The following is a 72089-nucleotide window of genomic DNA, read 5'->3' on the forward strand; positions in this document are numbered from 1 at the left end:
TTTGGTGGCAGTTCACGGTGGCGCCGCCGGCTTGGAGCGGTGGAAAAAAAGAGGGGGCGGGCTAGGGTTTATTGGTGAGAGTCTCAGGGAAGGGATGACCGGGATGGAATGAAGGGGGGCGACGTTTGGACATATAAATATCCTCTCCTCCCAGTTCCGATCCGTCCGATCAGATCAATTCAACGATCCAAATGAAAGGAGTTGAAACGACGTCGTTTGGTTGAGGGGGAAAACCGGACCGGGTTGGACACGGGTTTGGGCTGATTTGAACGGGTAAGGGAAACGGATTTTGGGCCTGCTTATTTTAACTGAAGGCAGCCCAATATGTCTATGTATTCTTTTATTTTCAAATCAAAATATTTTTTCAACAATTCTTTTCTTTCTCTTTTTTAAAAACTAAATTAAAAATCAAATTAAATCCTAAAATCTAATTACCCCATCAAAACACTACTTAAACCCAAACAATAAGTGTCATAATTAATTAAGAAAGTAAAAAAAACTACTTGAAATTCAAAATTAAAACTAAAAGTGCTAAGTAAACTATTTTTTTTTTGTGATTTTCCCATTTCGTGCAACAATTAATTTTCTAATTAATCCTAAAATGTAAAATTAAACCTAAATGCAAATGCAACATATTTTCGTATTTTTCATGAATTAAATAAAATAAACGTGCACAGACAAATGCAAATAATTAACAGAAAATGCCACGAAATCCAACAAAATTGCAAACACTGAAAGAAATTATTTTGTTTTGAATTTGTTGGAGTAATACATATAGGGCAAAAATCACGTGCTCACAGCTGCCCCTCTTTGCCCGGAAACGCAGAGAGTTTTCGTGCAAAGATAAAGTGAGCAGATACGAGCGATTTTTGCCCATCTGAATACTCTATGGGAAGCATCTTTGAAAGATTTGACCGCACCCTGCTTCCGAGGTTGCCTACATATCCTTGGCTAAAAAGGAATCAGGTCGGTGTAGTTCCGGAATGTTTGGTAGCTGGGACTACCATGAAGTTGGGCTTTCACTGTTGTTGCTGCTGCTTACTGAACCCCTTATTACACCATGTCAAAAATAAAAGAAGCTAGACTAGACTATGATCTATGTTTTACAAAATCATATCTAGATCTTCAAACTTGCTCTTGTGTTTCTTGTTGCCTTGTTGTCCTCTATTCTCTCGGTGATATCCATTTGTTGTCCCCTTGAATTGTAAGCTGAGATGTCTTCCCCTTCTTCAGGTGGGTGCCTGACCGCTGAACTTGATACGTATTCCCATACTATCCAGGCGGGCTCCTGACTTCAAAATGTGAATGTATTCCCACGCTATCCAGGCGGGTTCCTGACTTCAACAAAAATAGACAAAAACAAAAGAAAATTTTCTGCCCCAGTTTGGGTATGTGGGCCCATGTGTAAGTGTTAAATGAATCACGTTACCGAATATCAACAAGAACTTGAAAGCTAAAACTTGAATTGTACTCCCTTGTTCTCTAGGTGGGCTCCTGATTGCTGACTGGAAATGTGTTCCCTGCTCTCCAGGCGGGCTCCTGACTGCTGAACTTGAATGTATTCCCTGCTCTCCAGGCGGGCTCCTGACTGCTGACTTGAAATGTATTCCCCGCTCTCCAGGCGGGCTCCTAACTGCTAAACTTAAATGTATTCCCTGCTCTCCAGGCGGGCTCCTGACTTCAAAATAGACAAAACAAAGAATTTGAAAGCTAAATTTAAATTGCACTCCCTTGTTCTCCAGGAGGGCTCCTGACTATTGCGCTTGAAAGTATTCCCTGCTCTTCAGGCGGGCTCCTGACTGCTACATTTGAAAGTATTCCTTGCTCTCCAGGCGGGCTCCTGACTTCAACTTGAAATGTATTCCCTTGTTCTCCAGGCGGGCTCCTGACTTCAAAATAAACAAAGCAAAGAATTTGAGAACTAAAACTTAAATTGTACTCCCTTATTCTCCAGGCGGGCTCCTGACTGCTGCGCTTGAAAGTATTCCCTGCTCTTTAGGCGGGCTCCTGACTGCTACATTTGAAAGTATTCCCTGCTCTCCGGGCGGGCTCCTGACTTCAACTTGAAATGTATTCCTTTGTTCTCCAGGCGGGCTCCTGACTTCAAAATAAACAAAGCAAAGAATTTGAGAACTAAGACTTAAATTGTACTCTCTTGTTCTCCAGGCGGGCTCCTGACTTCAAAATAAACAAAGCAAAGAATTTGAGAACTAAAACTTAAATTGTACTCCCTTGTTCTCCAGGCGGGCTCCTGACTGCTGCGCTTGAAAGTATTCCCTGCTCTTCAGGCGGGCTCCTGACTTTAACTTGAAATGTATTCCCTGCTCTCCAGGCAGGCTCCTGACTGCTGAGTTGAAATGTATTCCCTGCTCTCCAGGCGGGCTCCTAACTGCTGAACTTGAATGTCTTCTCCTTGTTCTCCAAGCGGGTACCTGATTTCAACAAAATAGACAAAAACAAAGAAAATTTGTCTGCCCCAGTTTGGTAACTGGGCACATATGTGAGTGTTAAACTGAATCATATAACCAAATATTACTAAGAATTTGAAAGCTAGGTCCCATTATTCAGGGGGGTCCTAACAACTCTTAACTAAACGACAATTTAAAATCTAAGTTATATCTTCTACATGTGTGGCTTCTGCTAAATCTTGCTATCTAAGAGGATCTTTAAACTACTCCTCATTATCCAGGAGGGTCTTGAAAATCAAAGGTCAAATTTTATCTTAAGGGTGACAACTTTCATGTCTGAATTATACTACCCTACAGCAGAGTTTACGCTAAATGTTGTTATCTAATCGAAATCTTAAAGCTAAGTCCCATTATTCATGGGGGTCCTGGAAACTCCTAATTGAATTCTATCTCGAACATGCAAACTTCTAAGCTAACTTATATTCTTTTGGGATACATTTATGCTAGATTATGCTATTTTTGAACTTTAAACTAGGTCCCATTTTCCAGGAGGGTCCTGAAAGTTTACGGTCAAACCTGTTTTGGTGCTTGCTCTTTTCCCCTACGGAGAGTTTCTCCGAATCAAATGAATTTTCTACCCCTGTTTCAATCAAAGAAACTTTTGTCAGTTTAAAGTGGTGGTTAGCTGATGGCATTCTTGCTGAAGATCTTTCTGCTGCAATGTTTTGTTCTGATTGGCTTCTCCGAACTGGCCCTGAACCGCTTTGACTTTCTGAATGACTTTAAAACCCCATGACTTTTGACGAGCCGAGTGTTTTATACCCGCGCTGTTGTTTTACCTCTGACCCATTTATCTGAATTTTTGCATCCCCCATGACATTACCAAACCATTCCACCGATGAAACATCTGGTGATTCCTTGTATCCCCCTCTTACATCATGTTATCCTTAGTATGCTCCGACCACGATGTGCTTTGCAATTTGGAAGTTGGTAGTGAGCTTCGACTTGCTTTGAACAAGACTAACATTGAAACATCTTTAGATAAATACCCAAAAGAAAATGAAATGCAATGACTTTGCAGGTTAAGGATAAGAAGAATCCAAAACCAGATGACTGCTACAAAAGGAAAAAGAAAAGGAAACTTGTCTGAGTGGAACAACTAGTACCAATGATCATGACACGCATTTCGGATTAATCGGCCCAATCTGTCCAACCAATCAACTTTCAGTTGCCGTACTTCGTTGCCCCAGAATTTCCATGACCTGATTACTTTACCCAAACCTTGACCTTGTTCATCCTGCGGTGCCTTGAAAGGTTTTCACCAGTAGACCTTTTTCATTCGTTCATCTCTCAACTCACTTTCGCCTTACGGTGCCCGTGAGGGTTTTCACCAATAAGACTCTCTCATTTTTTTCTCTCAACTCTCGTCGCCTTACGGTGCCTGTGAGAGTTTTCACCAATAAGACTCTCTCATTTTTATTTCTCTCAACTCCCATCGCCTTACGGTGCCTATGAAGGTTTTCACCAATAAGACTCTCTTATTTTTATTTTTCCTGCTTGAACCAGAGTGTTGCCCCTGACATGAATTACATTTACCTGCTTGGCTTGGCATTTCTCAAAGACTGATCAGAAGGTCTTTCTTTGGACCGTAATGTAGGCTTCTGGATAGGGTTAGAAAGAAAGGGTATAAAAGGCTCAAAATAATACAAATGGGTTAAAATTACAACTTTCGGAATCAGATTTCTCACAACAACCACAACTTCTGCCCCAGTTTCTTGCATGGGGATTTTTGGATTTTTGTTTTGATGAGACCGAACTGTGAGGCTGCCTACGTATCCTTAAAAGGAATCAGGTCGAACGTAGTTCATGTCGTAGAAATTACTTTGTTGTTGTGATTTTATTTTCTCTTTCTTCTTCTCTTCTTTTTTTCTCTCTTGTTTTTCTCTTTCTTTTTTTCTCTTTTTTTTCTTTTTTTTTCTTCTTTTACTTTCCTCTTTTTCTTTCCTTTTCTTTCTCTTTTCCTTTCTTCCTTTTCTTATCTTTCATGCTTGTGTTTCTGATATTCGCTACTGATTCCGAAAGAGGGGTAAGAAAGAAAATAAATAAGGCTCAAAAGGGGTGACGAGGGATCAAGTGTTTAGATAGCAGAACAAAACGCCTTCGTCATTTCAATCTTCAAAATATGTCAAATACAAACAAGTACAATCAAACAAAGAAATCATACATAGTATCTCTTGACCGCATCAGAATTGATAGCCATTTCCACACATTTCCCTTCTACATCTGTCAAATATAACGCGCTATTGGACAATACTCTAGTTACAACAAATGGCCCCTGCCAGTTTGGGGCGAATTTCCATTTTGCTTCAGCCTGATGAGGCAAGATACGTCTCAACACTAACTGACCCACTTCGAACTTCCGTGGACGTACCTTCTTGTTATATGCTCTTGCCATTCTCTATTGGTACAATTGGCCGTGACATACTGCTGCCAATCTTTTTTCATCAATCAGACTTAGTTGCTCCAAACGGGTTTTGACCCATTCAATGTCATCAATTTCTGCCTCAGTGACAATCCGAAGGGATGAAATTTCAATTTCTGTGGGTATTACTGGCTCCGTGCCATACACCAACAAGGAAGGAGTGGCCCCTACTGAAGTGCGAACAGTAGTGCGATAACCCAATAATGCGAAAGGTAATGTCTCATGCCATTGTCTGGACCCTTCCACCATTTTTCGAAGTATATTCTTTATGTTCTTATGGCTGCCTCGACTGATCCATTCGCTTTAGGGCGATATGGGGTGGAATTGCGATGTACAATCTTAAACTGCTGATAGGTCTCCGTCATCAGATGACTGTTGAGATTAGCACCATTGTCTATGATGATTACCTTCGGAATCCCAAACCGACAGATAATATTTGAATTCACAAAATCGACCACTGCTTTCTTGGTCACAAATTTGAAAGTTTTCGCTTCAACCCACTTGGTGAAATAATCAATGGCTACCAGAATAAACCTGTGTCCGTTTGATGCTATTGGCTCGATTGGCCCAATGACATCCATACCCCAGGCAACAAAGGGCCATGGTGCCGACATTGTATGCAATTCAGATGGTGGGGAATGAATCAAATCTCCGTGCACCTGGCATTGATGGCACTTGCGCACAAAACTGATGCAATCTCGCTCCATAGCGAGCCAGTAATAACCTGCTCGGAGAATCTTCTTTGCCAGAACGTACCCACTCATATGCGGTCCACAAACCCCGGAGTGTACCTCAGTCATGATAACTGTGTCCTGTATGGCATCTATGCATCTTAGCAATACAAGATCTGGAGTTCTTTCGTATAACACCCCTCCACTGAGGAAAAATCCGCTTGCCAATCGTCGAATTGTTCTTTTCTGATCACTAGTGGCCTGTACCGGATATACCCCCATCCTAATGTATTATTTGATATCGTGGAACCATGGCTCCCTATCAAGTTCTTCTTCCACCATATTACAGTAAGCATGCTGATCACGGACCTGAATCTGCAAAGGTTCCACATAAGCCTTATCTGGATGATGTTACATTGATGCCAGAGTAGCCAAAGCATCAGCGACTTCATTATGGATCCTTGGTATATGCTTGAATTCTATCGACTGAAACCGTTGACAAAGATCATGCAAACATTGTCTGTACAGTATGAGTTTCAAATCCCGCGTTTCCTATTCTCCCTGAATTTGGTACACTAAGAGGTCTGAGTCGCCCAAGACCAAGACTTCCTGGACACCCATATCCACAGCTAACCTCAAACCTAGAATGCAGGCCTCGTACTCAGCTATGTTGTTGGTACAGTAAAAACGAAGCTGAGCCGTAACAGGGTAGTGTTGCCCTGTTTCAGAAATAAGTATCGCTCCTATTCCCACACCCTTCATGTTTGCAGCCCCATCAAAGAAAAGTTTCCATCCCGGCTTCTCGACTTGTTCCAACTCATCAACATGCATCACCTCTTCATTAGGGAAATAAGTTTTCAAAGGTTCATAATCTTCATCAACCGGATTCTCGGCCAAATGGTCTGCCAAGGCCTGTGCTTTCATTGCGGTCCGAGTCACGTAGACAATGTCAAACTCTATGAGCAGGATCTGCCACTTTGCAAGCCTCTTGTGGGCATAGGCTTATGAAAGATATACTTCAATGGATCCAAGCGAGATATGAGGTAAGTAGTATAAGATGACAAATAGTGTTTCAGCTTCTGTGCCACCCAAGTTAGGGTGCAACATGTCCTCTCAAGATGAGTATACTTAACCTCGTGGGATGTGAACTTCTTGCTGAGGTAATAGATGGTCTGCTCCTTCTTGTTAGTGATATCATTTTGACCCAATACACAGCCGAATGAATTGTCCAAAACTGTCAAATATAGAATCAACGATCGCCCTGGTTCTAGCGGGACCAACACGGGTGGATTTGACAAATACCCCTTTATCTTATCAAACGCCTCCTGACATTCATCTGTCCACTTGACCACGGCGTCTTTCTTTAACAGTTTGAAGATTGGTTTGCAAGTTGTCGTGAGCTGAGCGATGAACCTACCAATATAATTCAATCTCCCCAACAAACTCATCACCTCGGTCTTGTTCCTCGGAGGTGGCAATTCCTGGATGGCCTTGACTTTCGATGGGTCCAATTCAATACCTCGGCGGCTGACTACGAACCCCAACAACTTTCCAGATGGCACCCTAAAAGTGCATTTTGCCGGGTTGAGCTTAAGATTGTACCTGCGAAGCCTTTGGAAGAACTTCCTCAGATCCCTGACATGGTTAGACTGCTTTCTAGACTTTACGATCACATCATCCACGTACACCTCGATTTCCCGGTGTATCATATCATGGAATATTGTTGTCATTGCCCTCATGTAGGTCGCCCCAGCATTTTTCAAACAGAATGGCATGACCCGATAGCAGTATGTTCCCCACGGCGTGATGAATGCCGTCTTTTCTGCATCTTCCTCGTCCATCAAGATCTGATGATAACCCGCGTAACAATCCACAAAAGAACCAATCTCATGTTTGGCACAATTGTCAATCAATATATGGATGTTTGGCAGGGGAAAATTATCCTTCGAACTTGCTTTGTTGAGATCCCGATAATCAACACACACACTGGTCTTGCCATCCTTCTTTGGCACGGGCACAACATTGGCTAACCAGGTGGGATACCGCATGACCCGAATAACTTTCACATCAAACTGCTTGGTGACCTCTTCTTTGATCTTTACACTCATATCCGTTTTGAACTTTCTCAGCTTCTGTTTGACAGGAGGGAATGCCGGGTTAGTGGGCAACTTGTGAACTACTAAATCAGTGCTTATACCCGGCATGTCGTCATAGGACCATGCAAAAACGTCTTTGTATTCGAACAGTGCTTTAATTATCTCCTCCCTGAGTTGAGGTTCCAGATGGACACTTATTTTAGTTTCACGGACATTTTCTTGGTCCCCTAGATTAACTGCTTCTGTGTCATTCAAATTAGGTTTGGGCTTTTCCTCAAAATGACTTAGTTCCTTACTAATTTCTTCATAGGCCTCATCATCCTCAAATTCCAACTCTTCATCACACTCAATTTCTTGTATTATTATTTCAGAGTTAGATTGGCTTTTAAAACTGGGCCGAAGATTCCTCATGCATGTCATGTCATTGATATCAGCATAAAAAGGACTGTGCAAAAAGAAGAAAACAAAATAAAGTTAGAAGAAATGAAGGGAAAGGAACAATTGCATTTCATTGAATTTAAAGATAATAGGGTTTTAACACATCCAACTGGACGGAACATAATATCTAAATTACAGACCCTGGAATAATCCAGACAACAAAAGAAAATCAAAACCCACTACCAAGACTCCCTCCGGATAGGAAGAGGAGTAACTTCCCAGTTGTTGACTTTTGCACGTGGTCCCACGAATTGAACATCTACCCTGCTGGACCCTTCCCCAGACTGAACCATGTTAACCTCGGCGAATAACCTTTCAAACCCCTTCTCCAAGTCTCCATCGGCACCAATTAGTGGTCCAAGGACCTTTGACAATAGTTGTTTTCTGGTACCCGGCCTGACGAATGATCTAGACAGACGTGGGATTGGCTTTGGCAATGTCCATGCTTTCTGTTTCATTTTTTTAGCTCTTCTCACGTCTATAACGGTAGGCTTGAACCCCAAACTAAAAGTATCCAGATTCTTTGGAAGAGAAACTGGCTGCACAATACCTTGCAGAGACGCACCCATACCCTTGCCCGGTACGAAACCATTTTTCAACATTTCAATAGCCACCATAACTGATGCAGCAGCCATCTTTGGAGTTGGAGTGCACTTTCCTTCCGGAATTTTCTCTACCGATACTGTGTCGAAAACCTGATAAACCCATGGTCCCTTACCATCGTCAACCTCTATGAACGGAATAATGGCGCCATTGGGCATACACAAATTATCTTCGCCGTGTACAACAATTTCTTGTCGATCCCATTCAAACTTGACCATTTGATGCAGAGTAGACGGAACTGCTTTGGCAGCATGGATCCAGGGTCATCCCAATAGCAGATTGTACGAAACAGCCACATCGAGCAGCTGGAATTCCATAGTAAATTCAACTAGCCCTATTGTGAGCTCAAGCACTATGTCCCCGACTGAATCTTTCCCTCCACCGTTGAATCCCCGAACGCAAATATTGTTCTTGTGAATTCTTTCATCCTCCACTTGCAGCTTGTTCAATGTGGAGAGAGGATAGATGTTCTCGCTAGACCCGTTGTCAAACAGTACCCGAGTAACCACGGAATCTTCATATTTCACCGTCAGATAGAGGGCTCTATTGTGCTCGGTACCCTCCACGGGCAACTTATCATCGGAAAAAGTGACTCGGTTTACCTCAAATATCTTGTTAGCTATCTTTTCCATGTGGTTTACTGATATTTTATCGGGAACGTGGGCCTCGTTCAAGATCTTCATCAAAGAACGACGGTGCTCGTCTGAATGGATCAATAATGACAAGAGCGAGATCTGAGCCGGTGTCTTCCTTAACTGTTCCACAATGGAATAGTCTTGCGCTTTCATTTTTCTTAGAAATTCTTCTGCGTCCTCTTCAGTCATTTCTTTCTTTCCCAACACTGGATTATCTTTTGAGGTCTTAGCTTTTCTCAAATATTTGGGGGCAAAGCATCTCCCCGATCGAGTAAAACCATGGGTCTCACACACTTCTTCTTTAACCTCTTTCCCCTGGTAAGTTACTGTCACTCGTTCATAATTCCACGGGACCGCCTTGTTGTTGATCACTAGAAGCTGAGTTACTGGTTTTATAATAACGAGCTCTGTGCGAGCACCCTTCACGACCACAACAGGTTTACTTGTAACCCTTGGTACCACCACTTTAGCTTTCTCTGGTTTCACTGTGACAGCGCCTGACGACCCTTTCCCGGCTACCACAACTGGCTTATTGTCTACCCCTTTCAACTGGACCACTAATTTCCCACTGGTTACCTTTTCCTTTGAACTGGTTTCACTGGAGAGGATCATCATTACCGTCTGCGAGGGTTTCTTAGCCTCCCCTCCCTTATGTATCAACTCAATCATATGGGTCTCATGGTGAGCTGGTAGCGGATTCTGGTTGATATTTGGTGCTTCTGAGGCCTGAACCTCAATCCGATGAGTATCAATGAGCTCTTGTAAAACTGTTTCCAGTTTCCATCATTTCTTTGTGTCATGGTCTGGGGCCCCTGAACAATACTCACAACTCACTGAGCGATCAAGATTTCTGGGAAGGGGATTTGGCAGTTTGGCTTCGATCGGATTCAACATGCCCAACTATTTTAGCCTGTGGAATAGACTAGTATAGGATTCTCCCAATGGAGTAAAAGTCTTCTGCTTCTGCAGCCTCTCATTCTTAAAGGCTTGATTGGGTCGAAAACCTGTTCCAGGAGGATTTTTGTAGGTTTTTGGGGGTGGATAGTTATTTTGTGGAGCTTGGTATGAATTTTGTGGAACTGACGCACGCCATTGTGCGTGAGCAGGAGGTTGGGTATAGGTTTGTGCGTGATGGACCGAAAAATGGGGATCTGGCGGTGTTTAATAGTCTTGTGGTGGGTTATATGGAGTGTGGGGGTAAGTTTGGGGATAGGGTTGAGGCTAGTTGTAGAACTGTGGAAGGTTCCTAGATCCACCCCAAGATGTCGACTCGATCGTTGCAACATCCTCTTTCTTCTTCTTTCCGAGTATACCCCCAGTACCATTTTGAATGGCCTGGGTGGTTGCTTTGATTGCTGAATAACTCATGATCTTATTGGACTTGAGTCCCTCCTCAACCATGCCTCCCATTTTCACAACTTCATTAAAGGACTTGCCTACTGCTGACACCAAATGACCAAAATAAGTGGGCTCCAAAGCCTGCAAGAAATAATCAACCATCTCACTCTCTTTCATCGGGGGGTCAACCCTCGCTGCTTGCTTTCTCCAATGGAACCCATATTCTTGGAAACTCTCACTGGGCTTCTTCTCAAGCTTTGTCAACGATAGACAATCTGGGATAATTTCGAGGTTGTACTAAAAATGGCAGGCGAAGGCTTGGGCCAAATCGTCCCATGTGTACCACCTGTTGTGATCTTGTCTGGTATACCATTCTAAAGCCGATCCACTCAAACTTTGGCTGAAATATGCCATCAGCAATTCATCTCTTCCACCTGCTCCTCTTATCTTGCTACAGAATCCTCTTAAGTGTGCTACCGGGTCACCCTGCCCATCATACAGATCAAACTTGGGCATTTTGAACCCCACTGGCAACTGAACATCTGGGAACAGACATAAATCCTTATAGGCCACACTCGCTTGACCTCCCATCCCCCTCATATCTCGGAACAATTGTTCTAAGCTTTTGACCTTCCTGATCATCTCTTCATGCTCGGGATTTTTGGGCAGTTTCTCGGTCTCTGCCGGGAGATCAAGATGAGGGGTGTAAGGATATGGTTCTGGAACTTTGAAGGTGGGTTCAGGGGGATAGTACTGGTTGTCGTGAGTTTGGAATAGGGGTTCACTGGAAGATCGGTGTAATGTAGCAGGTGGAGGTGCTACAAAAATAGGTGTAATTGGTGGGGGAGGGTACGAGACTTGTTTGGGTGGTGGAGCTTGAGAAGTATGGGAAGTGGTGCCATGGAATTGTTGGTATAGGGGAAAGGCTGGAGATGAGTTCACAGTGGGAGGCTCCGGAAGTTGGGCTGATGGTGAGATATAAGCAGGATTGGCGGGATAAACCGGTGGTGGATGGCCCTTCGTCCAAGCTTGGTACATTTCAGCCATCTGCTGCTTCAGCTTATACATTTCTTCCCTCATCGCATTAACGTCCATTTTTTCCACCTCTTTCGATGGGTCGACAATACTTGTTTCCGGTTCCTGGTCGACCATATTCAGCCTGTCTTTCGATTGGGTGTTGTAGGAGTGAGTTGCCAAAATGCCAGTCAACTAATCATCTGCCTGGGCTCAATACATCAAACAACAACTTTGTTAGCGATTAGGCTTTAACAGATTGGCAACCGCACATTGGGCATGAATGCACCTAAGCAGTTAACCGACTCTATTATGTATTTGATCGGTTGCATGCATCATCTCAGCCTTTTCTTTCTTCCGATTGCAAACTTCCCTCTTTTTTTTTCTTTTTTGTTTCCTTCCTTTCACTCTTGCCTCTGTTCTCTCTTTGTTTTTACTCTCTCTTGATTTCTTATTTTCTCTCTCTTTTGTTTTTCCGCTCTTTTCTTTTCTTTACTCTCTTGTTTTCCCTCTTATTTTCTTTCTCTCTCTTGTTTTCCCACTCTTTCTTTTTCTCTTTTATTTGGTTACGGTCAAATCCTATGGAGATTGCCTACTTATCATGACCCCCCATGAATTAGACCAAGCGTAGTTCTTAGAGATAAGTGCGAAATAAAACATTTTGGGATTTTTAGTTATCATAAAATAAAATAACAAATGCTTCTATTACCAACTCAAAATTAATAAATTCCAAAAGACTAACAGATTTCGATCAAAGATGAAATACAGACTCCGAAAATAGACCTCATACTCCAATAGAAGAAAATACAGACTCGAAAACAACTCGACGGACTCTAGCAGAAAGAAAACAGAAACTCAACATGACTGACAGATGCTAGCCAAAGGGAAATGCATACTCGACCGGAAAAATCATGAATACATCAATGCTCCTGGTGCCCGCGGGACATCATTCGGTCTCACCGCGGGCCTATATGCAAGCTCCCTTTGAAGTTGATCCAAGTCGCTTATTATCTGTTTGACAAATGTCATTACTGCTGCAAAGAAGGTAGTGCGAGTCATATCCTCACAGATCTGGCACTTCATAACGTTGTAGTCAGCAATGTTTCTAATTCTCTCTCTTATGACGCCTTTTTCTTGTAACAAACGCCCAATCTGCTGGGCCCTAGCTTCCAAAGTTTGCTCAGCCGCATGATTTTGCTCCTGAAGTTGTTGCAAATCTATTTCTAATTGTGCCAATGCTGTATAACAATGTTCCCTTTCAACTTTGAAGTCTTTCTCCTGTTTGATCATTTTGTTTTTCATGGCGATGACCCCTTTTCTTTAACCCTGCGACCTCATCGTCGTACCTTTCTCTCAATTGCTTAACCATGCGTACTTGTTCATCTGCATTTTTAGCCAATTGCTTTCGAGCCTTGGCTAATTCACTTTCTGTTTTATTCAAATCAAAACTGTAGTCATTTACTTTCTGTCTCAGGTTATCTATGAGCTTTTCATCTCTGTCACTTCGGACTGGATTTTCTACCGCTAATTTCAATTTCTGAATTTGAGCTCGAAGGGCCTCATTTTCTTTGGCTAGCTTTTTCTTTTCTCCTTCATCCGCCGCCACTTGCAAGCTATTCTTGAATTGAAGTTCTCTGACTTGCTTTTCCAACTTGCTTATGGTAGCCCTGTACTCGTTTTCTTTGGCCAGCCAATACCATTGCACCTGAGCTCCGTCGGTGAATTGCTGGACATGGGGCCTCTTTGCGGGTCTGTCGGGCTCATGTTGAACTCGGGATCTTTTACCATACCAAGAAATATAACTGGGCTCCACCTCGCCTCTGGATAGGTCTTGTACTTGAGTATTAGGCCCTAAGAATCTGCACTGATGCCAAACCCGACACATTTTTTCTTCTGGGAAGGTCATTTTTGGCATTAACTCAATGACTTGCTGACTCAAATCTTCATTGTGCGGGAGGGTCTGGTATCGGCCTAACTGACGTAAGACTCTATGTGGAGCATAAGGCTGGATACTCCGAAGACCCATCAACAACAAAAAACACACCTCAACCGACATATAGATTACTTTGTCGACTGAAAGCCAACCAAATGTCCATTCGATCTTATTTGCGGTCAAAGATCTCTTCCGTACCATCTAGAAATGCATAACCCTCTACTCGCTTTTCATGTTTTTCAATGCACTCGAGGCCAGTCATACCGTAATTCAAGTATTTGGGACGGTGGCAAAGGTGTTCCTCCATCCATATTTGTAATAGCATATTGCACCCTTCAAAGAACTTTGCTCCTTCTCGACAATGAGTAAGAGCTCGGTAAATTTCTGCCAAGATCAACGGCACAATAGTCCCATTTGCCTTTTTCATCATAAAGTCAGTTATCCCTACCAGCCCCATCTCTATGTTCCCGTCTTTTCTCGGGCAAACCAAAATACCCAGGAACGCCACTATGAAAGCTAATCCTCTCCGAGCTTCCCACTTGTCTTGATTCCCAGCATGAGTAAGACCAGTATCTGGTGTTTCAAAGCCACGGGGATTCCCGTATATTCGGTACAGAAAGTAAAAGGTACAAAATCCTTTGGCCAAATTTCCATCTCGGACGTCCCGACTGATGCTTAACAAGTCCAAAAATTTGTGCGGGGTCACTGCTCTTGGTGCTACCAGGTACTAACTTCTGAGATTCCCTTCGAACCCGGTATAGCCTGCTATCTCTTCCAGCGTAGGAGTTAACCCGAAATCCGCAAAGTGGAACACATTATGTGTTGGGTCCCAAAACGGTATCAAGGCCTCAATCACATCTTTTCTGGGCTTAACCTTCAAAAGCCTAATAAGACCGCCCAATGCTTTTGTCACAACTTTCCTGCTGTCGCCCCCTAAATCATGCCACCACATATATAGCTCCAAAGGGATCTCTTCACGGACTGAGAAAGGTTCATTTTGATTTGTGCTCATCCTGTACATTTATTAAGGTGATTTTAATTAAAAGAATCATGACTCGTTTCGACTTAAGAGAAATGACCATTTTTCAAAATTTCCCACAAAACATCCGGCCTTGCCAACACGGCCTTTCAGCACTTCGAAAACGAAGATTTTAAGGCTGTGTCGGCTAACCAGCCAAAACCTTTAAAAGTGACAAAAGTGGTTGTTCTTGCAAAAACAGCCTTCCGGTGCCCTTTTTAGGGACATTCAGCTATTTCTGACAAGAATGGCATCACCCTGATTATTTTCAAATTAAAGTGGAATTTTTGGCTTTTGGGCTATTTTTGCAAAAAGGAAGTTGGACCCGATGGGGGTTGCCTACGTATCTCACACCCTGTGAGAATCAAACTGGCGTAGTTCGGGCAAACTATTTTAAAAACAAGAGTCTCTCTCTCTCTTTTTTTATAAATAAAGCCATTTCTGAAAACAAAACATTTTTTTATTAAAATAAAACAAGCTGTTTTGAAAACAAAAGCCTTCTTTTTTCTTTTCTTTCCCTTTTTATTTTCTCGAAAATTCGGCAGAGTTTCGACGCTATTTGGACATTGGTTTTTCAGAACCGGCGATTAACTCTTTTTACCCCTCATACTGCTATTTCTCTTTCATCAACTTTTCCCGATATTCATAAGCCAGTCAGCATGCAAGTCTGAAGCAAATAAATGCACAAGTATCAAGTAGGATGCATCAGGATGGTCTTTGTGCTTCGGGTGCACCTGTCCTAGACAGACCCAACCCTTGTGTTGAGTCTCCAAAGTCAAAATGCACATGATGCAAACAAACATTCCTACTAGGGATCCGGCATGAGGTATTGTTATACTAGGTTAAATTCTGGAGTTTATTGTTCTAGACCTGGCTTACCCGAGCGGACAACTCGAGTCGAGGGAAGCAGCGTACCGAGAATACAGAAGCTTCACCGGCTTTGCAACTTGTCCGAACCTCATTCTAAATTTGGAATATGACTCTAACAGAAAAGAAGTCACACAAAGTGCACACTTATTCATGATTTAGAAGACTTAGAGAGAAGAGGAATTTTGCAACAGTTTATATTCAGTTCACGGAATATCAAAGCGGTAAAAGCAATCAATTAGCACATTAGGCCCAAATCATGTAACAAATTCAGATAATGGATAAAGCCAACTATAACAATTATTCTAAGCTCGAATTCCTGAACCCTGAACCAGAGATTCTGGGTTCGATTCCCCAGCAGAGTCGCCAGAGTTGTCACACATCCTTTTTCTACCTACACCCCCGTAAGGGTATAAGGGAGTTTTTCCAATTAAAGTGACAATCGAAATGAGATTATTATTAGAAATCAGAGTCGCCACTTGGGATAATTTATAGTGTCCAAGTCACCGGTTGAATCACAAATCGAGGAAAATATGACTCTGTTTAACAGTTCGCGAACCAGAAATCCGAATAAGGAATTCTATTAACCCGGGAGAAGGTGTTAGGCATTTTCGAGTTCCGTGGTTCTAGCACGGTCGCTTAACTGTTATATTTAGCTTAAGTATCTGATTTTAAACAATTATGAACCTATGTGCAAATTTTAACTTTTAACCGCTTTTATTTAATTTTTAAAGAAGATTTATCGTCGTTTAAAACACGTCTTTGGATCGCGCCACATGAAATGCACCCACAATCCTAAATATATTTTATTCAATGTTTTGGGATTTGATTTGGGTCACATGAAATGCACACCCGAGTTTAAGGAAGTTAATTATTAAAATGACGCGCCTAAAGCAACTACGCATTCTTACCTTTGTGAGGGCCATGGAGAATTCGCTAAATGGCGCACCTCGATTTCTAGGGATAAACAAGATTAATTACACGAGGACCATGCAATTGATATTTTCGTTCGGCACACCTCAAATTAATTACCACAGGTAATCGAACCAACATGGTTTAAGGCCGAGGTACGCAACTTTTAGGGAAAAGGGGGAAGAGGCGTTAGGATTTCAGGAGTTGGACAACCTCTATCAGTTAACATTAGCAACAATAAAACTTTGGGCTCAAGAACAAGCCCATGACAAGCGAAGACAGCTAGACCAAATTAAACAGAAGCCACCACTGCGAAAGACGGCTTAATACCAGTTCTGCATTACACTATCAAGCACTGATTCTCTTTAGTCTTATGTCTGTGTCTTACTACGATAGTATTCAGAATCTAAAATTGAAACATTAATCAATTCGTGGGAATAGAGCCTATATATTTGATGGAGACATGCTGCAAATTTTCACGATAAAGCATAATGAGATTAATTCACCACCTATTTTAGCTCTTCTTCAAAGTTAACAACTTAAATTCCTATTCGTGAGGCGTCCATGCTGCTATACTTAAAGAATGAATATCTCATAAACAAACAAACCAATTCAAAACTCTTGTTGAGTTCACAAAGGGCTCAATTAACAGTATAGAAGAAAGTGAGAGCACACTCTGTTTTCTCACATTCAATATCAAATCCTTATATTTGCCAAAGCCATGATACATACATTCAAACCAAATAAATTTAATTAGTTAAACTAGTAGTCCCAGTCCATAATTAATACACACATAATTGATTAGTACTCTGGACTCAAATATAATCCTAAAAGTCCAAATCTAGCATAATGTTAGAAAATCCAACTTCAAGTTTCACATTACATGGCTATCAAAATTAAGTGTGATACAAAACTCTCCACTAAATACAAGAACATTTCTTCAAATTCAGAGACTAGAGATTCAGATGAAGAAAACAGAAAGAGATGAACTAAATAATGAATAACAAACTAAGGCCAAGCTCAACAACTCTATTTCCATTTCACCTTTCAAGTCAAGCAATTCACATTATACAGGTTTTAGAGCATGTACCTGGAATTTGCAAAAAAGAAAAAGAGGTGAGAAGCAACAAACAGCAGCAGCAATATGGCAGGATTCAATACCAACAGCCCAGTTCAACCAAAAATAATATGAAGCAGTCCAAAACAGCTCCCAATCGAACAGTACTAAGGCTAATTTCAAAAACCAACTTCCGAAAACAAAATTTCACCCATTTCACACTCAGATAAGTCCAAATTATTTCAGAAATTGAACAAATCAAAGATTTCTGAAGAAATTCAATGAAGCAGTAAAAGAGCTCAGTCGTTTGTACTTTCTGTATTTTTTATTTCTTAAAATCTAACTTGAGCTCTAAGTAACAATGCCTTTATAGGCAAGCTACTAGGGCAGCCTCAAAGAGTTCAAAATTTGCACTTAAAACCTTCTTAAATTTTCATTTTAGCTTAGAAATCCCTAGTGTAAACCTCAGAATTTCAAAATAGCCCCCACCCCAGCTTCTAGGAAGCTTCCTAGTTCAGTTATATAAGATTCCCCTACCTATATTCCCAAATTTACCCTTACAACCTCTGAAATTTATATTGTACTCAAATGGGCTATGGGTCAAATTGACCATGGGTCGAATCTATTAGACAACCAGCCCAAAACTGGACTGAAAGGTATAAACCTCCAGCCCAAACACAATCAAACCAATGTTTCTGAATTAACATGAAACAAACAGAAACATTTCGAGCCTCTTTTTTCTTTATCCAATTATTGAACTAACATTATTGACTGTTGAAACAAACTATTTAAACCAACTAACTAAAAACGAAAAGCTTCTTTAAACTAATCATGCATAGGAAAAAAGGACGATTTTAAAACACTAAGAAGTCCAGAAGAAGAGGAAGAAACAGATGGCAATAAAAGAAGAAAAAATGAAAGAAAAGTAAAGAAAACCATGGAAATACCTAAAGGCACGGACAGACTTGGAACAGCTTAAGAGCCTCGGTCACTTTCTTGACAAGAACAGTCTTTAATCGGGTGTTTTCGTGTGAAAACACACGATTAAAGGCCATTATGGCCTAGAACCGTCAAAAAACCCCATTGTATTTGGATTTGTGGAACTAGGGTTTTTCTCTGATTTGAGATTCGAACAGCTCCGGGGATATTCGAGGGAAGAGACTTCTGGATTCGACATGAGGGGTCGTGGGGGTCTCAAGGTGTTAATTTGGGAGTGATTGGGAAAAGTCGAGTTTTGGTCTAATCTTTGATCTAATATTCGATACGAACCAGTGAGATTCGAAGGACACCGGTTAGGGATTTGAGAAGAGGAGATGAAAGGGGTCTTGGGGTGTAAGTTTGGTGGCAGTTCACGGTGGCATCGCCGGCTTGGAGTGGTGGAAAAAAAGGGGGCGGCGGGCTAGGGTTTATTGGTGAGAGTCTCAGGGGAGGGCTGAATGGGATGGAATGAAGGGGGTTGGGGCGACGTTTGGACATATAAATATCCTCACCTCCCCAGTTTTGATCTGTCCGATCAGAACAATTCAACGGTCCAGATGAAAGGAGCTGAAACGACGTTGTTTGGTTGAGGGGGAAAACCGGACCGGGTTGGACACTGGTTTGGGCTGATTTGAATGGGTAAGGGGAAAGGATTTTGGGCCTGCTTATTTTAACTGAAGGCAGCCCAATATGTCTATGTATTCTTTTATTTTCAAATCAAAATATTTTTTCAACAATTCTTTTCTTTCTCTTTTTTAAAACTAAATTAAAAATCAAATTAAATCCTAAAATCTAATTACCCCATCAAAACACTACTTAAACCCAAACAATAATTGTCATAATTAATTAAGAAAGTTAAAAAAACTACTTGAAATTCAAAATTAAAATTAAAAGTGCAAAGTAAACTATTTTTTTGTGATTTTTCCATTTCGTGCAACAATTAATTTGTTAATTAATCCTAAAATATAAAATTAAACCTAAATGCAAAGCAACATATTTTTGTATTTTTCATGAATTAAATAAAATAAACGTGCATAGACAAATGCAAATAATTAACAGAAAATGCCACGAAATCCAACAAAATTGCAAACACTGAAAGAAATTATTTTGTTTTGAATTTGTTGGAGTAATACATATTGGGAAAAAATCACGTGCTCACAAATGACACATCCTTCTCTAACAACCTACACAAAGGAGAGGAATTTTTTTAGAAATCCTTTATAAATCGGTGATAAAAACCTACATGTCCCAGAAAACTCCGAACTCCTTTCACTGAAAATGGCGGTGGCAACTTTTCAATTGCTTCCACCTTAGCCATGTCAACTTCCAGTCCATCTTTGGATACCTTTTGCCCCAGCACTATACCTTCACGTACTATAAAATGGCACTTATCCCAATTCAGTACGAGATTAGTCTCCTCGCACCTAGAAAGCACTTTAGCAAGATTAGTCAAGAATTCATCAAAAGAGGGACCAGAAATAGAAAAATCATCTATAAAGACTTCCATAAATCGCTCCACCATATCGGTAAAAATATCCATCATACACCTTTGAAAAGTCGCAGTTGCATTACATAACCCGAATGTCATTCTCTTAAATGCATAAGTGCCATAAGGGCATGTAAAAGCAATCTTTTCTTGATCTTCTGGGCAATATAAATCTCATTTTACCCTCGAATATCCATCAAGGAAACAACAGTATTCATGTCTGACTAACCTGTCAAACATTTGATCAATGAAGGGGAGTGGAAAGTGATCTTTTCATGTAGCATTATTCAACTCCCTATAGTCTATGCATATTTGCCAACCAGTCAAAATCTTAGTTGGGATTAATTCATTTGGTTCGCTTATTACAACCATTATACCCCCTTTTTTTGTACACTTTGGACTGGGCTTATCCATTCACTATCGGAGATAGGAAATACTATACATGCATCGAGCCACTTAATCACTTCTTTTCTTACCACCTCTTTCATGACTGGATTTAGCAGCGTTGATGTTCCACACTAGGCTTGTGTCCCTCCTCCATGAGTATTCTGTGCTTGTATAATGTGAGGCTAATGCCATTTTATATCGGACATTGTCCAACCAATAGCATGATTGTGCTCCTCAACAACTTTTCTTCCTGCAAGTTAGACAAATGAGAAGAAACAATTATACGTAAAGTGTTATAACTTCCCAAATATTCATATTGAGATGAGACGGTAAGGGTTTAAGTTCCAATTTTGGGGCCTCCTCAATGGTGGGTTTAGAAGAGGGGCTGATTGGCCTATCCAGAGGCTCAAATTGGGATCTTTCTCTTATGTATTCGCAAGATGCATCTAGAATTTGAAACATCTCCTCAAACTCTTCTTCAAGTTCCAAGTGATTGAACAACATCAATGCCTTTTCTAGTGAATCTTCTTTAAATGCACTTGGCTCTACGTCTGGTTTATTTATCTCTGCCACAGAAATCATGGCAAGGTCCTCACAATGACGAGGCAGCTAAATGGCTCGATATACATTGAAGACGGCTTCTTTATTGTCCACCCTCATGATCATCTTACATTCTCGGACTTTAATAATTGCATCTCTAGTGGACAAGAGATGTCATCCCATGATGATAGGAACTAACTCATCAACCTCGTAGTCCAAGATGATAAAGTCTGCAGGGAAAATAAACTTCCCAATCTACAGCAAGTCCTCAATTTTCCCCTCAGGATAAACATAAGATCTATCATCTAATTGTAGAATCACCATGGTGGGTCTCGGAGCTCCTAAGCCCAATTGTTTGAACACTGACAACGGCATCAGATTGATACTTGTGCCCAAATCACACAAGGCTCTACCCACAACGATCTCACCAATCCTCATGAGGATGGTAAAACTACCCGAATCCTTAAGCTTTTGTGGAAGCTTGTGTTGAATCCTGGAAGTGCACTCCTCACTAAGTGCGGCGGTTTCAAACTCAGTTAACCTCCTTTTATTTGCCACTATAAATTTAATGTATTTTGCATACTTTGGGATATCACGGAGCATGTCCACTAATGGGATGTTCAAGTGTATCTGCTTCAGCGTATCTAAAAATTTGTGAAACATTGTGAACATCATTCTTCTTTCTCAATCTTTAAGGAAAAAGGGGTGGCACCCTATCTGATATATGCTCAGACTCTATTTTTTTCTCATCTACCTCTACAGGTTTTGGCACTCTTTCTTATTCGAGCCCAGACAACTCCTTTTTCTTCTTTTGCACTTCTACCAACTCTCTCCTATTTCTCAATGTCACTGCATTGACTTGAGCGTTTTTCTCTGTATCACTTAGGAGAACTCCAGCAGGTCTAGTATTCTGATTGTTAGCCATTTTCCCAAACTACCTCTCTAGATTTCTGAACTTTATGTGCAACTGTTGATTGTCAGCCATAAATTTCTGATTTTCTATCAAGAGCTTTTTCATCATGTCAGTCAAACTCTCCTCTACTTGCTATGGGGGCTTAGGTGGCTAATTGTAATTAGCTTGAGGCATGTTATTCTGATTTCCACCCCAAGTGAAGTTAGGATGATTCTGCCAGTTCAGATTGTATGTGTTACCATATTAAGCATTTTGATTCATTGGCCCTCTAGCTTGTTGTCCCACATAGTAGATGGATTCATTATTTGGGGGACATATGTCACTTGTGTGACCTTGACCACATAACTCGCAGCAAGTAGACATCTGTTGCGCATGTTGCATCTGTTGTGCTTGGTGCATTATCATTTTATTTATCTGATTTGCTAATCTCGCTATATATACCCTCATGAATGAGAAATCATCAAGCCCAATTACACCTGCTGCCTTCTTTATAAGTGCTCTTCATGGTTCCCCATCTCCTTTCCAAATATTATAATTATCAGTGAAATTGTTTAGCAGGATTTAGATTTCACTATACGGTCTTGCCATGCAACTACCCCCACATACTGAGTCAAGATTCATCTTTGATGTCTCGTCCAACCCATCAACGAAAGTGTGACCTAATATCTCATCATTCTGACAATGATGTGGGGAGTCTCTTAGTAGCTTCTTGTATCTTTCCCAAGTTTGACGAAGAGTCTCGCCATATCATTGTTGAAACCCAAGAATCTAGCTCCTCAACGACTTTATCTTATTAGTGGGAAAAAACTTGATTAAGAATTTTTGTGCTAGATCATCCCAAGTGTGGATCAAGTTTGCGAGCTCCTTTTACAACTGCTCTTTGGCTTCCCCCAGCAGTGAAAAGGGAAACAGTGTTAGTCTAACATAGTCCTTGGAAATATTCGGATAATTATAAGTATCTGTAATTACCATAAAGTTCTGAATGTGCCACTGGTGATCTTCATGAGATAGACCCACATACTACCCTGCGGACTGAATCAATTGTACTATGTACTATTTTGAGCTCAAAGTGACCCGTAATATCAGGCTTTACTATAGCCTGAGTTATATTAGCAAGATTAGGCCTTGCCGCCTCGATCACTAGTCGCTCTTCACTACCTGCCATCTCTAGTGGTTGAGGTTGAACTCTGATGTCCTACTCTCCTTATGTTCTAGTTCTAGATTTGACTTCCCTCCTTAACCTCCAAAGTGTTTGTTCTATTTCAGGATCAAGAGGTAGGAAGTTGTTCGCGCATCTACTCATCCGCATTCAAGAGAAGAGCCTGTGTTAACACAAATAAAGCAAACTAAAAATTAAAACTTGAAAAAATAACAAATAAAAGCTTAACTTAGATAAACAATTAATAACTAAATCCCCGGTAATGGTACCAAAAACTTGTTGGTTCCCAAGGTACACACAAGTATACGTGATTCTCAAATAATAAAGTGACTCAAAAGTCGGATGTTGAACTCACAGAGACTTAGATTAATCGTTAACTAAAATCAATTAAATGTCCAAGATAATCAAAAATGTTATTTTTCTACTAAACTACTTTTACGGAAATTGAACAAGTAATTAGCTAATTTATTAAGGATGCAAACGTGTATTTTTGGATTTTACTCAAAGGAGATGAAGATTCCAGGGTTGTGGTTGGTTTATTAATAACGCCAAACTATGCCTTATACAAGGACACACACGGACGTAGCAAATATAATCTGAGTAATTCTGCCCAGAGTCGAACCACAAAGAATTAACCTATCAATTACTTTTGTCAGATTTACTAAATTCACAGAATCAATTTCCCCAAACTTTGTAATTCAAAATTGATGATATTTTTAACAACTAAAAACTAAAAATAATTAACAGTTGAAAATTAACTATGCTTGATATGTAAACAGTTGGAATAAGGTCTAAGGTAATGGTTTCCCCCGTTGGTGATTTCCTTGGTTGTATGTTTCTTATAGCGATGCCTTAGTTGCCTCTATCAATCAAGAACTCTCCAGCTATCATAAATCTCTCTCAAGCAATTATGATAATTTACTAGACGCACTCTCTCAAGCTACGCTAGCTAGATTCACATTACCGTTCTTTTAGATTGCACCCGAGGTATCGTTATCTCTAATCCAACCTCTAAACCCTCGGTTATGACTCTCGTCTATACTCCGGGAGTGATGTTGTTCAAACAACTACCTAAATATGCACTCTCTCTCAAGAAGATACATAATAAATAGGAACGGATAATTGAGGGCCCTTTCAACTAACCACAATCAAAACGTAGATGAAAAAATAGAGATTAACAACCAATTCAAACTATATTACTATCACAACCAAGTCATCCCTAACGGGTTTCACCAAAACCTTAGATTAAAGTATTTAACTACTCATAACAACGTAAGAATAAACTACGAAAATATTCATAATGGAAAATTGCAAGAAAAATAGAAGAGAATAAGAACTATGATGTTTTGGGTGATCTCTCACACTTGTTCTTCTTGCAAAAGTAATCTCCAAAATAAGCCCCCCTTCTCTTGGGCGAGTTTCCTACATCTTATAAGGGTTTTACAAAAGCTTTCCCGAATTGACACTTTGGCCCCTTAAATTTCTGGACTGTGAACATGCTGTCGCGGTCGCGGCATCGACCGCTGTGCTGACCGCGGAGAACATTGACTCCAACCGCGGCGTGGACCGCGGTGAGTATGTTGGGCCTTTTTGTCTCCGCGTTCCTTCTCTTTTTGCTCTTTTGTGTTTGGGTACTTCTTGAGTGGGTGTTTTCTTCATGTTATTGCCTCTAAACACTTCATGTTGCTTCTTCACATCTTATATTCCCCGCGAAACCAAATAGCATTAATTAAAGCATTTTATTGGCAACTTACATTATAAAACAACAACAAAGCATGGGCAATTATGGTGTAAATAACAACTATATAGCCTATTATCAACACCCCACACTTAAATTATTGCTAGTCCTCGAGCAATTCACCACACTCCATAAAAATTCATTCCCTATGCTTTTCCCTCAACGACTCACGCCATGAACATTTCACAAGAGTTACACCTAGTAGTGAGCAGCTTTTACCTCAAGAATCAAGTTTTTCGTACCCTGTAACATTTGCACTTACTCAAACCACTCTACACAATAGTCAAGATGCACCTTTCCTTTGTGAATCACATTTCCTCACATCACACAAGAGAGTAGTTCCATATATATAATGATAGTGATAACAATTAGGAACTCAAATAGACAGAATTCGCTCACTCTCCAAAAAGAACATTCACATGCCACAAAGATGCACCATAAGCTTGCCCCTAGTATAGTACTCGACTAATCGAGCCCTACTCAGTCTAAGATCAATAGGACTTTATTTGGTTGTAATGTAGGCTAAGGGACGGGTAGGATACATTTGGATATAGTGACTAACCTCCCTAAGCACTTTTAATACAATTACGTTGAACTTAAAAATCATCATTTTGTAAGCCAACACTCCACCACATTTATTTAAACATCCTCATACATTAGGTGCAATTTGTACAAGCTACCACTTATTAATCACTACAAAATATATGAACTTTTTTTTCGTGGTGCTTTTCTTTTTACGCTTCACATTCTGCACCTTTTCTCTATTTCCATGGTTCCACTTCAAAAACCAAACCACCACCCCACACTCTTGTTTTTACATAATCTCAATACCAATCTAGTACTTAGTAAGAGGGAGGAAAATTGGTTCAAACAGCAAGCTATTCAAACAAGTGGTTAAGGTTCACATTGTGGTTGCCAAAGAAACAGGCTTATAGGCTCAACGGGGTTAACTAAGATGTAATGCATTCAGGTGGGTTCACTTTATATGTCTGGCTCAACAAATAAATGCCTATATCACTTCTAAAACCGAATGAAGCTACTATTTCGTTTTGCAAACACACAGGGCAAGTTCTAGGCATCAAATGTACAACATGGATACAATGATACTCACACCCACATGGCACATGACTCACTCCGGATTAGTTTATCAAAACATTCTCTTTTGAGTGTTCAAGTTAGGTACAAATATACAATTTTTAAGGCACTTAAACAAGATTCAACCCTTAAAGCTAAGCGCTACACTCTAGCGTCTATCGTGTTCAAGTGTAAGAACGCTAAGGGTTTTTCTTCTTCCATTTTAAGCTCGTCACCCATTAATCCTAACCTAAAACAAAAAAATCTACCTATGCCCGGTTCAAGCTAAACCCTTGGAAAAGAACCGTGGCCCAAAGAAAAACCAAGGGGAAGTTACTACACTACCTAAGAAATAAGAAAAATCTTTTTGGTGTTTTCTATAGACTAGCTTCCCTCAAGAAAATTGTCTAAAGAATCCGTCATTAAGAAGAGTCTTTATATTTCCAAAAAAAAAAAAAATCTCGACTTGGTCCCTCAAGAACCCCGCCGAAAGAGATCCATCGTCGGGACAAGTCGCTTCTATTTTAACTTCCTAAAAAAAATTGTTACTCTATTTCTAAAGTCACTAACACAAAACAAAACCAAGAACAACAAATAGATAATATTCACAAGTACAACATAGAACGAAGTCCCCCACCCCCCACTTAAAATTAAGATATGTCCACATGGCTTGACAATATAAAAAACAGTGAGGTAAAGAAACTTCCCTGAAGGGTCACTCTTGATCCGAAACTGTGTCTGGGTTCACGTTGCAGGCGCGACCAAGTGCTCTCAACTAGCCCATGAAATTCTTTTCCGACTTCACCTGTCAGTCAGCCACAGTATCAATGCGGGTCCCCAAGTCAGCGACGGAGGTTCGCAGTCCAGTCATTTCCTACTCCAAAGCAGCCGTCAGAGTGCTCCGGCGTGGCTATGATGATCCTGCCTCGTCCCCTCTAGGAGGGGATGTGATCTCAGTAGCTTTAGCAACATCAGAATCATCCTCAGACTCAGACTCATCAGACGATTCATCATTGCGTCATACCGGCTCTCTTCCCTCTTGCCCAATATTTCTCGCCCGAAAAGGAGTTTTTATAGGTAATTACCCATCAACTCGAGAGTTCTCAGGAACCTTAGCAAGGCAGCATAAACGGGTGACAAGCGAAGGGAAGTAGTGGCCTTTGCTTAGTTCGGGCGATCGAATGAACATTTCTTCAGAGAGGACTCGGGCGACATCAAACCCTTGGTGAGTCATGAAGCAGTAGACCATAGCGGCCTGTGGCCCATTTACATCGGTGTTATTGCTGGATGGTAGCAACCAAGTGGTGATGATAGTGAGCCAACATTTGTGCTCCCAAGTAAGAGACTTAGAGTGTAGAGTCGTCGGTTGTGCTACCCATTTGGGCTGTCTGCAGGGTATACAAATGACCTCCAGAATTCTTTCCCAGTCAACCATCGGGCGACTAGCCCTGATGTAATGATCATCACCCGTGAATGCGGGGAGCCGATACACTCTGCGGATGACCTCTATAGAAGTATTAACTGGGGTGTTGCGCACAGTCACAACCTTGTCCTCATATTCTGGCAGGTTTGCATAGAACTCCCTCACTAGCTGAATATCGGCTTCCTCAGGAGCCTCAAAGAAGATGTCCAGTTGACACCTCCGTAGCTCATCAAACATATTGGGGCATTCCTTTACCAATGCCTTCATGTCGATATGGACCTCATGGAGTAACTTCTTGGCAAGTTTCTGATTGTACCTCGCCTCTGCTTCTTCAGAGACGAACCGAGATCTATTAAACCGTGGTGCACTGGACTGGGCCCTAGCTCATGAGGAGCCTCCTGGGCCACTCGCAGAGGACCCGGTGTTTCGTCTCTTACGGGCTGAACTCATAATGCCTGTCAAAATAAAGAAACGCATATTAGGAGGAGCCTAAAATGGTGACTATTAGTGGTTACTCAGACTTCACCATAACCATGTCACGACATCTCCTTATATCTCCATTGAGGCAATTTCACAAACACATTGTGGGTAAGGCATTTTTCTTCATATTTATGGCCCAAGGGAATCAAGAAAACTTCTCCAATTCACTACACCCACACATTCCACACTTTTTTTTAAACCATCACCCACCAACAACACCATTCCACACAGTCAAAACACAACCCTTTCACTAAACATATGCTAAAAATGAAATTACACTAAAAAGAAGAAGAAAAACTAAACAAAACAAAATCCTATCACTAACACTACATTAGAACAACACTAACTAGCATAATACAACAAAAAATAGAAGGAAAAGAGAAGGGGGGTCGGAATCATACCTTGGGGGGAAGAAGATGAGGGGTGTTGTAAAGGAGGAAGAAGAAGAAGAGAGTATGGAGGGGAGGGTTAGGGTTTAGAGAGAAAGAGGAAATTGAGGATTTTAGGGGGGAGGGGATCGTTTATTTTGAATTAGGTAAGGGTTATGTTGTGTTTTAAAATTAAAAGAAGAATGGAGAAAAAGAACGAAAACGAAAAAAAAATCAGTAAACCTGGTACGCCTTCCGCGGTCGACGTCGCGATCTGAGATAGTGTCTCCTGCGGTCATCACCGCAGTCCGAGCCGCGGTCGTGGTGAAATATTGAACCTTCAGTGATTTTCGCGGTCCTCTCCACGGACCGCGCCGCGACCGCGGTGAATTTTTTCGCCCGACAGTGTCTCCCGCGGTCCAACCGCGGTCGCGGCTAGCAATTTTTTTTTGTCTTCTAAACACGAAGTTACATACTACACTTACAACACATTTGTGGGTTGCCTCCCACACAGCGCCTAATTTAACGTCGTGGAACGACGCAAGTAGTTGAGCCTTCACTCCTCATTCACGTAATGGGGTTCTTTCAAATTGATCACCACTGTATCCCCTTTTTCTTCAGTTATTCCAAGGTAATGTTTTAACCTTTGCCCATTTACTGAGAACTTGTTTGTCCCATCTTCTGACTCAATCTCAACAGCTCCACTTGCAAACATTTGCACCACTCTAAATGGCCCTGACCATCGGGTCTTTAACTTACCCGGAAATAATCTCAGCCTTGAATTATACAATAATACCTTGTCACCGGGTTTGAAATTTCTGTCCACAATGTGCTTGTCATGCATCTTCTTCATTCTTTCCTTGTAGAGCCTCATGCTTTCAAAGGCTTGATATCTAAATTCTTCCAGCTCATGCAACTCTGTCAGTTGATTTTGTCCAGCTGCTTTGGGATCCATGTTCAATTGTTTCAGTGCCCACCAAGCTCGATGTTCTAGCTCCACAGATAGGTGACAGGCCTTCCCAAATATCAACTTGTATAGTGACATACCTATTGGTGTTTTGAACGCAGTTCTATAGGCCCAGAGTGCGTCATCAAGCTTCTTTGCCCAATCAGTTCGTGTGGCACTCACTGTCTTGGTTAGTACACTTTTTATCTCCCTGTTGGACACTTCAACCTGCCCACTGGTTTGTGGATGGTAAGGGGTAGCCACTTTGTGGCGTACATCATACTTTGCATGCAATTTCTCGAAGGCTCTGTTACAGAAGTGAGTGCCTCCATCACTGATGATCGCTCTTGGTATCCCAAATCGGGTGAATATGTTCTTTTTCACAAAACCTATCACCACTCTTGCATCATTAGTGGGCAACGCTGCAGCTTCCACCCATTTAGACACGTAATCCACAGAAACAAGTATGTACTTATTGCCAAATAAGTTGACGAAGGGGCCCATGAAGTCAATCCCCCAAACATCAAACACCTCTACCTCTTGAATCGGGTTCATGGGCATCACATGGCGACGGGAAATGTTCCCGGTTCGCTGACATTCATCGCAGCCCTTCACCCATAGGTGTGCATCTCTAAACACTATTGGCCAAAAGAACCTAGCCTCTAGCACTTTCGCAGTTGTCCTGGCTCCTCCAAAATGTCCTCCATATGCTGATGCATGACAAGCCTGCAAAATAGAAGATTGTTCTATCTCGGGGACACACCTCCGGATCATATTATCAACACAGATTCTAAACAAATAAGGCTCGTCCCAATAATACATGCGGCAATCACGATAAAACTTTTTCTTTTGGATAGATGAAAGGTCATAGGGAACAATACCACAGGCCAAGTAGTTTGTAAAATCTGCATACCATGGCGTATCCTCAAGACTGCCTGCAAGCAGCTGCTCGTCTGGAAAGGTTTCCAGGATCTCTTCGACCTCGACTGATTTTTCAACTCCTTCAAGTCGCGATAGATGATCAGCGACTTGATTTTCTGTGCCCTTACGATCACGAATTTCGAGGTTGAATTCTTGCAACAGTAGCACCCAACGAATCAGGAGCGACTTAAACTCCTTTTTCTCAATTAGGTACCTGAGAGCTGCATGGTCAGTATATACAATCACCTTGTAACCAATCAGATATGATCGGAACTTGACAAAAGCAAACACCACCGCTAACATCTCCTTCTCCGTCACTGTGTAATTGAGCTGTACACCGCTTAACATTCTGCTTGCATAGTAAATTGGGTGCATCAGCTTATCTTTTCGCTGCCCCAAGACTGCTCCTATAGCATAGTCGCTGGCATCACACATAAGCTCGAATGGTTACTCCCAATTAGGTGCAACAATGATGGGTGCAGTTATCAACCTCTTCTTCAGTTCCTCAAATTCCAACCTGCAATCATTAGAAAACACAAAGGGCTGATCCTTTTCAAGGAGTTTGCATAATGGGTTAGCAATTTTGGAAAAATCTTTTATGAAACGCCGGTAGAACCCAGCATGTCCAAGAAAACTTCTCACCGCCTTGACTGAAGTGGGCGGTGGTAGCTTCTCAATCACGTCAACCTTAGCATGGTCGACCTCAATTCCTTTACTGGACACTCAATGCCCCAGGACTATACCTTCTTGTACCATAAAATGGCACTTCTCCCAGTTTAGCACTAAGTTTGTCTCCACACATCTTTTAAGCACTCTCCTTGAGTTGTGAAGACAATCTTCAAATGAATCTCCCACCACGGAGAAATCATCCATAATATCCTCCACCATGTCTGTTAAGATGGCTAACATGCACCGTTGAAAAGTCGCGGGTGTATTGCAAAGCCCAAAAGGCATTCTCCGAAAGCAAAGATGTCATACGGACAGGTGAAGGATGTTTTCTCTCTATCTTTGGGGGCTATTGATATCTGATTGTACCCAGAATATCCATCCAAGAAATAGAAGTGCGATTGCCCAGCCAGCCTGTCCAACATTTGGTCAATGAAAGGTAAGGGAAAATGGTCCTTCCGGGTGGCTGTGTTCAATTTCCTGTAATCCATGCAGATACGCCACCCTGTGACTGTACGAGTTGAGATCAACTCATTGTTCTCATTTTTTACAACAGTCATTCCCCCTTTTTCGGCACACATTGGACAAGGCTGACCCAATTACTATCAGAGATGGGGAAGATGATTCCCGCATCTAACCATTTGATTACTTCTTTCTTTACAACCTCTTTCATGTTTGGGTTCAGCCTTCGCTGGTGTTCCCTGGAAGGTCTGTGCCCCTCCTCCAGGAGAATCTTATGCATACAGAAGGCTGGGCTGATACCCTTTATGTCTACCATGGTCCAGCCAATGGCAGTCTTGTTTTCCTGCAATACCTGCAAGAGCCGTTCTACCTGCACATCCAACAAACCGGATGATATAATAACAGGCAAGGTCGAATCAGGGCCTAAGAACACATACCTGAGGTGATCTGGGAGTGGCTTCAGTTCCAACTTGGGTGGTTCCTCTATTGATGGCTTTGCTGGAGGAGTGTCCCTTTTTTCTAGCTCAAGGGACTCGAACTGAGGTTCCCTTGATCAAAATCCTCGGCCTTCCAGTGCCATGACCCATTCAGCTAACCCTTCACCATCCATTTCTTCTAAATTTGTCAGACATGCCTCCAATGGATCTTTTACAGTTAGGGTCATATCATATTCTTGCAGGATTACATCCACTGCCTCCACTAGAGAGCAATTAGCATATTCACTGGGTCTCCTCATAGATTGCTGACATTGAATATGACTTCTTCATCGTTCAATCTCATTTTTAATTCCCCAGTCTCACAGTCGATCAGTGCTCTCCCAGTGGCTAAAAATGGTCTCCCTAAAATTAGGGGTATCTCCTCATCCACCTGACAATCCAGGATAACAAAGTCTCCAGGGAACACGAACTTCCCCACTTGCACCAACACATCATCAAGAATACTAGTGGGCCTCTTCACTGTGCGGTCAGCCAGTTGTAGCAGCATCGAAGTTGGCCTAGCTCTGCCAATGCCCAGTTTGGTGTAGACAGCCAGCGGCATCAGATTTATGCTGGCTCCCAAATCACACAACGCCTTTGCAAAGGCATAGCTTCCAATTGTGCATGGAATAGTGAAGCTACTTGGGTCCGACATCTTTTGAGCCATCGGTTTTGCCACCACTGCGCTGCAAGTCTATGTCAGAGTTATAGTGGATAGATCTTGAAAATCAAACTTCCGTGACATTAGATCTTTCATCATCTTAGCACAACTGGGCATCTCCCTCAAGGCATCCATCAAAGGAATATTCAACTGAATTTGACGCAGCATCTCCATGAACTTCTTGTATTAGTCTGCCTTCTTTTTTTTGACCAGTCTCTAAGGGAAGGGTGCAGGTATCACCCTTTGTGCATTGCTTGCTGGCTTCTCTCTGTTAGAATTTTCTGGCACAAGAGGTGCCACCTGTTCTGGAACTTGCTCATTCATCTTTTCTTTGCCTTTTTCCTCTTGACTCTGCTCAACCACCACTTCAGTAAGTTCTATTGGTTCCTCTACCTCTAATTGAACTGGAGTGGCTGGTGTAGTATCCTTGCTGGCTTGTGCAATTTCCTACTCTCTGTCTAAATCTCTCCCATTCCGGAGACTTACAGCCATCAGCTGATTCGGATTTTGGTCCTTGGGGTTTATGTTTGTGTCTGCAGGAAAAGTTCCATGAGGACGGTTGTTCAAAGCCATGGATAGCTGACCCAACTGTGTTTCAATATTCTTTATGGCTAAATCATGCACTGCCAATTTTTCCTACACTTTATTATTTGTCCTAATGAGTTGCTGAAGCATACCCCTGATTTCCACCATGTTGTTATCTTGCTGCTGAGGGGGTGGTTGGTATGTCAAGTGTTGCTGATTTTGTTGTGGATAGCCCTGTGGTTTCTGATATGGTACTGGCACCAATTGGTTTTGAGGGTGCATACCCCCAGGCTACTGCATATTAGGCATGTACTGCTGATTTTGCTGCGGTCTCCACTGCTGTGCTCTTTGCCTCTGACCCCCATAGTTGTTGACATAATTCATATCTTCCCTTGCCCCTTGATTTTCACCTTCTCCGCTCCATGAACACACATAAGACTGATTAATACAAGGTGTACACAGTCTCCCATTTGTTGTATCAATAATGTGCACCTGTTTTGTACCCATCTCATCAATCTTCTTTGTCAATATGTTCATCTGGGTTATGAGTGTGGCCATATTCTCTGCATGCGAATTATTTGGGTCAAGAGGAACTGAATGCACTATAGGTGCCAATGTTGTACCTCTAGTCATCCACCCCGAATTTTGTGACATCTTATCAAGAAGGATTTTGCACTCAGTGAATGTTTTACTTAAAAATGCACCTCCAGCTGAAGCATCCACATTTGCTTTCAAATTGTCAGCTAGCCCCATGTAGGACGAGCATCTGGTCTGGAATGCCATGGTGAGGACACTTCACTAACATCCCTTTAAATCTTTCCCAAGTTTCTTGCAAGGACTCAGTGGGATGTTGTCTATACTGCAATATGTCACCAATCTGTTTTGCAGTCTTGTTAGGTGGATAGAACTTGTTCAGAAACTGCTTGACTAATTCCTCCCAGGTAGTAATAGAGTTGATAGGGAGCGAATTTAGCCAAGTCTGAGCTTCCCCGGTTACCGAGAATGGAAACGGTAGCAGCTTGATAGCTTTCAGAGTCGCATTTGGGTCATACAAATTGACAGAAAATTTTTCAAGTGTTGTTGCGAGTCTTCAATGTGTGACCCGGAGAACAGTCCCTTATTCTGCAGCAGATGCAGCATATTGTTGTTGATCTGGAATATCTCCGCTTGAATTGCGGGCACAGCTATGGCAGTAGCCAGATTATGAGCTATGGGTTGTGCCCAGTCATAAAGTGCAGCTTCGGGCACAAGAGGTGCCACCCCTCTGACATTTAAGCCAGCTAGCTCATTCCTGACGTTTCTGTTGACGTTATCTACGTCACCCATGTCAAATTCGAGTTGGTGTGATTGTTGAGATTGTTGAAGTCTTTTGTTGGCACGGTTCAATTGCCTAAATATTTTCTCGGGGTCTGAGAGTCCTTCTAGCAGTTCTCCAGTCCTCGAAGAACTTCTAGGCATACACCTGCGTTCCACAAGAGTTTAAACGTTAGAATTTCAATGAAAAGATTGGGTATAGAGAAAACTGACTACACTTAGAATTATTGTACTTCTCTCAATTGTAATTGATAACACCATTAATTCCCTGGCACCGGCACCAAAATTTGATAACGCCAAACTATGCCTTATACAAGGACACACACGGACGTAGCAAATATAATCTGAGTAATTCTGCCCAGAGTCGAACCACAGAGAATTAACCTATCAATTACTTTTGTCGGATTTACTAAATTCACAGAATCAATTTCCCCAAACTTTATAATTCACAATTGATGATATTTCTAACAACTAAAAACTGAAAAATAATTAACAGCTGAAAATTAACTATGCGTGATGTGTAAACAGTTGGAATAAGGTCAAAGGTAATGGTTTCCCCCGTCGGTGATTTCCTTGGTTGTATGTTTCTTATAGCAATGCCTTAGTTGCCTCTATCAATCAAGAACTCTCCAGCTATCATAAATCTCTCTCAAGCAATTATGATAATTTACTAGATGCACTCTCTCAAGCTACGCTAGCCAGATTCACATTAACGTTCTTTTAGATTGCACCTGAGGTATCGTTATCTCTAATCCAACCTCTAAACCCTCGGTTATGACTCTCGTCTATACTCCGGGAGTGATGTTGTTCAAACAACTACCTAAATATGCACTCTCTCTCAAGAAGATACATAATAAATAGAAACGGATAATTGAGGGCCCTTTCAACTAACCACAATCAAAATGTAGCTGAACAAATAGAGATTAACAACCAATTCAAACTATATTACTATCACAACCAAGTCATCCCCAACGGGTTTCACCAAAACCTTAGATTAAAGTATTTAACTACTCATAACAACGTAAGAATAAACTACGAAAATATTCATAATGGAAAATTACAAAAAGAATAGAAGAGAATAAGAACTATGATGTTTTGGGTGATCTCTCACACTTGTTCTTCTTGTAAAAGTAATCTCCAAAATAAGCCCCCCTTCTCTTGGACGAGTTTCTTACATCTTATAAGGGTTTTACATAAGTTTTCCCGAATTGACACTTTGGCTCCTTAAATTTCTGGACTGTTAACATGCCGTCGCCACCGCGGCATCGACCGCGACACTGACCGTGGAGAACACTGACTCCAACCGCGGCATGGACCGCGGTGGCAACCGCGGTGAGTATGCTGGGCCTTTTTGTCTCCGCGTTCCTTCTCTTTTTACTCTTTTGTGTTTGGGTACTTCTTGAGTGGGTGTTTTCTTTACGTTATTTCCTCTAAACACTTCATGTTGCTTCCTCACATCTTATATTCCCTGCAAAACCAAATAGCATTAATTAATGCATTTTATTGGCAACTTACATTATAAAACAACAACAAAGCATGGGCAATTATGGTGTAAATAACAACTATATAGCCTACTATCATTTATCAACCCTATGAAGTGTCACACCTCCTTTTTTACATACCCGAGGGAGTATATAGGGAGTTTTTCCAATTAAAGTTACATTACTCGAAATGAGATTATTTAATTTATCAGAGTCACCACATGGAATAGTTTAATTGGTGTCCCAAGTCACCGGTTTATTTTAAATTCCAAATCGAGGAAGTTTTGACTTTATTTAAAAGTCTACCCATAAATTCTAAGTAAGGAATTCTGTTAACCCGGGAGAAGGTGTTAGGCATTTCCGGGTTCCGTGGTTCTAGCATGGTCGCTTAGTGATTTATACTTGGCTTAAATTGTTTAACTTCTCATTTTTAGGACCTATGTGCATTTATCTTTTACCTCTTTTAATTGCTTGATTATTCGTAATTAAAGAATTGAGTTACGTGTACGCATACTCTTTTCTTTTGGCGCGTCAAAAATCATGTCACACGAACGTGTCCATAATTAATAACGCTTTGTTTATTTTATTAAGAAGAAGTTTGGTTGAAGTTGCGCGAACACATCCCTCGAGTTATTTTTTTTTTAGAATTAAATTCGCAATTATGTTACACGAACATAATCACAATACTAGTCTAAATCGAGCATAAAGCAAACTACGATTATTTAAGATTATATAAAATCTAAGTTATGATACTAAGATGAGGGTCATGTATGACTTAATTATGATGGCACACCTCAATTTATTTTAACAAAAGGGGTCCATTTCGTTAAGTTAAGACTAAGGATCCTAATTGAAGTTCAAACTAAGAATTTTCTTAACTTAAGGTATGGGAAGGCTAGGCTTTTGAATTACTTCTTTTGAACAGTAGTTTGGGCTTGGGCATTCAGCACTGGATTAAATTCGGGAATATTCAACTTTGAAAAACTGGATTTGCGCTCCAAGTTTGGGCCCAGCAGAAAAAGCACTCCAGGGCTCTTGTCCCTGTTGGAATTTAACCAAGTTTTTGCCCATATTGGACCTGAGGCGGGCCCAGTTGCAAAAGATTATTGGCTGGGCCTATCTACCCCTTTTACATACTAAAGCTGGCCATATTTGTACACTCACACAAATAAATCTTAATTTTCTTTTTAAATAAGAGAAAACAACATCCAAAATTCAAATATAATTCTAAATTAGTCACATGAGTAAACAAATCGAGCATTTATATTGTAATAAACAAAGAGAGAAAATATCCAAACTGTTAGGATTAGTGCCCAGGCCCATTTGCCTCGGTCCAAACTTGCTCAAATGAGTCCCATGTTGGGCCTTGTTGCAAGTCTGGCCCAATTCATGTCGTGTTCCAAACCATCACACAATAATAATGTTTATTACAAAAGGGAAAAGGGCCAGACTGTTATGACCCTATACTAATTTAAACAAAACAAAAGAAAACTGAATTTGAAAATTATGGCAACAGTCCATTTATCTACTGAATATCTCTGAATTTACAGCATGATGCTAAGTGTAACTAACATAAAAAAAAATCTTTTAAAGCAACAAAAGGAAAATTCTTTCTAGCTTCTGGTTTTTTTTCCTTGCCATTAGACTCTTCATACCAAAATGCAGACTTGCAAGAAATCAGCTATAGAGCTGTTTCTCACAAGTCCATATTTCAAGCTCCAACCCTTTAGCCTTATCACCACTCACATGTCAAAACAACAAAGACAATATGCAGATTTCAGTATACATAGAGATTCATTGACTAGTGTATCTTAGGTTTAACTAACAAAAGCAATCAGACTTGACATTAGAGAAAATATACAGCACCATATTCATATTTCATGATCCAATTCAGCAGCCATTTGAAGCAGTATTAACACATGATTTATAGACATCTATTAACCCTAGGTCCACATAGTCATGGTTTATAAGACTAACAGCAAAGTTCAGCCAAACAAAACTGATTTCAAACACAACTTTTGAACTAAAATTTGATTCTATTTAAGATGGACATTGTCACATATCTTGAAACTGAAAATACAAACAGAGTAATGACCAAATAAAGGTCAAGAATCGAGAACCAAAGAGCTTCAGCAGTTGAACACAACAATAAAAATATCAGTCAAAAAAATCCCAGAAGGAGAACTTTAAACTTCAAACCATTCTTCTACTGATGGAGAAAACAGAAATATTCAAAGAAAATCTACAATTTTTACCAAAACTTAGAAGAAGACAACTGAAGTTCAGAGAGTATTTTCTTGGGTTTTTGAAATCAGCTGTGTTTTCAGGAATTTCTATACAGAGAATGATGCTTAATTCTGTGTCCTTTTCAGAATGTAATGGCCTACATATATAGGTTGCCTAGGGAGGGTATATTTTGGGTATATTTCTTATCCTAACCTCTGAAAATAGTACAATACAACTACCCTTCTTATCCTATTTCAACATCTTTTGTAACTAGGACAGATGTACCATTTCTAGAAATTCCTCTTACTAGACATTTTCTGAAAATTGTCCTAAGTTCTCTTTTTAGTTCAATTAAGTCCCTATAATTGATAATGACTTTCAAATCAGGACAAACAAAGATAAAACCAGAAAGGATCAAGAATCCAAATCAAAAATGCAGAAACATAAACATGATGATACAAATTAAACCTAAAACTAAACCAATTAATACACGAAAAACTACTTATCTAATTAACCCTAAATAATACTAAATTCAAACCAAAACTGATGGCAGAATAGAGCAAACAAATTATCAAAACCTAATTAAAACTTGAACCTAAGCAGATCGAATTTCAAATGATGGAAAACATGTTTCAATTACTCTAATAAACACATGCAAATAATAAAACTAACAGTCATTGAAAGTAGAACTTAGATAATGCGGCTAAATCAGAGACAATTAACCAAGAAGTGGAAACACCAAAGAAAAATGAAGAGTAAAGAGAAAGTGCAAGAAGTTACCTATGTTTATTTTTTAAAATAAAACTGGACCAGCTATGAACTTTGACCAAATTTCAACAAGGTGATGTGAACTTGAACTAACATTAATCGACTGTTCTAAACAAGAACAGTCGACTAATGGAAGTTTTAGGTTCAACCCTTCCGCGATTGACCAAAAATCAGAGAAGTATGAAAAACTAGGGCTTGGCTTTTTTTAGATCTAAAATTCGAGGAATTGGGGACTGATTTGAAAAGGATTGAAGGTGGTTTAGGGTTCAGAGGGGTGTAAGGATTATAGGGTGTGAATTTGAGGCCATTTGGAACACTTAAGGTTTTGAGGGTTCTGATAACGATCTAAGATTCGAGCAATTCGGCAGAGATTCGAAGAAAACCAATTGGGGTCAGAATGAGGAGAGGATTGGGATTTTGAGGTGTAAATTTGGGGTGGATTGGAGGTGGTCCGCCGCCGTGAAACGATTTCCGGCCGGTGGACCACGGCGGAGACGGCGGGGGATTTTAGGGCGGTTAGGGTTTGTTCTGGGAGAGATGAGAGACAAAATGAGAGGGGTAATGGGGGGCTGGTCCAGTTCGGACAGTTATATACAAAAGGACTTCTCAGTTCCGAGCTGTTGGATTACCAAGATCCAACGGCTGTGATCAATCAATGCAAAAACGGGGTCGTTTTGGCGATGGGGGAGACCTGGACCGGGTTAGCTATTTTGGGCCTGAGTTTTGGGGGCAGATTTGGGATTGGATTTTGGGTATGGGGCAGCCCAATTTCAATTAAAAAGCCCCCTTTTCAATTACCTCTTTTTATTCCTTTTTTTTTAAATTAAAAATCCTAAAATAGTTTAAAATTGCAAAATTAAACTACTTACCTAATTACAATAATTATAAAAATCATTTAATCCTAAGTTTAAAAGAGAAAAATCAATAATCTAAAAACAGTAAAAAATGTAAAATGGGCCATTTTTGTGATTTTCATTTTAATAAAATAAATAATTAACCAATTAATCCTAAAAAATGTAAAAACAAAACCTAAATACAATGCATGGTATTTTTGGTATTTTTCATGATTTTAAAATTAAATGTGGACAAAAATGCAAACGATTAATAAAATTCTACAAAAATTCCTAAAAAATGGCAAATAATTAAGAAAAAAATCTATTTTCTTGGATTTTATAGAAGTAGTTCGTATAGGGAAAAACTCACATGGTCACAGCTGCCCCTCTTTGCTCGGAAACACAAAGGGTTTTTGGGCAAAGATAAAATGAGCAATTACGAGGGATTTTTGCCCATTTGAAACTCCATGAGAAGCATCTTTTGAAAGAGTCTGACCGAACCTTGCTTCGGAGGTTGCCTACATATCCTTGGCTATAAAAAATCAGATTAGTGTAGTTCTGGAAGTTTTGGTAGCTGGGACTACCGGGAAACTGTAATTTTATTGTTGTTGCTGCTATTTCTGCTTGCTGAGCTCCTTATTACCCGAAATAAAAAATGAAAAGCTAACTAGCTAAACCTTTCAACTACAAGTTACAAGATTCCTATCTATAAACCTTCTAAAGCTTGATCTTAAGTCTTGGCCAGTTCTTCCGGCAGACTCTGATCTGAATCTTGATGCTCGTTAGCTGTAACCACTGTTTCATTCTTCTTCAGCTTCTCGGATCAAGGCGGGACATGCAAAACTTGTGACTTCAATCATATCTTGGGCAATCCGCATCTTTTCTCCGCTTCTACACTTAGACTTCAACTTCTTTTCTTGTTCTTCCTTTCTTTTATTTGGATTGAGACTTCTTCTTTTTGGTCATCTCAAACCTTATGCCTCACGGTGAAAACCTGTTCAGGCACCAAAGCAAACAAACGAATGAAGTTTTCTGCCCCAGTTTTCACTAGGAAAATTTCGTGAGTTATTTGTAACAAAAATCTAAACTATTTCTTTATTGAAAGCAATAAAATCAGGATTGTGTATCCTTGGGAAAAAGAGATTATGGAGTGGAGCCCTATATTTATAATAAAATCAACTAGGGAGTGGAGACCCTATGTTGGAAAAGCAGACTAGGGAGTGGAGACTCTATGCCTAAAATAAAATTAACTAGGGAGTGGAAACCCTATATTGGAAAAATGATTAAGGAGTGGGGACCCTATGTCCAACATAAAATCAACTAGGGAATGGAGACCCTATGTTGGAAAAGTGACTAAGGAGTGGAGACCCTATGTTAGAAAATCGACTAGGGAGTGGAGATCCTATGTCCAAAATAAAATCAACTAGGGAGTGGAGACCCTATGTTGGAAAAGCAGATTAAGGAGTGGAAACCCTATGCCTAAAATAAAATCAATTAGGGAGTGGAGACCCTATGTCTAAAATAAAATCAACTAGGGAGTGGAGACCCTATGTTGGAAAAGAAAAATGGGGAGTGAAGACCCTATGCCTAAAATAAAATCAACTAGGAGTGGAGACCCTATGTTGGAAAAGCGACTAGGGAGTGGAGACCCTATGTCTAAAATAAAATCAACTAGGGAGTGAAGACCCTATGTCAAAAATGACTTCAACTAGGGAGTGGAGACCCTATGATGGAAGAGCGACTAGGGAGTGGAGATCCTATGTCTAAAAATAAAATCAACTAGGGAGTGGAGACCCTATGTTGGAAAAGCAGACTAGGGAGTGGAGACCCTTTGTGCAAAATAAAATTAACTAAGGAGTGGAGACCCTATGTTGTAAAATTAGACTAGGGAGTGGAGACCTTATGCCTAAAATAAAATCAACTAGGGAGTGGAGACCCTATGTTGGAAAAGCGACTAGGGAGTGGAGACCCTATGTCTAAAATAAAATCAACTAGGGAGTGGAGACCCTATGTTGGAAAAACAGACTAGGGAGTGGAGACCCTATGCCTAAAATAAAATCAACTAGGGAGTGGATACCCTATGTTGGAAAAGCGACTAGGGAGTGGAGACCATATGTCTAAAATGACTTCAACTAGGGAGTGGAGACCTTATATTGGAAAAGCGACTAGGGAGTGGAGACCCTATGTCTAAAAATAAAATCAACTAGGGAGTGGAGACCCTATGTTGGAAAAGCAGACTAGGGAGAGGAGACCTTATGCCTAAAATAAAATCAACTACGGAGTGGAAACCCTATGTTGGAAAAGCGACTAGGGAGTGGAGACCCTATGTCTAAAATAACTTCAACTAGGGAGTGGCGACCCTATATTGGAAAAAACGTAATTAGAGATTGCGGACTCTAGGCTACCTTTTTTTAACTTTCTTCTTCTTCTTCTTTTTTTATAGAACGAGTAAATGCGGGAAAGAATTTTTGGAGGGGACTTCCCTTTATGGATTGTTGCTGAAAAGTTGTTTCTAGCCCGCAGTTTCTCTTTGGTTGGACCTGCTTCTTGTAAGGTTGCTTTGGATTTCACCTGTTTCATGTTTTCAAACAAAGAACAATTGTTAGTTTGAAACGTTGGTTAGTTTTGTGGCCTTGATTGTTTTGATTACTTGATCTCGTCCCAACTCTTTCGATGAAAGTCTCTGTTGCTCGTCGGCTTTTTTGGAGATCGATCTCTATTCTAAACCTAGGGATCTTGACTTTTCTAAAAGTTCACATGAAGGTTTACCCGCGTGGGGCTTTGGCCTTTTTCATCTTATTTTGCCTTTACGGGCATTTGACTTTGGATTTCCTTCCTTTTCAATAGTTTGACTTTGAAGCATCGACCATCATACCCAGTCGAGATCGACTTGATGCACCTGTTGAGGCTGGGTGATTTTCCTTGAATTTAGCTTTTGTTAAGCAGAACCCTGTAAAACCAATCTTGCCATCTTTTCTTTGTATTAGTTTCGGAGAAGGATTAGACCGAAAGGGGCTCAAAGAAGAGTAAACAAAGGACAGGATAATGAATTTAACAGGAAGTTTCCCTTTCGGGGGAAGGAAGAAGGACTTATCTGGAGTGCATGCAGACTTCAATAGATATGACATGCTTCTTGGACTGGATACCCGATCTACGCAACCATCCAATCTCTCATAAACCCAACATAACTCGTGTCTTAAAACCGAGAAACCTTGCTAGGACTTTATCAGTGTCGATGGTTGTAGGGAATTCCTTCTTTTCGATCAATGGCACCCTTTGTGGGTTTTCGCCAATTGACCTCTCTCATTTCTCTTCTTATCATCGCCTTATAGTGTTCTTTGTGATTTTTCACTAACAAGACTCTCTCATGTTCAGTTTCTCTGCTCATCATAGCCTTACGGTGCCCGTGTGAGTTTTCACCAACAAGACTCTCTCATTTTACTTCTCTCATTTTGATTGCATCGGATCCAAGTAGCTGCATTCTCCGATCCTTGAACATTATCACTGATTGATCGGAAGGACTTGAACAGGGTTTGGGCAAGATTTGGATCGAATTACAACTTTGGAACCATTCAGGCGGGATCATCACCGAACCATTATAACATCTGTCCCAGTTTCACTTTGGGGGGAATTTGGATATATGGTTTTAGTGTGACTGAACCCCAGAGAGAGGCTGTCTACGTATCCTTTCGGAATCAAGTCAAACGTAGTTCAGGGAAACTTCGTTTTTTTATTTTGATTTGGGTTTTTTTACAAAAGTTTTTAGGTTCCAAAGAGGGTAATCAAAGAAGGGTGACCGACTCAAAGGGTTAGCAAAGGATTGGAGTGTCTTGGGTAGAGAGAATGAAAGCCTTCGTCATCCCAATTGGATAATATTGGTACCGCAAAAGGGTTAAACGTAATACCTTTTGACCGCATCTGCATTTATAGCTATTTCGGGATCATTTCCTTCAATGTCTCCCAAGTACGACGCCCCTTTTCGGCAATAATTTTCTTATAATGTACGGACCTTTCCAGTTTGGGGCGAACATTCCTTTTGCTTCCTTGTGATGAGAAAGAATACGTCTCAAAACGATTTGCCCCACTTCAAAGTTCCTAGGCCGCATTTTCTTGTTGTAGGCACGGGCCATTCTTTGTTGATACAACTGCCCGTGGCAAACTACGGCCATCTGCTTTTCGTCAATCAAGGTTAACTGTTCTAGACGGTTCTTGACCCACTCACTATCCTCAATTTCAGCCTCAACGATGATTCGGAGAGATGGAATTTCAACCTCTGCGGGTATCACGGCTTCAGTGCCATAAACCAATAGATAGGGTGTTGCTCCGACTGATGTGTGCACAGTTGTGCGATATCCCAACAATGCAAACGGCAACTTTTCATGCCATTGTCTCGAACTTTGAATCATCTTTCTAAGAATCTTCTTGATGTTCTTGTTTGCTGCTTCAATAGCACCATTAGCTTTGGGCCGATAAGGGGTAGAATTCCAATGCGTGATCTTAAATTGTTCACATATCTCCCTCATCAAGTGACTATTCAAGTTTGCAGCATTTTCCGTAATAATAGTTGTAGGGATACCAAAACGGCAGATGATGTTGGAGTGCACGAAGTCTACCACTGCTTTCTTAGTGACGCCTTTGAGAGTGACTGCTTCAAGCCATTTTGTGAATTAATCAATGGAAACCAATATGAATCTACGCCCATTTGAAGCTTTTGGCACGATTGGCCCAATTACATCCATACCCCTAGCAATAAACGACCAAGGTGCTGACATAGGATGCAATTCTGAAGGTGGTGCATGAATCAGGTCAACGTGCACCTAACACGGATGACATTTTCGGACCAAACTAAAGCAATCCTTTTCCATAGTCATCCAGTAATAACCCGCTCGAAGGATTTTCTTTGCCAGGGCGTATCCATTCATATGGGGTCCACACACTCCTATGTGTACTTCATGCATGCTTCTTTCGGCCTCTTGGGCATCCACACATCTTAAAAGGTTGAGATCTGGAGTCCTTTTGTACAAGACCTCTCTTCTCAAGAAGAAACTGTTGGCAAGCCATCTAATGGTTCTCTTTTGGTCTCGATTGGCTTGCTCGGGATATTCCTTTGTTTTTCAGAAATCTTTTGATATTATGATACCATGGATGAACACTTGGTTCCACCTCAACCGTATTGCAATAACCATGCCTTTCTCGGATTTGGATTTCCAACGGGTCAATGTGGACATTGCCTGGATATGGCAACATCGAGGCCAAAGTAGTGAGTGCATTGGCTAACTCATTGTGAAAACGAGAAATGTACCTAAACTCGACTGACTTGAACCGCTTTCTAAGATCATCCACATGTTACCTCTATGAAATAAGGTTAACATCCTAAGTTTCCCATTTACCTTGAGCTTGTCGGATAATCAAGTCCAAATCTCCCATGATTAACAATTCTTCCACATCTTGGTCGATTGCCATATTCATACCCATAATGCAGGCTTCATACTCAGTAGTGTTTTTGGTGCAAAAAAACCAAAGCTGGGTTGTGGCCGGATAGTGCTGACCAGTGGGTGAGATTAAGATGGCCCTAATCTCGACACCTTTTGCATTCATAGCCCCATCGAAGAACATTTTCCAAGCTTTGGTGTCTTCTGAAGTTACATCAACTGAATTTACTTCCCCATCTGGAAAGTAAGTACTCAAAGACTGATATTCATCATCAACAGGATTTTCAGCTAGGTGATCCGCTAAGGCTTGGGCTTTCATTGTCGTGCGGGTAACATAGACTATGTCAAACTTGGTGAGCAGGATTTGCCATTTTGCTAGCCTCCCTGTGGGCATCGGATTTTGGAATATGTACTTCAAAGGATCCAACCTGGTAATGAGATAGGTGGTGTAGGCCAACAGGTAATGCCTAAGCTTCTGAGCGACCCAAGTTAGGGCACACCAAGTCCTTTCCAACAAAGTGTGTTTTGCTTCGTAGCTAGTGAACTTCTTGCTCAAATAATATATTGCATGCTATTTCTTACCGGTCACTTCATGTTGCCCGAGGACACATCCGAAGAAATTCTCCAAGACTGTCAAATACAAAAACAAAGGCATCCCAGGTTTGGGTGGGACCAAGACTGGCGGATTAGAAATATATTCTTTGATTTTGTCGAAGGCTTCTTGACACTCATCTGTCCATTTAATCGCCGCATCTTTCTTTAACAACTTAAATATGGGCTCACATGTGGATGTCAACTGAGCAATGAACCGGCTGATGTAATTTAACCTTCCCAACAGGCTCATAACCTCTTTCTTGGTTCTCGGAGGAGGCAAATCCCAAATACACTTTATCTTTGTTGGATCTAGATCAATGCCCCTCCGACTGACTATAAATCCCAAGAGTTTCCCAGACGGAACTCCAAATGCTCATTTAGTTGGATTTAGCTTCAAATCATACTTACACAGATGCTCAAAGAACTTCCTCAGATCTCGAACATGATCGTCCTGCATTCTGGATTTGATGATCACATCGTCCACATACACCTCGATTTCTTGGTGCATCATGTCATGAAAGATGGCATTCATAGCCCTCATGTAAGTCGCCCCAGCATTCTTCAAACCAAAAGGCATGACCCTGTAATAATAGGTGCCCCAAGGTGTGGTAAAGGTTGTCTTTTCCGCATCTTCTTCATCCATCAAGACATGATGGTACCCAGCATAACAATCCACGAAAGACGGCATCTCATGTTTGGCACAATTGTCAACAAGGATGTAGATGTTTGGCAAAGGGAAGTTGTCTTTGGGACTTGCTTTGTTTAGATCTCGATAGTCAACACACACTCGAGTTCTCCCATCTTTCTTTGGCTCGAGAACCACATTAGCCAACCATGTGGTGTATCGGACCACTCGTATCACCCTCGCCTTTAACTATTTGTGACCTCTTCTTTAATCTTGTCACTGACGTCAGTTTTGAACTTCCTCTGTTTTTGCTGGACAGGGGGATGATCAGGGTAAGTCAGTAATTTGTGCACCACTAAATCAACAATTAGTCCTGGCATATCATCATATGACCAAGCAAACACATCTTTGAATCCATGTGAATGATTATCATGGTTTCTTGGAACTCTTCTGAACTACCCAAATTAACCTACTTGGTTTCATTTAAGTTTGGCTTAGGTTTATTCTCGAATTGTTCCAGTTCTCGATTTATTTCCCTAAAAGCCTCATCTTCATCATATTCCAATTCTTGATTCATTATTTTACAATTAGACAGTGTGCTATGATCTGGGCATAAAGTCCGCAAGCATGTCATGTTAATTAAAGCCGCATTATTAGAACTGAAAGAAGAAATAAGAAAAGGTAACAAAAATCAGAAAGAATAAAGAAAGAGATTCATGGACGATGAAATATTATTTCATTTCATTGAATTTGAAGATAGCAGGGTTTACATTGGAATTTTAAAGACAATAAACTAAAAGAAACATCCAAGTTACACCCTGGAATAACTCGAGATGTAAAAAAGATGGAAAGACTGGACTATCGGGATTCCCGCCTAACTGGGAACGGAGTAGCCTTCCAATTTTGCAACTTGGTATTGGGCCCCATATATTGTACCTCAGCGGTGCTCGAGCCTTCTCCCGGCTGGACCATGTGAGTTTCATACAATATTTGCCTCATGGCTCCACATATGTCCTCAATTTTCTCGGTCGTGAATGCCTCATCTTCTTCTTCTTCAGCATACTTTGGCTTGACGAATGTTTTGGAGAGATGTGGGATCGACTAAGGTAGAACCCACCCGTCATTCTTACTTTATTTAGCCCACTTCACGTCGGCTTCTGTATCTTGGAAACCGACACCAAAAAAGTTCATACTGGCGGCCAAAGTGATAGGTTCTGTGATACCTTGCAAAGATACCCTGAGCCCCTTCCTGGGCTTATACCCGTGCTTGATCATTTCAGTAGCAACCCTGATTGATGCATTTGACAAAAAGGGTTGAGGACATGGTCTTCCTTCCTCGCATTCATCTGCGACCACAACCTTGAAAGCTTGATAGATGATGTGCTCGCTACCTTCCCTAGCTTCGAGACATGGGACTAACGGGTCCCGGTAAATTGATTGCTTATCTTATCCATAAACTACAATTTCTTGATCTTCATGTTCAAGCTTCACCATTTGGTGGAGGGTAGAAGGTATGGTCCCTGTTGCATGGATCCAAGGCCTTCCTAAGAGAAAATTATAGGAGGTATCCATGTCCAAAACCTGAAACGTCACTTCAAAATCCGCAGGACCGATAGCAAGATCAAATCAATCTCCCCTATTGTGTCCCTCTTGATGCCATCGAAAGCACACACACAAACACTATTAGGCCTGATTCTCTCAGTCCCAATTTCCATTCTTTGCAAAGTTGAGAGGGGGCATATGTCGACCCCGGATCCTCCATCCACCATGACTCTTTTCACATAGTACCCTTCACACTTGACTATTAGATGAAGAGCTTTGTTGTGGGCAGCCCCCTCTAGGGGCAAGTCATTTCTGCTAAATGAAATCCGGTTGACTTCAAAGAATCGTTCCGCCATCCTTTCCAGTTGCTCAATAGTGGTTTCAATCGGAACATATGCTTTATTTAGGGTCTTTATCAATACTTTCCGATGCTCAGTCGAGCTTATCAGTAGCGACAAGAGTGATACCTGAGAAGGAGACTTCTGAAGTTAGTCAATTACCTCATAATCCGCAATTTTCATTTTTCGAAAAAACTCCTCTGCTTCTTTGGCGATAACTGGCTTTTTGAGCGGGAAGCACTTCTGCTTGGCGTTGTTCACTTCTTCTGAATTGAAGTGCTTCCCAGATGGGTTGGTTTCATTTACTTATCCTATGATTTCTTTCCCCTTGTACGTCACAATTGCTCTATTGTAGTTCCAAGGGACTGTAGTGGGGTCTTTCATATGCATTTATAGCACGCGATGATCATGGGCTCATTTAGCCTAGGTGGAATTAATGGTCCTCGTGCCACATAAGTCCCTTTGGGTACATACATATTGGGTCCCTTGTTCAGCTCTAAATTTTTAGGAGGACTCAACGCCAATTGTTTTTTCCTGTGAGCCCGGGGAACATAAAGAATGGCGTCTTTAGGGGGTGCTGCCCCTATTTTGGTTTCCACCATCTTTTCTGCACTTTGAGGGGCGGAGTTACTCTTCTTCTCCCCTTTGTCTTGCTTTATAACCGCCCTTGTCTTCTTTCAACATCGGCGATAGCAATGATGGCTTTCAGAGCTGGGTTAAACTCTTTATCTTCACAAATCATCCCAATAATTGGCCCGTTGTTGTGAGCCGGCAATGGGATGTTAGTCACATTGGGGATCTCTTCATCTTTCAGCACTACCCTTTTCTGCTCTATTAAGTTTTAGATTGCCCTTTTGAGAGTCCAACAGTCTTCAGTGTCATGCCCTTCTGCTCCTGAATGGTAAGCACATCGAGTATTGTGTCAGTAGGAGGGCGACTCTGGGTTTTACCTGGTTTGGGGTACGGGTTGCAACAAACCCATTTGGAGCAGTTTAGGAAAAAGGCTAAAGTATGATTCACCAATAGGCGTGAAGTTTGTTCTTCTGGGTAGCTCCTGGGCACGGACATTGTAAGGAAAATTATTTTGAGGGGGACGGGGATTATATGGAGCTTGGTGAGGAGGGTTATTTCTAGGAAGTGGAGCTCGGTTTTGGTTAAACTATTGTTGTGGTCAAGCATATGGCTAGGCATTCATCACCGCATAAGGCTGAGGAGCCATGGTATAAGCCACATCCTGGTGAGGATAATAGTGTTGTATGGGGTTTGGCGGGAAGTAACCTAGGGGTTGACGGGGGTTCCTCGAACTTGAAGCCATCATCGCCACTTCTTCTTTCTTCTTTCTATTTGCTACACCTCCTGACCCACTATGGATTGCTTGGGACGTAGCTCTTATCACAGACTGGCTCAATATGTGGCCTATCTTCAAACCATTTTTGACCATCTCCCCAATTTTGATAGCCTCAGCGAACGGCTTTACCATTGCAGACATCATATTCTGAAAGTAGTCTACCTCTTGGGCTTGTAGAAAAACACTGACCATCTCGGTCTCGTCCATCAGGGGCTTCACCCTGGCCGCTTGTTCGTGCCACTTAACAGCATATTCTTGGAAACTTTTCGAAGACTTCTTTTTGAGATTAGACAGGGAATTTTTGTCTGGAGCTATGTATATATTGTAATGGAATTGTCTGACGAAATCTTGAGCCAAATCATCCCATATGTTCTAGTGAGACATATCTTGATCCATGTACCACTCAGATGCAATGCCAACTAGACTGTCTCCGAAATAAGCCATTAGGAGCTCTTCTTTTCCACCTGCCCCTCTTAATTGATTGCAATACCTCTTGAGGTAGGCTATGGGGTCCTCGTGCCCGTCATACTTTTTGAACTTGGGAGTTTTGAAATCGATGGGAACATACATATATCAGCGTAGGATACGCTCTTTTGGCCGCTCAAGCCTTGTATATTCTTGAGGCTCTGTTCTATGCTCCTCATTTTTCGAGTGATTTCCTCTTGCTCTGGGTTCTTTGTAGTCTTCTCTCATCCCGCGGTAAACTCGTACCGGGGCTATTGAGGGTAAGAATTGGTGGTGAAATGGGTAGGGTCTGGTGGAAAAAATGGTACTTGAAAAGTCAAGGATGATGGATCAAAGCTTGGCCTGGGCAAAGTTGGCTATGTCATAGCCGAGGTTGGTGGTGCGGTGAATATGTTAGAGGCCACTCCCGAAATCACCTGGGGGTGAACCTCAGAAGGTGTTCCGGCGAAGTGAGCTGAGATGGTGGGGTATTAAAGTGGAGTATTACGGTAATTTATTGGGACGTTGGAAGTTCCACTTTCTCTGGGAAGTAGCTCGGGAAACCAGGTATGGCACTTGGCAGCTCTCTACCGTTGGACCAAGCGTCCCACATTTCCATCATGTGGAGGCGCAATGCCCTATTCTCTTCAACAGCTACTGACTCTGAGGTTAGGACAACCGATAGTGGGCTATCCTCTAGGATGGGAATTGTTGGTGGATGACCTTCTGATGACATTTCTACACTTCCCTTGGATCTTGTAAAGTAAGGGTGCGAAGCCAGGTTACCACAAAACTAACCACCTTACAACAGAACCTAAACTCAACAGTAGACACAACAAACCGGTTAGTTTGAAGCAATTAACACAAAGGGAATCACACATTGAGGTGTGATGCACCTATACAGTTAAATGTGTTTCCACATGTTTTGCAACAATTGCATATCTCATCTCGGCTTTTTATTTATCTCCCCGCTCTTTTCTCTCGCTCTCTTTTACACTCTCTCACTATTTTCTTTCTTGTTTTCGTTCTCTTTTTCTTGTTTTATCTTTTCGTCATTTTCTCTTTTATTTGAGTTATTTTAAAACCATGACCGGATCCGATGGGGATTGCATATGTATCACGATGCTGCGTGAATCAAATCATCACGTAGTTCAAGGAATAAATGCGAGATAAATAAAACATTTTTTCGGGTTTTTCAAATTTTCACTAAAATAAGACTTCTAATTTTTCTCTATTACAAAGACTCGATCCTACATACTTGAGAATTGAAAAGTAAAACAGACTCGAAACAGACTTAAGAAATGAAAATACAGACTCGAAAAAGGAAAAACAATCAGGAGTACATCAGTGCCTCCAATCCTACCCTAGGAACACCAACTAGTCTTGCTGCGGGCCTACGCGCCATGTCATCCTGGAGGCGGTAGAGATCATCCATTATCTGGCGAACAAAGATCATTTACTATGGCGAAGAACATGGACCTGGTCATGTCCTCGCACTCGTTACCCTTCATCACAATGTAGTCGGCAATTCTTCTAACCCTTTCCTTGATGATGCCCTTTTCTTGCAACAACCACCCAATCTGCTGAGATCTAGCCTCTAAAACCTGGGTGGCCATATGATTCTCTTCTTGCAAATGTTGTAGGTCTCCCTCTAGCTGCACCATCAAAGCATAGCAATGTTCTCTCTCAGCTTTGAAGCTCTTGGCTTGTTTAGTCATTTCACCCTCAAGACTATTAATCTCCTTTTTCCAGCCCATGGCCCCTTTGTCATATCTTTCCTTCAACTGTCGAACGAAAGTTGCCCGTTCTTTGGCATTTTTGGACAACTTTGTTCATACTTTTACTAGCTCAGACTCAGTCTTTTGCAAATCATCCTCACAGTCACGTACTTTTTGAGTAAGGTTGTAGATTAGCCTTTCATCTTTTCTGCTTCTGCCCAGGTTCTCGGCTGCTATTCTCAGTTTTCGAACTTGGGCCCGGAGAGCTTCATTTTCTTGGGCCAATCTTTTTCTTTCACCTTCAGCTTTTTGCACCTGTAGATCATTATTGAATACAACGTTCCTCAATTCTTCTTGCAAAGCATGAATGGCGGCTTGATATTTTTTTCTCCTTCTCTCCCTAGGCCAACGTTTCCCGAATTTTATCATCAAAAGCTTGAACATGAGGTCTTTTGGCGGGACTTTCAGGCTCGGGCTCGGGCTTATCATTCGCACAAAACCTTCTCTCAAACCATGCAGCATAATTTGGATCCACTTCTCCTCTCGCAAGATCTGGTACTTGGGTGTCAATTTTCAGATATCGGCAACCATTCCAATCCCGTTGGACTAAATGGGTGTAGCTCAATGACTTGGGTACTCAAATCTATATCTTTGGGTACACTTGATACCTTCCCAGTTGCCTTAGAACTCTTTGTGGTGCATATGGTTGGATACTCTTCAAGCCCATCATCATCAAGTAGCCTTTTGAAGCTGTCATGTATATGACTTCCATTACCGGAAGCCATACTATGGTCCATTCAATTTGACTTGCTTTCAGAGTTCTTAAATGGGATACCCAGGCCTCAAACCCTTCTGGAGATTTGTAATCTTCCACCCTTTCTTCATAATTCTTGATGAAGTTGTTCCCGTCCGAACCATAACTCATGAACTTGGGGTGACTGCAGAGATGTTTGATCAACCACATTTGAAGAAGAATGTTGCGACCCTCAAAGAATTGAGCCCCGGATTCGCACAAGGTCAATGCCCGATAAATGTCTGCCAGCACTAACGAAACAAGTGTATGATCTTTCTTGGTAGTGAGAATTTATGCAATTTTGGCCATGCGAGTATCTATTGTCCCTTTTGCATTAGGAAAGACCATGATACCCAAAAAACGCCACGATGAAAGCGAACTGACGATGAATCTGCCAAGTGCTTTTATCTTGTTTGTTGTTTAACCCCTTTTCATGCGTTTCAAACCCAGCTGAATGCCCGAACCTGAAGTATAAGAAGTAGAAAGAACAACATATGTTGCTTATATGGGCCTTCTTCATTTGCTTACTTATATTCAGAAGATCAAAAAACTTATGCACAGAGGGAGCCCTTGGGAATATAAGTTGTTGTTTCCTCAAATCCTGGCCAAAGTCAACGTATCCGGCCATTTCCTCCAGAGTAGGGGTGAGCTCGAAATCCGAGAAACGGAACACATTGTGGACAGGAACCCAAAAGGTTACCAAGGCTTTGATTAAATCCTCCCGGGGTTCGATGCTCGTGATGCCTATAAGGGGACCCAACTGCTTTTTTACCCAATCGTGGCCATCTTTATCTAAATCATTCCACCACATGCAAAGTTGTAGCTAAGCCTGTTCTATGACCAATTGTGATGGGTTCTAAACAGCATTCATTTGTGACGGGTTCTGGACAGTATTCATTTGTGACGGATTTTGAACAGTATTCATTTGTACCTATGGAGGGTTAAGGTTAGGGTTGACTCTTGTGGACATTTTTTTTTTTGCAAAACAAGTTTTCAAAAATCAACGGACAAAGATCCCGTTTATGCTATTTTAGCAAACATGGTCGTTTTTGCAAACGTGGCCCCTTCACAATTCCAAACAAATTTTGAGGCCGGGGGAAAGTATTTTATGGAAAAAGACACCTTATTAATAGACTTGCCCGTTCTTTACGAAAATAGCCTTTCGACAATTAAAAGATAATCTAAGGCTATTCCGGTAAGAACGACTTAAAAATACCATCGAAGCTGGGTCAGCTTATTCTTTTGACCAAAGCCCTAAACTACACTTTACATGGTTATTTTGTAAAAAATGAGGCCGAACCTTATGTGGATTGCTTACGTATCCCACATCCGGTAAGAATCAGACATGCGCCGTTCGGTCAATTTCGACACAATTGGAAAAAATATGATATTTGACTCACTCTTTATCTGAAACACATTTTCCCTTTTTTCAAAAATTTTGGCAGAGTTTCGAGACATTTTCAAATACTGGGGATTTTAGAACCGGGTAAATTCTCTATCCTACCTCACTCTTTGTTTTTCTCTTCATTTTCTTTTCCTAGCCGGTCAACATGCAAGTCGAAACAAATAAATATTCATATAGCACGTAGTATGCACCAGGATGGTCTGTTATTTTGAGTACACCTGTCCTAGACGGATCCAACCTCTCTGTTGAATCACCAAGGTCAAATGCACGTGATACAAATAAACGTTCCTACTAGGAATATGGCATGAAGTTATGTTATTCTAAGTTTAAACATGGGGTTGTGTTCTAGACCTGGCTTACCCGAGCGGACAAACTCGAGTCGAGGAGGGGGCAACGTACCAGGAGCATAAAAGTCTGCACGGCCTTGTTGCTTGCCCAGTCCCGTTCTATTTGGTATAACTCTAACAAAAAAGTGGGTCAAGCGAACGTGAGCACCGTTTTTTAGAAGACTCAGAAAGGAGGCGTAAGAAGACATTTAAATACAGTTCAAGTAATATCAAAGCGGTAAATGAATGGCAATTAGCACATTAGGTCCACAAAATATTGTAATATCAACAATAAATAAAGCCAAATAAAAATCACATTAACAAGCTCAAATTCTTGAACCCTGAACCAGAGATTCTGGGTTCTTGTCCCCAGCAGAGTCGTCAGAGCTGTCACACCTCCATTTTTACACACCCGAGGGAGTATATAGGGAGTTTTTCCAATTAAAGTGACATTATTCGAAATAGGATTATTTAATTTATCAGAGTCATCACTTGGAATAGTTTAATTGGTGTCCCAAATCACCGGTTTATTTTAAATCCCAAATCAAGGAAGTTTCGACTTTATTTAAAAGTCTGCGAACCATAAATTCTAAGTAAGGAATTCTGTTAACCCAGGAGAAGGTGTTAGGCATTCCCGGGTTTTGTGGTTCTAGCACGGTCGCTTAGTGATTTATACTTGGCTTAAATTGTTTAACTACTCATTTTTAGGACCTATGTGCATTTATCTTTTACCGCTTTTAATTGCTTGATTATTCGTAATTAAAGAATTGAGTTACGCGTACGTATACTCTTTTCTTTTGGCGCGTTAAAAATCATGTCACCCGAAAATGTCCATAATTAATAACGCTTTGTTTATTTTATTAAGAAAAAGTTTGGTTGAAGTTGCGCGAACACATCCCTCGAGTTATTTTTTTTTTTAGAATTAAATTCACAATTATGCTACGCGAACATAATCACAATACTAGTCTAAATCGAGCCTAAAGCAAACTATGATTATTTAAGATAATTTAAAATCTAAGTTATGATACTAAGATGAGGGCCATGTATGACTTAATTATGATGGCACACCTCAATTTATTTTAATAAAAGAGGGTCCATTTCATTAAGTTAAGACTAAGGATCCTAATTGAAGTTCAAACTAAGAATTTTCTTAACTTAAGGTATGGGAAGTCTAGGCTTTTGAATTACTTCTTTTGAACAGTAGTTTGGGCTTGGGCGTTCAGCACTGGATTAAATCCAGGAATATTCAGCTTTGAAAACCTGGATTTGGGCTCCAAGTTTGGGCCCAGCAGAAAAAACACTCCAGGGCTCTTGTCCCTATTGGAATTTAACCAAGTTTTCGTCCATATTGGACCTGAGGCGGGCCCAGTTGCAAACGATTATTGGTTGGGCCTATCTACCCCTTTTACATACTAAAGCTGGCCAAATTTGTACACTCACACAAATAAACCTTAATTTGCTTTTTAAATAAGAGAAAACAAAATCCAAAATTCAAATATAATTCTAAACTAGTCACATGAGTAAACAAATCGAGCATTTATACTGTAATAAGCAAAGAGAGCAAATATCCAAGCCGTTGGGCCTTGTTGCAAGTCTGGCTCAATTCATGTCGTGTTCCAAACCATCACACAATAATAATGTTTATTACAAAAGGGAAAAGGGCCAGACTGTTATGACCCTATACTAATTTAAACAAAACAAAAGAAAACTGAATTTGAAAATTTTGGCAACAGTCCATTTATCTACTGAATATCTCTGAATTTACAGCAGGATGCTAAGTGTAACTAACATAAAAAAAATTCTTTTAAAGTAAAAAAAGGAAAATTCTTTCTAGCTTCTGGTTTTTTTCCTTGCCATTAGACTCTTCATACCAAAGTGCAAACTTGCAACAAATCAGCTATAGAGTTGTTTCTCACAAGTCCATATTTCAAGCTTCAACCCGTTAGCCTTATCACTACTCACATGCCAAAACAACAAAGACAATATGCAGATCGCAGTATACATAGAGATTCAATGACTAGTGTATCTTAGGTTTAACTAACAAAAGCAATCAGACTTGACATTTGAGCACATATACAGCACAATATTCATATTTCATGATCCAATTCAGCAGCCATTTGAAGTAGTATTAACACATGATTTATACATCAATTAACCCTAGGTTCACATAGTCATGGTTTATAAGACTAACAGCAAAGTTCAGCCAAACAAAACAGATTTCAAACACAACTTTTGAACTAAAATTTGATTCTATTTAAGATGGATATTGTCACATACCTTGAAACTGAAAATAAAATAGAGTAATGGCCAAATAAAGGTCAAGAAGAAGAGAATTAAAGAGCTTCAGCAGTACACAGCAATGAAAACAGCAGTCAAAAAATCCCAGAAGGAGAACTTTAAACTTCAAACCATTCTTCTACTGATGGAGAAAACAGAAATCTTCAAAGAAAATCTTCAATTTTTACCAAAACTTAGAAGAAGGCAGCTGAAATTCAGAGAGTATTTTCTAGGGTTTTTTTTAAATCAGCTGTGTTTTCAGGAATTTCTACGCAAAGAATGATGCTTAATTCTGTGACCTTTTTCAGAATGTAATGGCCTACATATATAGGCTGCCTAGGGAGGGTATATTTTGGGTATATTCCTTATCCTAACCTCTGAAAATAGTACAATACAACTGCCCTTCCTATCCTATTTGAGCATCTTTTGTAACAGCTAGGACAGCTATACCATTTCTAGAAACTTCCTCTTACCAGACATTTTCTGAAAATTATCCTAAGTTCTCTTTTTAGTTCTATTAAGTCCCTATAATTTCTAATGACTTTCAAATTAGGACAAACAAAGATAAAACCAGAAAGGATAAAGAATCCAAATCAAAAATGCTGAAACAGAAACATGATGATACAAATTAAACCTAAAACTAAACCAATTAATAAACGAAAAACTACTTATCTATTTAACCCTAAATAACACTAAATTCAAACCAAAACTGATAGCAGAAAAAGAGAAAACAAATTATCAAAATCTAATTAAAACTTAAACCTAAGCAGAAAAAATTTCAAATGATGGAAAACATGTTTCAATTACTCTAATAAACACATGCAAATAATGAAACTAACAGTCAAAGAAAGTAGAACCTAGATCATGCAGCTAAATCAGAGACAATTAACCAAGACGAGGAATCAACAAAGAAAAATGAAAAGTAAAGAGAAAGTGCAAGAAGTTACCTATGTTCATTTTTTAAAATAAAACTGGACCAGCTACGAACTTTGACCAAATTTTAACAAGGTGATATGAACTTGAACTAACATTAATCGACTGTTCTAAATAAGAACAATCGACTAATGGAAGTTTTAGGTTCAACCCTTCCGAGATTGACCAAAAATCAGAGAAGTATGAAAAACTATGGCTTGGCTCTTTTTTAGATCTAAAATTCGAGGAATTGGGGACTGATTTGAAAAGGATTGAAGGTGGTTTAGGGTTCAGAGGGGTGCAAGGATTATAGGGTGTGAATTTGGGGCCATTTGGAATACTTAAGGTTTTAAAGGTTCTGATTTCGATCTAAGTGTCACGACCTTAACCCCGAACCCGGTCGTGATGGAGCCTCTCATGAAGACAAGGCCAGCCAGTTTAACACATTTTGTCCTTTTAAGCAGTTAAATAGCATAAGAACAGTTCAAACATGATTTAATAGCACAATTAGCGGAAATAGAGATTAAAAAGCAGAATTTCCCACCCGACACAGCCCTAACCGGGGTGTCACAAGTCATGAGCAACTAAGAAATCCAGATACCAGTCTACTGAACACTAAATCCGATACAATAGTTCTAAGAACATGAAAATGATAGGATAAGGGAGGCACGGGGGCTGCGGACGCCAACAGCTACCTCGTAGCCTCCGAATCACTGCCTGGACTAGAAGGGTCAGCACTCAGGAGCAGACTCTGTGATGCCTGAATCTGCACACACGGTGCAGGGAGAAATGTGAGTACTCCGACCCGGTGAGTAATAATTATAAATAATAGCTGAAAGCATGAAAACACGTAAAGGCACAAGGCGATTCTATATCAAAGTAGTAAAATCACTTAAAGCAGTAAATCCGTGAAGAAATCAAGTTAAATCCCTTTTTAAACAAGTAAAACAGGTAGTTTGGCAGGTAAATAACAAGTAGAAATCCACCCCTCGGGCACAGTATCAATCACTCAGAACAGTATCAGCCCTTCGGGCTTACTCTCAGTACAATATCAGCCCCTCGGGCTCACTCTCAGTATAATATCAGCCCCTCGAGCTCACTCTCAGTACAATATCAGCCCCTTAGGCTCACTCTTAGTACAATAACAGCCCCTCGGGCTCACTCTCAGTACAATATCAGCCCCTCGGGCTCACTCTCAGATCATGACGGGTACCCGCGCTCACTGTTGGTGTGCAGACTCCGGAGGGGCCCCTTACGGCCCAAGCGCTATATCAAGCCAACTAGTGGCATCATCTCTCGGCACTCGGCCTCACATCACTCAAGCCACCTCGTGGCATATAAAGTATCTCAGGCCCTCGACCTTATATCACTCAGCATATCCTCATATATGGTCCTCGGCCTCACTCAGTCAGAAAATCATCACACGCCCCTCGGGCATTAGTAAAACAGTAGTTCTCAGCCAAAAACATCATTTATAAATATTATTTAAGTTTTCAAATATGAGTAAAAGTGGTTGAGTTTATAAACAGTAGATATCAATAGGACTGAGTTCAAATAATAGGTCAAAATAGTGAGGAAACAGCGATAAAAATCCCCGAAGGGTTCAAATAGTTGGCACGAAGCCCAAATATGGCAATCAGTCCAAATCATAATGATGACAAATAAGTTTCAGTCAAATACGCGGTAAAATCATCAATCGGGACGGACCAAGTCACAATCTCCAATAGTACATGACCCCACGTTCATCATCAAGCGTATGTCTCACCTCAATATAGCACTATGATGTGCAATCCGGGGTTTCAAACCCTCAGAGTATCATTTACAATCAATACTAACCTCAAACCGACTAAATCTCTAACTCGCGACGCCTTTGACCCTCGAATCGGCCTCCACGCGCATCGAATCTATCCAAAATCAGAACGAATACATCACAATATGCTAAGGGAACAAAGCCCAAGCGAAAACAATCGAATTACTACAAAATTCCAGAGTTTGGTCAAACCCGACCCCCGGGCCCACATCTCGAAATTTGACAAAATTTCACAAAACTAGAATCCTTATACTCTCACGAGTCTAACCATATGAAAATTATCCAATTCCGATACCATTTGGTCCTTCAAATCATCATTTTACATTTTTGAAAGATTTCAAAATTTTCTTCCCAAATTCCATCCCAAATCACGAATTAAATGATGAATTCAATGATACATTCATGTATTCTAGCCAAATCTGAGTTAGAATCACTTACCCCAATGAATTTCTTGAAAACCCTTCGAAAAATCACCAAAATCCGAGCTCTATAGGTCAAAATATCAAATAAAACCCAAAACCTCGTATTTATAGAGTACCCCACAGATATCCACTTCCACGGGCCGCACCAAATCAACCGCGGTCCTCACAAAACTAGTGCGGTTCGCACAAAAATGACCGCAGCCGCACAGCTTTCCTCTACAGTGATAGGCTTTAGTATTTTGCCCATAACTTTCGCTACAAATGTCCAAATTACAATATATTTACCTTTATGGATACTAGACACGAAGAGCTACAACTTTCCTTTTTGAATCATCTTAAAATACCTTGAATATCAAAAGATATGAGCTTCTCAAGTAGGACCAGTGAAAAGTTCCCCACCGCGGCTGCACAGCATTTTGTGCAGTCCCAAAGCACTTACCGCGACCGCACTTCTTTTTGTGCGGTCCGCACAGCACATACTGCGGCCGCACTTATTTTTGTGTAGACCGCGTGGGTGGGTTCCGAGGCCTGCAACCCTTCTGGACCTGCTACAGCTTTGATTTTCGGCCTAAAACATCCCGGAACCTACCCGGGACCTACCCAGAACTCCCGGAACTTCAAACCAATTGTACTAACACATCCCATGACAACGTTCAAACTTACTCAAAACTCTGGAACACTCATAACAACATCAATCACCAATTTAACATAGGATTCAAGCCTAAGAACTCCAAGAACTCTTAAATTATGCTTTCGATCAAAAAGTCTATCAACTCTCGTTTGAATGACCTAAAATTTTGCACACACATCTCAAATGACACAACAAAGCTACTGTAACTCTCGGAATTCCATTCCGACCCATATATCAAAATCTCGCCTATCAACCAGAACTGCCAAAATATCAGCTTCGCCAATTTAAGCCTAAATCTTCTCTACAACTCCAAAACCCATTCCGATCGCGCTCCTAAGTCACAAATCACCTAACGGAGCTAACCCAACCATAAAAAATTCTAATCTAAGATCATATACAAACAAGTCAAATCTTGGTCAAACCTTTCGAATTTCAAACTTCAACTGAGAACTGTTTTCTTCCAAATTCATTCTGATTACCCTGAAAACCAAAACCAACGATTTACATAAGTCATAATACATCACACGGAGCAAGTCATGCCCAAAAACTGGCAATCAAAGTGCAAATGCTCAAAACGACCGGTCGGGTCATTACATCCACCCCCACTTAAACATACGTTCATCCTCGAACGTGCCCAGAGTTGTTCTAAAAGCCAACCAATTGCTGAATAACCTTACCATGCATATATCCGGGGTGATCCCACGTCACCTTATCTCATATAGGTCCAATAACACATTGTAACTGAAATTTCACAACCCAATCTAGCCCATAAACCATAGAACCACATTTTCACTTCTAAAATCCTCAATACGATCAGAATCTCACATTTATACTGTGAATAAGCTCGAACCAGTTGTAACCAACCATACCTGCAACCTCGGATGCCATTTCATGATAAACCACATAACTCAAACGCTTGTATCGATAACTTCTATTCACAGCAGCGCCCACAACAACCGAATACTGGTAGAAAATCTCTTATCAACTAAAATCTCATTCCAACACTTTCATATACTGCCAATGATAACTAAGACACGCGGTAAGCCATAACCATTTCCCAGATCAACCATTCATGAAGCCACTTCTTCCTTGGAAAATCGCATCCGTTCGTATTTATTAATGATCCCCAATGATCTCCTCTAATCCAACACATTACTTTGGTGACATGACACATCTATACAGGCCTAAGCCACAACTTGCACAATACACGCACCAATACACAACAGTCTGAACATACTCAAATCATGAAAATGACTCAAATGAAAGAGTCGTACCTCAAGTTCACTGGTACCACCACAACACATGGCTGAGAACTCGTCTCACATCATAGGAACAGAACACACGAATCTAACCCGCAAGGTCATACCTCCACATAACTTCGTTGCGATGTGCGATCCTATCCAACACTTCTCCACATGAACCACCTTAAGTCACTATGCTCGAAATCGACACCCACGTACAATTCGATGTCTGGAACCAAAGCAAATCATCGTACCCACGGTGAAGCAAATAACATACACCACAATAACCCGAAAGGACATAACCGATACGCCATTCACCGAGCAATACCCAATCACTCTTCCCGCTCGATTTCCACCATGAAACCCCAATAGAACCGCACCATATGTTCCCATAACCAACAAATCATAACATCTCGCAACACAAAAAGGTAAATCATGGATCTCCCCAGATTACTAATAAGCTTAATAACAATCGAATCAACACACCCCTCAATAGTACAATTCAGAGCCAACCAAGCCGGCTCAAATTAGAACACGCATCCACACTGGCCTACCAACGAACTCCTTATCACAAAAATCCTGGAGCTGCTCTTCAACTCTTTTAACTCTACCGGTGCCATACGATACAGTTCCCGGCATCAAATCAATACCGAAATCAACAACCTTGCCCGACGACATGCCCGGCCACAAGAAACATATCCGAAAAGTCCCTCGCCACCGGAACTAAATCAATGGTAGGAGCCTCTGCTCTGACACTCATCACGAAAGCCCACATAAGAAGGACAATTCTTCCCAGCCTTCCGCTGGGTCTTTGAAATATAAAACCACTCCACTAGGACATAATCTGTCGAACCTTGCCATTCAATCCGTGGCATTTCCGGCATAGCCAACAGTGCCGCCTTAGCGCAATAGTCCAAAATGACACAACACGGAGACAACCAGTCTGAACCCAATATTGCATCCAAAATCTAACATACCATGCAACGAAAGATCCGCTCGGGTCTCCAAACCCCAATAGTCACAAAACAGTACCGATACACACGACTCACAATTACATCATAGCCTAAATGTGAGAACTTCCCTGACTCCAAATATATATGGCACATGACTCAACACACCTGATCCTAATTTCGTCGTCTGAATGCACACCACGCCTCAAATACCCAATCATTCCATGAGAGATACTCTAAAATTCCTCGGTGCCACCAAGCAAGCTCGAATACCCACAATCGATCTAACAAGAAGGTGCCGCAATACTACCGAAGTACCATCAACTTAATCACATTGCCTTTCCTGAAACATATACCCTCGTCAAATCACTCCAATTATCAATACCATTTTCCTTAATCATCTGAAGATCATCCCCCTAATCATCTGAAGCTCATTTCTCTAATCATCTGAAAATGCCCATGCTGCCTAAGAATTTTATGGCCTTCCGTTCAGAACTGAACAGTAACCTTACACACGCAAATCTCGATCCCCCACACGTACCGCATATACCATACCATCCTAGGATAACCATGAGAACTTCATATACCTTCCGAACCACAAGTAACTATGCACTCAACCAACTAAGAACTTTCCATTGAGCCCAACCTGGAAGAAAATCACTATACATCCCCTACTCCTCACGCCGGTAGAAATATACATCTCTAACCAAGGTAGAAATTGACAAGAATTCTCTGACTCACCTTTGCACAATAAGTCCATCAGGACTGAATCTTCCTAACTCAGCCAACCTACGCAAGCCACTAAAACCCAAGGGAATTGCCGCGAAATACTCGTAAAAAACTCATTACCTCGAATAACCCCAAGGAACTAATCATATCCTTACCATACCGATCCGGCCTACTACCAAGATACCCCATCTATATGAGTTCCCTTCTGATTCACCTTCATCTTGATAACCCTCCTTGCTATATCATCACAATTCCTCAACCCAGACTTACCACAGGGAACCCAAGCATAAAGCCACACCGTCTAAGGCTTATAAGTTGCTGAATACTCTTTTAAGTGTTCCCCAAAGCCATTACCTTCAGCTTCCCGATACTGATATATAGAATCCCATAATTAATATAGAAAATACCACGAGTCATGACATCTCCCAAATGAAAACTCAATTCCTAACCACATATACGACTTTAAAATACCCCCTTGTTACATGTAGAATTTTGAACACATTGGAACCATTCTCGAGAGTCATTCACTCTATTCAAACTGCAATTAGCCTGATCAAGCGAACCGAACAACCTGTGCCTCAATAGCACTCCGACACCGCTGAGTGTAACCTCATCCTAGAACAACCAAGCCATTTCCTACTCTATGAACCAAACATCCATTACCAACAACTCAAGACATTCCGTGATTCTCATACCCTATGAAGCATAATATAACCTCTGTCAAAATTTTCCTTTACTCGAGCCATCCTCGATCTCAATTTCCGCAAGCCATAACTGATTTACCAGCACGCCTCAAACTGGAACCAACATAGCACCTAACCGTGCAATCGCCTAATCAATAGCAGAATCCCCCACTTGGCTCGAAGCCATAGATCAACACACACTCAATAGCTCATAACGATTATACTCTATTGATGTCATGATACCATAGCGAGATTAAACACAAATAATTTATAAGCTTGTGAAAACACAGTTCATCTAGAATTTTAACTTTTCTGCAATTTCGCATTCCACTCTCGCAACAGTTACACCCACTCTCTAAGCGACCCAATTTAAATTGCAACAAATATCTTTCACTCGCAAATGAGATCTTCTAACAGACACATAAGGATCGCACAACCTCAGAACACTTCGCAGGAGATAACCCACCTGCTTTGCCTCCAGCTAACATTTCTGTATACCTTCTACCATCATAAATTGTACGCAATCACTTAGTCTTCCTGAGTATGAACTCATACCGCAACATGAAATCTACTCCACTCCCAACTAGGAGACATGAAAAGATTCTTCACACGCCCATAACTCGGGCTATAACTCGAATCAAGATGGAAATCAAGCACCTAATAGTTCTTCTATCCTCCGGCATACCTTTCTCGTCACTTTAAAATCATACGAATACATCTCGCAGCACGAACATTCTCATTACATAGCCATCCAGCCGTCAATTCCACTAATAGGGAAAAATACCAAACATATAAATTCAAAAGCACTTGCTCACACAATCAGCACCTCGGTGCTCAAGCTATAGGCAAAAATCTGGCCTCAAGTCCTCCAGACAGGCCCAACATCAACACACAGAGATCATATCTTGCCCCTTGATCGGGAAATCACAAGCCATCCATGCATATCTGATACTGAGCGCTCATACACGCATACGAACGTGTGGAAGGAATTCAAAAGTTACATTTTAAGCTGAGTCAAGGACGCACAATAAGAATTCAAGAATGTGAAGTTCTTCCTAAAGGTTCTGCAGCCTCTTGAGGATAAATACAGACGTCTTCGTACCGATCCGCGAGACTCTACTAAACCTGCTCATGACTCGTGAGACCTATGTAACCTAGGCTCTGATATCAACTTGTCACGACCCTAACTTCGAACCCGATCGTGATGGCGCCTTTCGCAAAGACAAGGCCAGCCAGTTTAACACATTTCGTCCTTTTAAGCAGTTAAATAGCATAAGAACAGTTCAAACATGATTTAATAGCATAATTAGCAGAAATTGATATAACAAAGAGGAATTTCCCATCGGACACAGCCCTAACCGGGGTGTCACAAGTCATGAGCAACTAAGAAATCCAGATACCAGTCTACTGAACACTAAATCCAATATAATAGTTCTAAGTACATGAAAATGATAGGATAAGGGAGGCACGGGGGATGCGGACGCCAACAGCTACCTCGTAGTCTCCGAATCAGTGCCTGGACTGGGAGGGTCAGCACTTAAGAGGGGACTCTGCGATGCCTGAATCTGCACACATGGTGCAGGGAGTAATGTGAGTACTCCGACCCAGTGAGTAATAATTATAAATAATGGTTGAAAGCATGAAAACATGTAAAGGCACAAGGCGATTCTATATCAAAGCAATAAAATCACTTGAAGCAGTAAATCCGTGAAGAAATCAAGTCAAATCCCTTTTTAAACAAGTAAAACAGGTAGTTTGGCAGGTAAATAACAAGAAGAAATCCGCCCCTCGGGCACAGTATCAATCATTCGGAACAGTATCAGCCCCTCGGGCTCACTCTCAGTACAATATCAGCCCCTCGGTCTCACTCTCAGTACAATATCAGCCCATCGGGCTCACTCTCAGTACAATATCTACCCCTCGGGCTCACTCTCAGTACAATATAAGCCCCTCTGGCTCACTCTTAGATCATGATGGGTACCCGCGCTCACTATGGGTGTGCAGACTCCGGAGGGGCCCTTTATGGCCCAAGTGCTATATCAAGCCAACTCGTGGCATCATCTCTCGGCACTTGGCCTCACATCACTTGGCACTCGGCCTCACATCACTCAAGCCACCTCGTGGCATATAAAGTATCTCAGTCCCTCGATCTCATATCACTCAGCATATCCTCATATATGGCCTCCTACCTCACTCAGTCAGAAAATCATCACACGCCCCTCGGGCATTAGTAAAATAGTAGTTCTCAGCCCAAAATATCATTTAGAAATATCATTTAAGTTTTCAAATATGAGTAAAAGTGGTTGAGTTTGTAAACAGTAGATATCAACAGGACTGAGTTCAAATAATAGGTCAAAACAGTGAGAAAACAGTGATAAAAATCCCCGAAGGGTTCAAATAGTTGGCACGAAGCCCAAATATGGCAATCAGCCCAAATCATGATGATGACAAATAAGTTTCAGTCAAATACGCGATAAAATCACCAACTGGGATGGACCAAGTCACAATCCCCAATAGTATATGACCACAGGCTCGTCATCAAGTGTGTGCCTCACCTCAATATAGCACTACGATGTGCAATCCGGGGTTTCAAACCCTCAGAATATCATTTACAATCATTACTCACCTCGAACCGGCTAAATCTCTAACTCGCGATGCCTTTGCCCCTCGAATCGGCCTCCACGTGCATCGAATCTATCCAAAATCAGAACGAATACGTCACAATATGCTAAGGGAACAAAGCCCAAGCGAAAACAATCTAATTACCACAAAATTCTAGAATTTGGTCAAACCCGACCCCTGGGCCCACATCTCGGAATTTGACAAAATTTCAAAAAACTAGAATCCTTATACTCTCACGAGTCTAACCATATGAAAATTATCCAATTCCGATATCATTTGGTCCTTCAAATCATCATTTTACATTTTTGAAAGATTTCACAATTTTCTTCCCAAATTCCATCCCAAATCACGAATTAAATGATGAATACAATGATAGATTCATATACTCTAACCAAATCTGAGTTAGAATCACTTACCCCAATGAATTTCTTGAAAAACCTTCGAAAAATCAACAAAATCCGAGCTCTGTAGGTCAAAATATCAAATAAAATTCAAAACCTCGTATTTATAGAGTACCCCACAGATCTCCACTTCCACGGTCTGCACCAAATCGACCGCGGTCCGTACAAAACCAGTGCGGTCCGCACAAAAATGACCGTGGCCGCATAGTTTTCCTCTGCAGTGATAGGCTTTAGTATTTTGGCCTTAACGTTCGCTATAGATGTCCAAATTGCGATAAATTTACCTTACTGGAAACTAGACACGAAGGACTACAACTTTTGTTTTTGAATCATCTTAAAATTCCTTGTATATAAAAAGATATGAGCTTTCGAAATAGGACTAGTGAAAAGTTCCCCACCGCGGCCGCACAGCATTTTATGCGGTCCCCACAGCACCTACCGCGGCCGCACTTCTTTTTGTGCGGTCCGCACAGCACATACCGCGGCCTCACTTCTTTTTGTATGGACCGCGTGGGTGGGTTCCGTAGCCTGCAACCCTTCTGGACCTGCTACAGCTATGATTTTCGGCCTAAAACATTCCGGAACCTACCCGGAACTCCCGGAACTTCAAACCAATTGTACCAACACATCCCATGACACCGTTCAAACTTATTCAAAACTCTGAAACGCTCACAACAACATCAATCACCAATTTAACATAGGATTCAAGCCTAAGAACTCCAAGAACTCTTAAATTATGCTTTCGATCAAAAAGTCTATCAACTCTCATCCGAATGACCTAAAATTTTGCACACACATCTAAAATGACACAACAAAACTACTGTCGCTCTCGGAATTCCATTCCAACCCCTATATCAAAATCTCGCCTATCAACCGGAACTGCCAAAATATCAACTTCGCCAATTTAAGCCTAAATCTTCTCTACAACTCTAAAACTCATTCCAATCGCGCTCCTAAGTCACAAATCACCTAACAGAGCTAACCCAACCATAAAAAATTCCGATCCGAGATCATATACAAACAAGTCAAATCTTGGTCAAACCTTTCGAATTTCAAACTTCAATTGAGAACTGTTTTCTTCCAAATTCATTCTGATTACCCTGAAAACCAAAACCAACAATTTACATAAGTCATAATAAATCACACGGGGCAAGTCATGCCCGAAAACTATCGATCAAAGTGCAAAAGCTCAAAACGACCGGTCGGGTCGTTACATCCTCCCCCACTTAAACATACGTTCGTCCTCGAACGTGCCTAGAGTTGTTCTAAAAGCCAACCAATTGCTGAATAACCTTACCATGCATATATCTGGGGTGATCTCACGTCACCCTATCTCATATAGGTCCAATAACACATTGTAACTGAAATTTCACAACCCAATCTAGCCCATAAACAATAGAACCATATTTCCACTTCTAAAATCCTCAATACGATCAGAATCTCACATTTATACTGTGAATAAGCTCGAACCAGCTGTAACTAACCATACCTACAACCTCGGATGCCATTTCATGATAAACCACATAATTCAAACGTTTGTATCGGTAACTTCTATTCACAACAGCTGCCCACAACAACCGAATACCGGTAGAAAATTTCTTATCAACTAAAATCTCATTCCAACACTTTCATATACTGCCAATGATCACTAAGACACACGGTAAGCCATAACCATTTCTTAGATCAACCATTCATGAAGCCACTTCTTCCTTGGCAAATATCACAGCAAATTTCTGAACCGAAGCTCGATACTATCCTTCCAACATGCTAAAATCGCATCCGTTTGTATTTATTAATGATCCCCAACGATCTCCTCTAATCCAACACATTACTCTGGTGACATGACACACTCATACAGGCCTAAGACACAACTTACACAATACACGCACCAATACGCAACAGTCCGAACATACTCAAATCATGAAAATGACTCAAAATGAAAGAGTTGTACCTCAAGTTCACCAGTACCACCACAACACAAGGCTGAGAACCCGTCTCACATCATAGGAACAGAACACACGAATCTAACCCTCAAGGTCATACCTCCATATAACTTCGCTGCGATGTGCGATCCTATCCAACACTGCTCCACATGAACCACCTTAAGTCACTATGCTTGAACTCGACAACCACGCACAATTCGATGTCTGGAACCAAAACAAATCATCATACCCATGGTGAAGCAAATAACATACACCACAATAACCCGAAAGGACATAACCGATACGCCATTCACCGAGCAATACCCAATAACTCTTCCCACTCGACTTCCATCATGAAACCCCAATAGAACCGCACCATATGTGCCCATAACCAGCAAATCATAATATCTCGCAACACAGAAAGGTAACTCATGGATCTCCCTAGATTACTAATAAGATCAATAACAATCGAATCAACACACCCCTCAATAGTACAATTCAGAGCCAACCAAGCCGGCTCAAATTAGAACACGCATCCACATTGGCCTACCAACGAACTCCTTATCACAAAAATCCTGGAGCTGCTCTTCAACTCCTTTAACTCTACCGGTGCCATACGATACGGTGCTCGGCATCAAAACAATACCGAAATCAACAACCTTGCCCGACGACATGCCCGGCCACAAGAAACATATCCGAAAAGTCCCTCGCCATCGGAACTAAATCAATGGTAGGAGCCTCTGCTCTGACATTCATCACGAAAGCCCACATAAGAAGGACAATTCTTCCCAGCCTTCCGATGGGTCTTTGAAATATAAAACCACTCCACTAGCACATAATCCGTAGAACCTCGCCACTCAATCCGTGGCATTTCCGGCATAGCCAACAGCGTCGCCTTAGCGTAATAATCCAAAATGACACAACACAGAGACAACCAGTCTGAACCCAATATTGCATCCAAAATCTAACATACCATGCAACGAAAGATCCGCTCGGGTCTCCAAACCCCGATAGTCACAAAACAGTACCGATACACACGACTCACAATTACATCATAGCCTAAATGTGAGAACTTCCCTGACTCCAAATATATATGGCACATGACTCAACACACCTAATCCTAATTTCGTCGTCTGAATGCACACCACGCCTCAAATACCCAATCATTCCATGAGAGATACTCTAAAATTCCTCGGTGCCACCAAGCAAGCTCAAATACCCACAATCGATCTAACAAGAAGGTGCCGCAATACTACCGAAGTACCATCAACTTAATCATGTTGCCTTTCCTGAAACATATACCCTCGTCAAATCACTCCAATTAGCAATACCATTTTTCTTAATCATCTGAAGATCATTTCTCTAATCATCTGAAACTGCCCATGCTGCCTAAGAATTTTATGGCCTTCCATTCAGAACTGAACCGTAACCTTACACACGCAAATCTCGATCCCCCACACGTACCGCATATACCATACCATCCTAGGATAACCATGAGAACTTCATATCCCTTCCGAACCACAAGCAACTATGAACTCAACCAACTAAGAACTTTCCATTGAGCCCAACCTGGAAGAAAATCACTATACATCCCCTGCTCCTCACGTCGGTAGAAATATACATCTCTAACCACGGTAGAAATCAACAAGAGTTCTCTTACTCCCCTTTGCACAACAAGTCCATCAGGACTGAATCTTCCTAACTCAGCCAACCTGCGCAAGCCACTAAACCCCAAGGGCATTGCCGCGAAATACCCGTAAAAACTCTTCACCTCGAACACCCCCAAGGAACTAATCATATCCTTACCATACCGACCCGGCCTACTACCAAGCTACCCCATCTATCCGAGTTCCCTTCTAATTCACCTTCAGCTTGATATCCTTCCTTGTTATATCATCACAATTCCTCAACCCAGACTTACCACATGGAACCCAAGCATAAAGCCACACCGTCTAAGGCTCATAAGCTGCTGAATACTCTTTTAAGTGTTCCCCAAAGCCATTACCTTCACCTTCCTGATACTAATATATAGAATCTCATAATTAATATAGAAAATACCACGAGTCTTGACATCTCCCAAATGAAAACTCAGTTCCTAACCACATATACGACTTTAAAATACCCCTTGTTACATGTAGAATCTTGAACACATTGGAACCATTCTCGAGAGTCATTCACTCTATTCAAACTGCAATTAGCCTGATCAAGCGAACCGAACAACCCATGCCTCAATAGCAGTCCAAAACTGCTGAGTGTAACCTCATCCTAGAACAACCAAGCCACTTCTTGCTCTATGCACCGAGCATCCATTACCAACAACTCAAGACATTCCATGATTCTCATACCCTATGAAGCATAATATAACCTCTGTCAAAATTTTCCTTTACTCGAGCCATCCTCGGTCTCAATTTCTGCAAGCCATAACTGATTTACCAGCACGCCTCAAACTGGAACCAACATAGCACCTAACCGTGCAATCGCCTAATCAATAACAGACTCCCCCACTTAGCTCGAAGCCATAGATCAACACACACTCAATAGCTCATAACGATTATACTCTATTGATGCCATGATACCATTGTGAGATTAAACTCAAATATTTTATAAGCTTGTGAAAACACAGTTCATCTAGAATTTTAACTCTTCTGTAATCTCACATTCCACTCTCGCAACAGTTACACCCACTCTCTAAGCGACCCAATTTAAATTGCAACACATATCTTTCACTCGCAAATGAGATCTTCTAATATACACATAGGATCGCACAACTTTAGAACACTTTGCAGGAGATAACCCACCTGCTTTGCCTCCAGCTAACATTTCTGTATACCTTCCACCGTCATAAACTATACGCAATCACTTAGTCTTCCTGAGTTTGAACTCATACCGCAACATGAAATCTACTCCACTCTCAACTAGGAGACATGAAAAGATTCTTCACACGCCCATAACTCGGGCTATAACTCAAATCAAGACGGAAATCAAGCACCTAATAGTTCTTCTATCCTCTAGCATACCTTTCTCGTCACTTCCAAATCATACGAATACATCTCGCAGCACTAACATTCTCATTACATAGCCATCCAGCTATCACTTCCACTAATAGGGAAAAATACCAAACATATAAATTCAAAAGCATTTGCTCACACAATCAGCACCTCGGTGCTCAAGCTATATGCAAAAATCCGGCCTCAAGTCCTCCAGACTGGACCAACATCAACACACAGAGATCATATCTTGCCTCTTGATCGGGAAATCACAAGTCATCGATGCATATCTGATACTAAGCTCTCATGCGCGCATACAAATGTGTGGAAGGAATTCACGAGTTACATTTCAAAGTGGATCACGGACGCACAATAAGAATTCAAGAATGTGAAGTTCTTCCTAAAGGTTCTGCAGCCTCTCGAGGATAAATACAGACGTCTCCGTACCAATCCGGGAGACTCTACTAAACCTTCTCATGACTCGTGAGACCTATGTAACCTAGGCTCTGATACCAACTTGTCACGACCCTAACCCCGAACCCGGTCGTGATGGTGCCTCTCATGAAGACAAGGCCAACCAGTTTAACACATTTCGTCCTTTTAAGCAGTTAAATAGCATAAGAACAGTTCAAACATTATT

The 72089-nt window shown here is 41.1% G+C and overlaps 2 protein-coding genes across 2 annotated transcripts; both read right to left on the reverse strand.

The window, feature by feature from the left end:
- Positions 1-28574: 28574 nt before the first annotated feature.
- Positions 28575-30320, reverse strand: LOC138870962 (uncharacterized). Its single transcript, XM_070148806.1, has 2 exons — positions 29785-30320; positions 28575-29271 (listed from the first exon to the last, which is right to left on the reverse strand). The coding sequence occupies exons 1-2, from the start codon at positions 30318-30320 to the stop codon at positions 28575-28577; spliced, it is 1233 nt and encodes a 410-aa protein (XP_070004907.1).
- Positions 30321-31745: 1425 nt separating this feature from the next.
- On the reverse strand, positions 31746-32156 carry LOC138870963 (uncharacterized). The gene has a single exon (XM_070148807.1). It carries the CDS (start codon positions 32154-32156, stop codon positions 31746-31748), a length of 411 nt encoding a protein of 136 aa, XP_070004908.1.
- Between the last annotated feature and the right edge of the window lie 39933 nt (positions 32157-72089).

Source organism: Nicotiana sylvestris, chromosome 6, assembly GCF_000393655.2.
Source record: "Nicotiana sylvestris chromosome 6, ASM39365v2, whole genome shotgun sequence".
NCBI classification, from domain to species: Eukaryota; Viridiplantae; Streptophyta; class Magnoliopsida; order Solanales; family Solanaceae; genus Nicotiana; species Nicotiana sylvestris.

What these genes read in the sequence shown, in the direction of transcription:
- LOC138870962 (XM_070148806.1), bottom strand. Translation starts at nt 30,320, where the DNA reads ATGTGTGATGCCAGCGACTATGCTATAGGAGCAGTCTTGGGGCAGCGA. An exon ending in TTTTATCGTGATTGCCGCAT is followed by an intron (nt 29,272 to 29,784) that starts GTATTATTGGGA and finishes CTTCTGTAACAG; the next exon opens with AGCCTTCGAGAAATTGCATG.
- LOC138870963 (XM_070148807.1), bottom strand. Translation starts at nt 32,156, where the DNA reads ATGGCTCAAAAGATGTCGGACCCAAGTAGCTTCACTATTCCATGCACA.